At 39.6% G+C, this 72,089-nt stretch overlaps 1 protein-coding gene and 1 long non-coding RNA gene across 3 annotated transcripts in view; one reads left to right on the top strand and one right to left on the bottom strand.

The window, feature by feature from the left end:
• LOC138984670 (uncharacterized) overlaps positions 1 to 4,679 on the bottom strand; it is a 13,646-nt gene extending 8,967 nt beyond the window's left edge. Inside the window, exons 1-3 of one of the 2 annotated variants that reach the window (XR_011461920.1) lie at positions 4,606 to 4,679; positions 3,220 to 3,398; positions 1 to 1,353 (exon numbers count right to left, since the gene is read on the bottom strand). The exon at positions 1 to 1,353 is cut by the window's left edge and continues 2,553 nt beyond it. This is a non-coding gene — a long non-coding RNA (uncharacterized lncRNA). The remainder of the gene's footprint in view (positions 1,354 to 3,219; positions 3,399 to 4,605) is intronic. The other variant, XR_011461921.1, reaches the window with a different exon arrangement.
• A 33,731-nt stretch (positions 4,680 to 38,410) lies between these two features.
• On the top strand, positions 38,411 to 61,148 carry SLC40A1 (solute carrier family 40 member 1). The gene is made up of 8 exons (XM_005889537.2): positions 38,411 to 38,766; positions 39,254 to 39,321; positions 44,552 to 44,711; positions 46,872 to 46,987; positions 48,240 to 48,366; positions 56,689 to 56,931; positions 57,750 to 58,403; positions 59,523 to 61,148. Exons 1-8 carry the CDS (start codon positions 38,724 to 38,726, stop codon positions 59,834 to 59,836), a joined length of 1,725 nt encoding a protein of 574 aa, XP_005889599.1. The 5' UTR covers positions 38,411 to 38,723; the 3' UTR covers positions 59,837 to 61,148.
• The last annotated feature ends 10,941 nt before the right edge of the window (positions 61,149 to 72,089 follow it).

The raw sequence follows: 72,089 nt of genomic DNA, 5'->3' as shown, positions 1-72,089 counted from the left end.
TGAGTCCTTGTTGAGGCATGTGGTATCTTTAGTTGCAGCGTGCAAACTCTTAGTTGCAGCACGTGGGATCTAGTTCTATGACCAAGGATTGAACCTGAACCCCCTGCACTGGGAGCATGGAGTCTTAGACACTGGACCGCCAGGGAAGACCCCTCCTGTACATCTTGCTCTAAAGCTTGTGCATCCTTTTTCAGTCCATCACTCAAGGTATCTATTTCCCAAACACTCACCAGATATTTAGACTTGGTGCAGGGGCTCTCTTCTGGAAACAATTGCTATTGAGTTGATAGAATAATACTGTTGTTGTTCAGTTGCTCATTTGTGTCTGACTCTTTGTGAACCCGTGGACTGCAACACGCCAGGCTCCCCTGTCCTTCACCATCTCCCAGAATTTGCTCAAACTCAAGTCCATTGAGTTGGTGATGCCATCCAACCATCTCACCCTCTGTCATCCCCTTCTCCTCTTGCCTTCAGTCTTTCTCAGTATCAGGGTCTTTTCAAATGAGTTAGCTCTTTGCATCAGGTAGCTAGAGTATTGGAGCTTCAGCTTCAGCATCAGTCCTTCCAATGACTATTGAGCACTGATTTCCTTTAGGTTTAACTGGTTTGATCTCCTTGCAGTCCAAGAACTCACAAGAGTGTTTTCTAACACCACAATTTGAAAGCATCAGTTCTTCAGCACTTGGTCTTCTTTAAGGTCCAACTCTCACATCCATACATGATTACTGAAAAAACCATAGCTTTGACTATATGGATCTTTGTTGGCAAAATAATGTCTCTGTTTTTTAATATGCTCTTCCCTGGTAGCTCAGATGTAAAGTGTCTGCCTGCAGTGCAGGAGACCTGGGTTTGATCCCTGGGTTGGGAAGATGCCCTGGAGAAGGAAATGGCAACTCACTCCAGTACTCTTGCTTGGAAAATTCCATGGTTGGAGGAGGCTGGTAGGCTACAGTCCATTGGATCACAAAGAGTTGGACACAACTGAGCAGTTTCGCTGGTTCACTGGTAGGTTTGTCATGGCTTTTCTTCCAAGGAGCAAGCAACTTTTAATTTTATGGCTGTAGTCACAGTCTGCAGTGATTTTGGAGCCCAAGAAAATAAAGTCTGTCACTGTTTCCATTGTTTCCCCATCCATTTGCCATGAAGTGATGGGACTGGATGCCATGATCTTCATTTTTTGAATGTTGAGTTTTAAGCCAGCTTTTTCACTCTTCTATTTCACCTTCATCAAGAGGCTTTTTAGTTCCTCTTCACTTTCTGCCTTAAGGATGGTGTCATAATGTAATGGTCTCCAAAAACTTGGATAGGAATAGGTGGCAATTGTTGATAAACCTGTCATTAGTTCATGGAAAACTGCAAAAATTAAGGTAAATTAAGTAAATTTTCAGATAGCCAATTTTATTCAATTAATTTTTGAAATTTGAGTTTGGAGTTCTTCATTGTTTTCTTCATTCAGTGTTTATGACAATGGAGACTGTTGGAAATACAATGGCTTGTCCTCATGGACATTGCATTCTAAGTGAAGGACACAAATTTTGAACAATTAAAACATATTTCACATGACAGTAAGTTCTATGCAGAAAATAAAGTGGAATATTAGGACAGAGAATGCCTGGAGTAGGACAAGGGTAAGCTAACTCAGGTAGAGTGATTAAGGTGGTTAGGAAGGTCTATGAGGAAGCAGAATTTGAGTGAAGAATGGATGAAAATAAGGAACCACCAAGTAAAGACTTAAGGAAAGAACATTTCTGTCAGAAGAAAGCATGTGCAAAGTTCCTGAGGTGGGAATGGACTTGGTGGTAGCAGACATGGAATGAGAAAAAGTGAACAGAAGTGGATGAGGTCACAGAAGTAGTCAGGGGCCAGGTCATGCAAGTAAGGCATTTGGATTTTATTCCACATATAACAGGAAGCCCATTGGAAAATTTTAACATAATAGAGTAACAGAGAGGGAGACAAGTTAAGAGATTATAGCAGTAGTGTTAATGAGAGAAAATGAACACATAGACTAGGGAGGTTGAGTTGGAAATGCAGGTGATGAAAAGTGGCAGATGGGTATGTCTTACATGTTGAACTGACAGAATCTGCTGAAAGACTGAGTGGGAAAACTACAAAAAAATAAAAAAATACAGAAGTGTGGCAGACAGACTTTAAGGTGGTCTCCCTGACCACCTCATCTTGGTGTTCATGTGCTTGTTTAATCCCCTCCCCTACTTTTCTGCTTTTTTCCCCTGTATTTTTAAAAATTACCAAATATTAAGACTGTAAAACACTGAGAAGTATAGAACAAAGTACAATTGTTGGAGGACAATTTCTCTACAGTATTGTGTTGCCCTCTGCCACATGTCAACACGAATCAGCCATAGGAGTGTGGCTGGGACCTGTGACTAACTTTTAACCAGTAAAATATGGCAAAGGTGATGGGATGTGACTTCTGTGACTACATTATATAAGAATCCATCGGGCTAGAAGGCTTTCTCTCTTTCTCCTTTGCCAGCTTTGAGAAAGCAAGCTGCTATGCTATCCAAGGGCCTGTGGAGAAAGCCCTGTGGCAAAGAACTATGGTTGGCTTCTGGGAACTGACAGTGGCTTCCAGCTAACATCAAGCTAGAAGCCCGGGCCTTCAGTACCACAACCACAGGGACCGAATGTTGCCAAAACCTCACGAGCTTGGAAGCAGGTCACTAGCTGAGCTTCCAGAGGAGAGCTAAGCTTCTAGAGGAGAACCAGGATTGCATATCTAGATTCCAGCCCCTGCAGCGCCTTGCTGAGCTCTGACCCCCATCCTGTTGAAAATATCAGATACTAAATGTGTTGTTTTAAGCTGCTAAATTTGTGGTCATTTGTTACACAGCAATAAAAATGTAATACACATAGGATGTTTAATTCAACTTTTCTAGTCTTAGTATGATGAAGTGTTTAAGCCATAAAAACCCCATGATTCTGGGACACGGCCCACCTGATTTATAAACTGGCAAACAGAGCCACAGAGTAAGCAACATGTCTGAGGCCACGGGACTCTCTAGGAATTAGAAGCCCACCTCCTGCTTCCCCAGCCACTGCTCTTCCTGCTGCACTGTCCTGCCTTCTAGTAAACATCATTTTTGTTTGTTACTGTTAGTCTGTGCAATTATATTTATTGAGGTTTTTCAGAAAAAAAGACATCTTCTGTACCTCATCCAGGAGAGCTGCCCATGTGTGATTTAACTGAATTCTTACCTTGAGACCTGTGGGGCCTCCATTGTAGGAATGAAGTGCCATCAGATTAGGAAGAACCCTTTAGACTCCTCCGCACACAGCTCATTTTTCAATGTTTTGCCCAGCCAAGGCAACACACCTCTCTCTGCATACATTCTTGGGAGCCTCCGGGATCTCTTGCCCTGTTTATGTGGCCTCTCCTGGGAAACCGAACCACAGTAGGGGTCACTGAAGGGCCACTGGGTCGAGGTGGAAAGCCAGTAAATAGAAAATAGTTTTGAAATAGAAGGAAAGAAGGAAGAAAGGAAGGCAAGCAAGGAAGGAAGGAAGCTACATCACAGCAGTGCAACCTAAAATGCCAGTGACCCTTGGTGCTCATGATTAAACATAGAAGGTTAAATACAATGAACGTCTCTTATTAGCTGCTGTCAAACCTGATAGATGCATCTCACACTATTTTCTATGTCCATTGCCAGAGACAAGACACAAGAACTGGAATTTTGGTTAATGCTGCTCTGGAAGTTGCTCTTTCTTTATGTAGTTCATGAAGTATTGGGAGGATTGAGCAAACAGCCTCATCATGTCGGGCTTGTCAATAATTGTCACATATTTTCGCGCCCTTTGTCTCTTGGTCTGTTCCTTGCTTATCTAATACAAAGGTACTATTTTCATTCTTCTATTAACAATACTAGGATGAGGAAAAGGAAGTCCTCTCTTTTGTGTATGAGCCAAGGCATTGGGGTTGTCTGAGTGAGACAGGTACCAGGGAAAGCGTGAAAGATGACAAATCCACGTCCATGTGCAGCAGACAACCAAATGTTTTTCTGAAGATTTCAGTAATTTTGGATGACTCAGGATAAAATGAGACTCGTAAATAATTATAGCTTAAGTTACCAACCTGTAGGTTGGACTCTTACTCAGCTGTTTGATATAAGCAAATACTAGCAGACACATTTTATGGGGAAATGTTTCACCTGACCTAAGTACATAGGAATATTTACTGCAGTTCTGAAACTAAAGTGAGATTACAAAGCTTCCCCATTCCTTTTACTGAGAAGATGCCCACTCCCTGCCAACCCTATTCTGCCACCACTCTGCAAAAATACTTTCTTCATTTGCCAGGATCCTGAAATTGAAGAAGCAAATGTTTTGTTCTTTGCTTATTTGTTGTTTATCTAAAATTTATATAATTCAGGAATGATAACATTTGAAGCTTTGTCAGCTATTTATACATGAAAGTGAGTCTATCCCATCATTTCCTGGAGGCAGCATAGGTGAGGGGTGAGGAGGCTGGTTTGAGTGTGAGGAAGATTATGAGGGAGGAGGAATGAGGGGGGCATATGTGGGAGATTCACTTGGGGAAGGTCAGGCAAAGGGAAGGAGGCTCTGAAAACCAAAGCAACCTACCTGATACTCTGCCCGGCCAAACAGCAGTCTACCATGATCTCAGTCTGGCTTCTTTCCTGATCCTTGTAAGAAATGGTAGATGTCTGAACAAGCTCAAGAACCTAAATAACAATTGACGTGGCGCTCAAGAGCCACACCTTGTTACACATTGTCTAGTAACATAAATATTATTCCGTATAGTTCCATGTATTCAAAGCTTTTAAAGCACACTGTCAGGTTACTTACACAGCTCCCGTGGTATTATTACTTTTTTGTCTGATGAAGATATATTAATGATACACAAATTTTGCTGTATACAGGCAATGAATACTTGTAGTTACATTTTCTGAATTTCCATATTTTGAACAAATTTAATTTTCAATCTGGGTACTTTATACTGTGTTTAATAATACTGTCACTATTAAAACTGGTTAATTAGTTCAACTAAGCAAATGATTAATTTAGGAGAATATTATTTCAATTTGACTATTTTATTTGGTTATTTAAAAAATGTAAACAAAATTAGCCAAAACAAAACTAAAATCCCAAACAAATATTAAGCCTTTCAGTTAACTCTGTCAAAAAATTTGAGACATTAGAAAACAGGTTATTGGCAATAACAATGTGAATTTTTGTGACTCCACCAAAAGTTGAAGGAATTTGATTATGATTAACTTGATTTTAAGAATTAGTTCTTAAAATGTTTATGTTTATAAAAATTTCCCTCTGTAATGGTGAATAACTTGTATAGTTACTGAGGATTAAAATGTGTCATTGTGCATTTGTCCAAACTCATAGCATGTACAACAGCAAAAGTGAACCCTAGCACAAACTGTGGACTTTGGGTGCTAGTATATTAATGTAGGTTCATCAGTTATAACAAATAAACCACTCTGTGGGGAATGTATATAGGTAATGCAGGCCACTATGCATGTATGGGCGGTGGCAGGAGGTGTATAGGAAATCTTTGTACCTTCCACTTAATTTTGCTGTGAACCTAAAACTGCTCTAAAAATAAAGTCTACTTTAAAAAAGAAAATAAGTCTGGACTTAAGAATGTGGACATTTCACCAAGGAAATAATGGAAATTCTTCCCCTGAAAAGTGCTGGTATATGAAAGATTAGCATGATTAGGTTGAGAGAAATGAAACAGGAAAGTAATGTTTACAATTGACTAGGAAAAGTTAGAAATCTTTGGCTAAACTCTTTAGGTATCAAAATTGAGTTCATTAACTTACTAGGTTTTCTCTCATTTATACTGAAATCAGTTTTGCCTCCTGAACCAGATTACTAAAGACTAATGGCCACCCAGAAAATAAACAGAGAGGTGTAAGGGGGAGAGAGAGAAAGAGAAGTGTGCAGACATAGGCCACACATTGTGGATCTGCTCTTGGTTGACTGCCTGGCCTCCCCGATACCTGTCAGCCAAGGGTGGATAGAAAAACCACTGCTTCTTTTATGGGGACAGAACACTCTCTTCCTACTGGCTGCCTTGTTTCGAGGTTTGCCAGCCTCACTGCAGAGAGGACCGACTGTTGTTGTTGGTAAAGAAAGGTGGAAAGAAACAAACTGATTCCTTGCTTTGTTAAAAATATAGAGTACTTAAGCTTGGAGGTGAGGGAGGTTTGAGAATGAGGGGCATGTCTGGGTCAGACCCTTGCTCTCAGCTGTGCAGCATTTACTGAATAAAATTCAACATGTAACAGACACAGCAAACACAGATAATCTTCAAAAGCTGAAAAATCTTTAAAAGTAAAATAAGTTAGTTTTTGACCCTAGGATACTATCAGGAGTCAGATCCCAAGGCTGATGTGTTTTAGCTATAAATAGATCAACGTTCTGAAACTATGAAGGGACAATAAAGCCAAAATATGCACAGGTACATATGTACATACGCACATATCTATGTATGTTCCAGGGTTAAGGGTTTACAATAAATACTAATTAAAATGACAAATACATAGCTATTTTTGGTTTAATTTCTTTTAGATTCCCATTAGTTGACATAGTAAAATAGGGCATCTTTCCAGTAAGTTTCCTTTTAGTTGTTGTTCTGTTGCTCAGTTGTGTCCAACTCGTTGTGACCACATGGATTGCAGCACACCAGACTTCCCTGACCTTCACCATCTTCCAGAGCGTGTTCAAACCCATGTGCATTGAGTTGGTGATGCCATCCAACCATCTCGTCCTCTGTTGTCTGCTTCTCCTCCTACCTTCAATCTTTCCCAGAATCATGGTCTTTTCCAAGGAGCTTCAGCTTCAGCATCAGTCCTTCAAATGAACATTCAGGATTGATTTCCTTTAGGATTGACCGGTTTGATCTCTTTGCTGTCCAAGGAACTCTCAAGAGTCTTCTCCAACACCACAGTTCAAAAGCATCAATTCTTCGGTGCTCAGACTTTATGGTCCAACTCTCACATCCATAATGACTCCTGGAAAAACCATAGCTTTGACTATATGGGCCTTGCTGGCAAAGTAATGCCTTTGCTTTTTAATACGCTGTCTAGGTTTGTCATAGTTTTAATCCCTTTTAGTACTTCAGTATAACAATAGTTTATTTATTAAAAATAATTTCACATATTTTGTAGCTCTACACAGGAAATTTATGTTAACATGTTTAATCTGTCATCTTGGTTTTGGGCTATTCAGAATTTAAAAAATAATAGCTATCTTAGAAGCCATTATGAGTTTCCCTGGTGGCTCAGTGGTAAAGAATCTGCCAGCAATACAAGAGCAACAGGAGATGCAGGTTTGATCCCTGGGTTGGGATGATCTCCTGGAGAAGGGCATGGCAACCCACTCCAATATACTTGCCTGGAGAATCCCATGTACAGATGATCCTGGTGAGCTACAGTCCATAGGGTCACAAAGAGTCAGACATGACTGAAGTGACCTAGCATGCAGCACGTACAGAGGCTATTCATTATGCATCAGTTTATTTTTCTTATGTAATTCACCTTAATATTCAACTCACACTAAAGTAACTTGAAAGGGAAGTCACTCAGTTGTGTCCGACTCTTTGTGACCCCGTTGGACTGTAGCCCACCAAGCTCCTCCATCCATGGGATTCTCCAGACAATAATACTGCAGTGGGTTGCCATTTCCTTCTCCAGGGGATCTTCCCGACCCAGGGATCGAACCCAAGTCTCCTGCATTGCAGGCAGAAGCTTTAACCTCTGAGCCACCAGGGTATCCCAAAAAGTAACTTATTAAGACTATTTAATTTGCTTGAGAAGACTGTGACCCAGTAGACTTTTTGGTCTTGATGTCTTGACACAAAGCATCCGTAGTTATTACTACTGCACAGTGAATCATATTTCCAGAAATGTGCTGTGCTGTGTTCAGTCATGTCCGATTCTTTGCCACCCCATGGACTGTGGCCCACCAGGCTCCTCTGTCCATTGGGATTCTCCAGGCAAGAATACTGGAGTGCCTTCCTCCAGGGGATCTTCTCAACCCAAGGATTGAACCCAAGTCTCCTTCACTGTAGGCAGATTCTTTACCATCTGAGCCACCAGGGAGTGTATAAATTGGGATAATTCCAAGATTATGTATTTGGAGAGGATTTCAGAGAATAAAAATCAATTTTTCCCCTCTAACATCAGTTATCTAGTATTCTTGCACTCGGAATAGATAACTAAATTAGTCGTGCCTAACCTTGAATTTGGAGAAGGCGATGGCACCCCACTCCAGTACTCTTGCCTGGTGAATCTCATGGACAGAGGAGCCTGGTAAAAAGCAGGAACCAAGAACTGACTCAAGATATGATTATGTCAAACAAGGCCCTTTATATGTAAGTCTATTAGCATTGTCTTCCCAGGCTTGTATTTAACATAAAACAATGATCATTTTGAAAACAAAACACCTTTAATATTTAAAGCATATAACATGAGGACATTGGTTGGAAAAGGAAAAGTTGAAAGGAACTTTTGTTGGAAATTTGAAAATGACTAAATAGAGATCTTCACGTCAAAATAGTTGTAAAAAAGATTAAAATTGTTTTGTTGCTATTTAATTTTGTTTTTTAATCAGCAGTTTTGTTCTGGGTTGGTTAAGATCAGAGATTTGTTCTCAAGCCTTCACAGTCTTATAATTATGATGATCATATCTATGCAGAGGCAAGGAGCTTGTTATTGTATTTATTTTTATAATATATATGTAACAATCAGGTTTGTGAAGCATGCAATGATTCATTGCCTACTGATAGTTTCTTTTTGTAATAAATAATAATTTATCACGGTTAAATGGAATTAAGATGTTTTTGTTTCCCTAATTGATAAAAACACAGTAAAGAAAGAAAAACAAGATAAATGCAAAATAAACTTAATAAACACAAGTTTTGCAAACAGCACTTAAAATATAATATCATGTGGAGTTTAAAACTGCAAACTACTTCATTATTTATACTTTTGCAGAATTTTTTTCCCCAAAAGTACAAAGTAAATCAGTTATTTTTGTGATATTGTAAGTATTACTGAGACTGTGTTAGTATTTGGTAGTAAGCATTAGATACATAAATCAGTCCTTAGCCTTAAATAAAGCTAAGCAAAATGAGCTTATGAACAGATGGCTTAATAAAAGAACAAATAATTTTTACATTTTTCTCAGGGCTTTTGCCCGTAACACAGTTTTTACCTGAAATTCACCCTAGTTTCTTATCCTAATCAATTGTGCTTTTAACAAATGCCAAGTCTTTTTCACCTTGAGGAGGAAATGGCAATCCACTCCAGTATTCTTACCTAGGAAATAGAAGAGGTTGGCGGGCTACAGTTCATGGGGTCACAAAAGAGTCAGACATGACTTAGCAACTACACAACAGCAGCAGTCTTTTCCAAATGTTTCCTATGTATTTCTGCTTCATGTCATTTCCTTCTTTGAACCTCTGTTGGTTATCTGTGTATTAAAAAAACAGCTTTATTAATTCTTTATCCATTACAAAAGCTTTCAATGTTGAGCAACAGAGATTCTGGTAGTAGCTTAAAGATATGGGATTTTATTTTTCGCACATGACACAAAATCTGGAAGGATGTGGCTGAGGGAAATATGTCAGCCTCTTAGTGATGTCAGCACCAGCATCACTAATTATCTTGTTTGTTCCCGTTTTATTCCAACATGGCTGCTACAGCTCCAGGCATCACTTCAGCTCTCAGTGCAGGAAGCAGGGGAAGGGGTAGCTGCTAGCCATAAGAGGCTTTCCTTCTAGTAAGAAAAGGAAGAATTTGCTAAACACACTCTGCAGACTCCTTACATTTCATTGGCCAGAACTGTGTCACATGGCTACATCTACTTGTAAGACTTTGGGAAAGTGAGTTTTTAGCTTTTCCTGCCTTTGTTGTGAAGGACAAGTGAACTGGGAACCAAGAATAACTGACATGGATGGTAACCTGTGTTTAGTCACTCTTATTATCTCTGTATTCCTGCTATATCTCCAAGCTATAGACATCACGTCGCTGTTACTTACTGATATAAATTATTTTTGTATAAGAACTAGGTACTTTTCAAAAACACTTTCAAGTTTATTAATTTATTTGGGATCAGTTATCAGTTATTTAATCACTATGGATTGAACATCTATAAAACAAACAAAAAATAGTTCTGGTAATGTTCTAAGGAGTCACAAGAAAGACATAGCTTCCTATGAAAAGTGAAGTCGCTCAGTTGTGTCCAACTCTCCGCAACCCCATGGACTGCAGCCTACCAGGCTCCTCCATCCATGGGACTTTCCAGGCAAGAGTACTGGAGTGGGGTGCCATTTCCTTCTCCAGGGGATCTTCCCAATCCAGGGATTGAATCCAGGTCTCCTGCATTGCCGGCAGACGCTTTACCGTCTGAGCCACCATTTACATAAATATTTATACATGTGGTATCGATAGATGATTTTGATGAAGTACAGGATACTTTTGCCTTTGATGTTGCTAAATTTCATATTTTATTCTTCCCTCTTTTGGAAAGCCAAGAAAGAAGTAATCATTAGAGGGGAAATAGCATCCATATGTCTTTTTCCTAAATTAATGTATGTGCAACAAAATAAAACTTTAAGTCAGCAAAGTGCATTTTAATCAATGAACAATAAGCAACATAATAACTCATGTATTTTATTTGTAAATAAACATTTACAAACAGTGTGTATTTTGGAATAATTTTCACTTTGGGGTGAATTTATTAATTTTGATGTATGAGGCAAAGAGAAGGAAAGGAAAGAGGTTGACTTTTGTTTTTGTCAATCATACAATTTTAATCTTTTTTACAACTATTTTGAAGAGAAGATCTCTAGTCATTTTCAAAGTTCTAACTAAAGTTCCTTTCAACTTTTCTTTTTCCAACCAATGTCCTCATGTTATATGCTTTAAATATTAAAGGTGTTTTGCTTTCAAAATGATCATTGTTTTATGTTAAATACAAGCCTGGGAAGACAATGCTAATAGACATACATATAAAGGGCCTTGTTTGATATAACCATATCTTGAGTCAGTTAATTGGTTCCTGCTTTTTAAAACTTTCTCTTAGCATTTTCCCTCTTTAAGCAATGAAGACAACTAAGTTTGTACCATTTGTGAGGCTGAAATTCAGTGTGCTATCGTCACACATGACCCTTAGTGGGAGGCCTGTAAATGGCTGAAGTCCCAGTAGTCAGACTGGCCTGGATTTGAAGAGCAGAAGTACACGGGGACCTTGAATATGTCGTGTTGATAGCTCCCGCTGCACACACACCCGCACACCCGGCTTCTCAGGTGTGAGAAGAACTCATTGAGTCCAGCGATTCTCAAGGACTCAAGTTTCTTTTATTGAGTGTGGATGTCCCCTGGTGTTCCTGGGCCACCTAAGTACTAGAACTGACCTATGTCCCCAGGGACAATAATGGTCCAGAGATTGAGAGTCTGGAAAATGGCCAATGATTTCTTCAGATTTATTTGAATCTGGCTACAATGAACAGATTGCTCCTTGGAAGGAAAGTTATGACCAACCTAGATAGCATATTAAAAAGCAGAGACATTACTTTGCCAACAAAGGTCCATCTAGTCAAGACTATGGTTTTTCCAGTGGTCATGTATGGATGTGAGAGTTGGACTATAAAGAAGGCTGAGCGCCGAAGAATTGATGCTTTTGAACTGTGGTGTTGGAGAAGACTCTTGAGAGTCCCTTGGACTGCAAGAAGACCCAACTAGTCCATCCTAAAGAAGATCAGTCCTGGGTGTCCATTGGAGGGACTGATGTTGAAGCTGAAATTCCAATACTTTGGCCATCTGATGCGAAGAGCTGACTCATTAGAAAAGACCCTGATACTGGGAAAGATTGAGGGCAGGAGGAGAAGGGGACAACAGAGGATGAGATGGTTGGATGGCATCACTGACTCAATGGACATGGGTTTGGGTGAACTCCAGGAGTTGGTGATGGACAGGGAGGCCTGGCGTGCTGTGGTTCATGGGGTTGCAAAGAGTCGGACATGACTGAGCGACTGAATTGAACTGAACAATGAACAGAGTTAAAGTCTTTTTGCTGTTGAACTCAATGGTGAGAGTAAGGGCCTCTACATTATTCTTTTTTATCTAGTACCCCTTCTGATATAAATGCTTTATTAATCCTGAGAAAAGTAAGAGACCAGAGAAAGGCTTTAAAATTATTACAGTGAGGCTACATAAAACTGGATAAGAACAATAATTACAAATGAGAGCTGTAGATATATTTTTAGTCCTTAGAATATGTCAAGGTCTTAGAAAAATATTAGATTAGGAGTAATTTGCCATGGACTTTCCTGGTGGCTCAGATGGTAAAGCATCTGCCTACAATGTAGGAGACCGGGTTTGATCCCTGGGTTGGGAAGACCCCTTGGAGGAAATGGCAACAAGGAAATTTGCCATGATTGGAAGTGCTTTCAAGATGAAAGGCACTTTTGGTGAACACAAAGAATGGGTTTTTTAGTTAATAATAAAAGTAATTTAGTACTTTTGTATAGAGACTTCAATGCACTTTAGATACATGATTAAACATTCCAACAGGCAGACTTTTTCCTAGATGACTGAATGGACAGAAACTGATTTATGAAAGTTCACAGAACAAGTTACCAACCTAACTTGAATTTCAGTCTGTGACTTATTCCCAATCCAGGTAGCTACCTATGATTGTACACCCATAAGGTGTATGTTTATTAATCAACACTGATCCAGTAGTGACTAGGTATCAAGCATTATAGTAGGTGCAGAGTTTCCAAAAATGAATAATATCTAGTTCTGTCTACAAGAAGCTCATAGCCATTCTATGTTCACCTAATCACCCTGCACTGCCCACGTGGTTATCATGGAAGGGGCAGTAGCCTCTTCAGTTTTACTCTGCCTTCAGCCTAGGAATTTGTCATGAAATATACCTGAGAAATATGTTTACAGCTAGACTTGCTTAGGCTATTTGTGTAGCAAACAGTAAAAAATACAATTGTGTATGGATATTTGGGTTGGGACCAGGACTTTTTAAAAAATGTGAATATGTAGAAATGCCCTTTTGTAAGTTTTCAAATATTAAATTATTGACAAATAAAATATACTATCATCTTTCTTTCAAATTTTCTTTTCTTATTTTCCCTGAAATATTTTCCTTGAAATATTTTCCTCTGCTCTTGAGCCAGTTGGTTCTAAGCCAGCTGGTTCTTGCCACCAAAACACTCCCTATGGTTGGCTTCCTATCATAAATTTATTTAATGTTTATTTCTGACTTTGAAGATCAAAGGTTCTTAGAAAACTTCTTTTCCCTTTTCTGTGTAATAGGTAATCCAGTGATTGCTTGTTAACTTCTTTGTCTTCCAGACACAGATCCCTAAATGTTAGAGTGGAAGAGACCCTAGAAATGGAAACATCTCAACTTTCATGTTCCCTCTGACCCTAATTTATTCCCTGGAGAAGGCAATGGCACCCCACTCCAATAGGGATGCATTATGTCTCTTCAGTTTCCATATATAGTGAGCATAAACTTCTCAAAAGAATGAGAGAAGCAGTTACAAGCAACAAACCCAAGGTGGTAATTCTTACTGCTCATCAACTTTTTATATTATGTTGATATTCTACTATATTCATAGCCCAATTTAAATGGTTTTTTAAAAAAATATTTGGAATAGATGGGTAGTTGCTAAAGGAAGGCATGAAGGGAGCAAAAATATATAAACTTCTAATTATAAAATAAATGTCATAATATACAGCACATTGGCTATAGTTAATAATACTCTATTGCGTATTTAAAAGTTCTGGAGGGAGTGGATCCTAGAAGTTCTTACCTCAAGGAAAAATTCTGTAATTATATATGGTGATGGATGTCAAACAGATTTATTGTGGTGATCACTTCACTATATGTACGAATATCAAGTTATTACACTGTACCTTTGAAATTAGTATAATGTATGCAATTTTATCTCAAATTCCATCAAATCCATAGAAAAGTAGTGTCCAAATAAAAGATATTTGGAGTGGTCTTTACCACTATGTTCCCTATTAGCAGGGATAATTAAGAGAGATGATTATATGGCTACACATGTCTCTGGAATGTGTTTTGAACTTTATTTTATTGTATGTCATGATGAAAATCTACAAAAATTCAGATAAAATAATGAAGCTTTACCATGAAGCTGAGACTCCTAAAATACAGAAATTGCCAGCTTTTCATGACATCGGCTTTTGCTTATTTCCTCACTTTCTACCAACCCACTCCAGTATTCTTGCCTGGAGAATTCAATGGACAGAGAAGCCCGGCAGGCTACAGTCCATGGGGTCACAAAGAGTCGGACATGACTGAGCAACTATCACTCACTCACTACCTTATGTTTGGGATGGCCAGCATCTTCACTTGGTCTAAAGAAACATCAGCCTCAGCCTAAGCAGAGATGACTTCCTCCACTCCCATCCCGAGGACCCGCTGTTGGTCCCTCTTCTATGTTTGTTAGGAAGGTTAACTAAAATTTTTACTCTAAATAGTGGTAATTAAAATCTTTCCCCCTTAGTTTTTGGTAGGCTGTAAGGAAACATTGAGGAAGCAGTTAAACAGGAAAATAGTATCATGGACCTGTGCAACAAAAAAAAAAATATGTACTGCTGTTGATAATAGGAGCAGTTAATATTTATTCATTTCTTTAATCACAAATTTTTACTATATTTGAGGATTTTTCATGTGTGATAGAAAATTTTGCAATTATATTTCTTTTTCTCAGTATTGGATTTCTTCCACTGAAATTATCTAGCCAGTCAACAAACTTTTGTCTGTAATGTGCCTGTCTGGACATGGCTCACTTATTCCAGTGAGAAGGCAAATACACTGGACAGTTTCATTTGTTTTCAAGAAGCAAATGAAATTCTTCCTCTTTTCTTCTCTTCAAAGTATGTATCCTTTGAGGTCAGAAAGGAAAGCTATCCCCTTTGTTTATGTCTTAGATTCTCAGCATCGTTCATTTTGAAGATAAGGATCAGAATCTGGAATCTCTGCTGTGATAACTGGTGCTGCTCAGGTGAAGGACCTCTTGTGACTTCACATTGTTTGTTTATAAGGAATTCTCATGGATATAAGAAACCAGAGTTGTATATCCTTTCGAAATTGCTGAAAACAGCCCCGCAGCCTACCTTAAATTCTCTAAGCATTTTCTTTATTTAGGCAATATCCAGGTATTGTTCCCTTTAAGAGGGAAAGACAAACACTTTTATACAGTGTCAGATCCCTTCCTAAAATACAATGAATAGTAAATAATGATGCTGAGTACTTGACAGTTTAAAAAATGAGGATTAATCATTCATTCTAAAAGTATTTACTGAGTGTCTTCTATGTGCTCAGACTGCCTCAATTTGAAGATTCCAGGTATTTCTATGATTGTTATTTTCATAGACTACTGATTATAGTCCATAGTGTAGTCTTGTCTACTTAGGATCCAGCACAGGCAGGAGATCAGGATTTTCAGTTGCTATCAAAGTTTTATCTGTTAGTCTCACAAGTCAGTTGGATGCAGAATGGTACAGTCTAGAGCTTTAAACATAGTGTGTGCACAGTAGATGTTAGTTCTTGATCTGTATCCACTACTCCATACTTTGCTACTCTGGTTGTTATTTAGTCACTCAGTCATGTCCGACTCTTTGCAACCCCATGGACCACAGCACGTCAGGCTTCCCTGTCCTTCACCATCTCCTGGAGCTTGCTCAAACTCATGTCCATTGAGCCAGTGAAGCCATCCTACCATCTCATCCTCTGTTGTGCCCTTCTCCTCCTGCCTTTGACCTTTCCCAGGATCAGGGTCTTTTCTAATGATTTGCCTCTTTGCCTCAGGTGGCCAAAATACTGGAGCTTCAGCTTCAGCTGCTACAGGTATAAGGGATCAATATCCCAAACCCTGAGTTGTCGCAGTGGATGTAAGCCTGAGAGGGGTAGAGATCTTGTCTATTATACTCACTTCTGTATTTCACTACCTGGATTAATGTCTGCCACCAAGTAGGTGGCTGCCTAAATGAGTGTCCCAAAGAAAGGCAATGCCAAAGAATGTTCAAATTACTGCACAATTGCACTCATCTCACACACTAGCAAAGTACTGCTCAAAATTTTCCAAGCGAGGCTTTAACAGTATGTGAACCAAGAACTTCCAGATGTTCAAGCTGGATTTAGAAACGGCAAAGAAACCAGAGATCAAATTGCCAACATCCGTTGGATCACTGGAAAAGCAGGAGAGTTCCAGAAAAACATCTGCTTTATTGACTATGCCAAAGCCTTTGACTGTGTGGATCACAACAAACTGGAAAATTCTTCAAGAGATGGGAGTACTAGACAACCTGACCTGCCTCCTGAGAAATCTGTATGCAGGTCAAGAAGCAACAGTCAGAATTGGGCATGGAACAACAGACTGGTTCCAAGTTGGGAAAAGAATACATCAAGACTGTATGTTGTCACCCTGTTTATTTAACTTCTATGCAGAGTACATCATGGAAATGCCAGGTTGGATGAAACACAAGCTGGAATTAAGATTGCTGGGAGAAATATCAATAATCTCAGATATGTGGATGACACCACCATTATGGCAGAAAGTGAAGGGGAACTAAAGAGCCTCTTGATGAAAGTGAAAGAGGAGAGTGAAAAAGCTGGCTTAAAACTCAGCATTCAAAACACTAAGATCATGGCATTCAGTTCCTTCATTTCATGGCAAATAGATGGGGAAAAAATGGAAACAGTGACAGACTTTATTTTCTTGGGCTCCAAAATCTTTGCAGATGGTGACTGAAGACATGAAATTAAAAGACTCTTGCTCTTTGGGAGAAAGCTATGACAAACATAGACAGCATATTAAAAAGCAGAGACATTACTTTGCCAACAAATGTCCATCTAGTCAAAGCTATGGTTTTCCCAGTGGTCATGTATGGATGTGAGAATTAGACCATAAAGAAAGCTGTGTGCCAAAGAATTGATGCTTTTAAACTGTGGTGTTGGAGAAGACTCTTGAGAGTCCCTTGGACTGCAAGGAGATCAAGCCAGTCAATTCTGAAGGAAATCAGTCCTGAATATTCATTGGAAGGACTGGTGCTGAGGCTGAAGCTCCAATAATTTGGCCACCTGATGCGAAGAACTGGTTCATTAGAAAAGATCCTGATGCTGGGAAAGACTGAAGGCAGGAGAAGAAGGGGACAACAGAGGATGAGATGGTTGGATGGTATCATTGACTCTATGGACATGAGTTTGAGCAAGCTCTGGGAGTTGGTGATGGACAGGGAAGCCTGGCATGCTGCAGTCCAGGGCGTCACAAAGAGTCGGACACGACCGAGCGAGTGAACTGAACTGAATGAGTGTCCACAACCACAAGGATGAGCCCCCCAGCGCGGTTCAGGACCTGTAGAAGCAACTCTCCATGCCTTTTCCCCCAACCTCAGTGTAAGCACCAGGTCCTTTTATCTCTTCTCCAGATTCTTTGGACGCCTCAAGATTTATGAGGTAAAAACAATAGCAAGATTAGAAAGCCATGCCTCATGTTTTTCCTCAGTTTACCTCTTGTTTTTTGCTCTCTAGTTTGATTAATTTATGTTTTCTTTAACATTGATAATGTAACAGAAGAGGTGGCAGGAATACACAGAAGAACTGTACAAAAAAAATCTTCACGACCCAGATAATCATGATGGTGTGATCACTCACCTAGAGCCAGACATCCTGGACTGTGAAGTCAAGTGGGCCTTAGAAAGCATCATTATGAACAAAGCAAGTGGAGGTGATGGAATTTCAGTTGAGCTATTTCAAATCCTGGAAGATGATGCTGTGGAAGTGCTGCACTCAATATGCCAGCACATTTGGAAAACTCAGCAGTGGCCACAGGACTGGAAAAGGTCAGTTTTCATTCCAATCCCAAAGAAAGGCAATGCCAAAGAATGCTTAAACTACTGCACAATTGTACTCATCTCATGCTCTAGTAAAGTAATGCTCAAAATTCTCCAAGCCAGGGTTCAGCAATATGTGAACCGTGAACTTCCAGATGTTCAAACTGGTTTTAGAAAAGGCAGAGGAACCAGAGATCAAATTGCCAACATCCACTGGATCATCGAAAAAGCAAGAGAATTCCAGAAAAACATCTATTTCTGCTTTATTGACTATGCCAAAGCCTTTGACTATGTGGATCACAATAAATGGTGGAAAATTCCTAAACAGATGGGAATACCAGACCACCTGACCTGCCTCTTGAGAAACCTGTATGCAGGTCAGGAAGCAACAGTTAGAACTGGACATGGAACAACAGACTGGTTCCAAACAGGAAAAGGAGTACGTCAAGGCTGTATATTGTCACCCTGCTTATTTAACTTATATGCAGAGTACATCATGAGAAACACTGGGCTGGAAGCAGCACAAGCTGGAATCAAGATTGCTGGGAGAAATATCAATAACCTCAGATATGCAGATGATACCACCCTTATGGCAGAAAGTGAAGACGAACTAAAAAACCTCTTGACGAAGGTGAAAGAGGAGAGTGAAAAAGTTGGCTTAAAGCTTAACATTCAGAAAATGAAGATCATGGCATCTGGTCCCATCACTTCATGGGAAATAGATGGGGAAACAGTGGAAACAGTGTCAGACTTTATTTTTTTGGGCTTCAAAATCACTGTAGATGGTCACTGCAGCCATGAAATTAAAAGACGCTTACTCCTTGGAAGAAAAGTTATGACCAACCTAGATAGCATATTGAAAAGCAGAGACATTACTTTGCCAACAAAGGTCTGTCTAGTCAAGGCTATGGTTTTTCCAGTGGTCATGTATGGATGTGAGAGTTGGACTGTGAAGAAAGCTGAGCATGGAAGAATTGATGCTTTTGAACTGTGGTGTTGGAGAAGAGTCTTGAGAGTCCCTTGGACTTCAAGGAGATCCAACCTAAAGATCAGCCCTGGGATTTCTTTGGAAGGAATGATGCTGAAGCTGAAACTCCAGTACTTTGGCCACTTCATGCGAAGAGTTGACTCATTGGAAAGGACTCTGATGCTGGAGGGATTGGGGGCAGGAGGAGAAGGGGACGACAGAGGATGAGATGGCTGGATGGCATCACTGACTCAATGGACGTGAGTTTGAGTGAACTCTGGGAGTTGGTGATGGACAGGGAGGCCTGGCGTGCTGCAATTCATGGGGTCACAAAGAGTCGGACACGACTGAGCAACTGAACTGAACTGAACTGAATGTAACAGAATACTTGAGGCCCCATTTCATAGACTTAGCTCCTAAAAACCTTCTTCTGACAAGAGTAACAAAATTTAAATATCTTGTTGGTCAAATATAAAAGTTAAGGAATTGTTCTGACCTTACACTTTGTTGGTGTTTATTTTCAGTTAATCTATCAAAGACCTTCAGAATTATAAAAAAGAAGGAGGCACACGTCGCATTTAACTTTTAGTCATGTATTTTGTGGAATTACAGTGGTTCCAAGGGAGGCAGGAAAACTCTTACTATACTGTGTGGTAAGTTTTAATTATTTGCAATTCAAATATGTAGTACTTGCAGAAGAAATTTGTCCTTATAAAGCTGACATCTTGGGTATACAGCACTGCTTCTAACCCAACAATGTAACAGTGTGAGCACAAAATTGCATGTAATATGGGCACCGTGAATAGTTATGCTATTTCAGACTGTACTCAGTGGATGCTAGGTACATGGCAGCTCGGATCATCGCTCATCCATAGCTGATCTGATAAGATGTAAATTCTGTTTGCGATTCTTTATTGCCATCTTAATTCTCAAGAGAAGACTGTACCATGTACAGAGTTATTGAGATTGTGCAAGTTCTACCTGTGTGGTAATATGATTGGAGAGATTGTTTCAAGCCAAGTATTGGAAGGTAGAGTATATTAGGGGTTCATTACTGGTCAAGGATTTAGTTTCTTAGTCCTCAGATCTAGAAACTCAGTAAAATGCTCCTCAAGAGATCTAAACCTCAGTTTCCTTGTCTGTAAGGTGGGCATAATCATCGTGCTTACTTCATGGTTTACTATGAGAATTACATTAGAATATGTAAAGTATTTAGGGAAGTGTGAGGCACGTAGCAAGAACTCCATGTTAGCTATTATTATTGTTTATTATTATAAGCAGATTATATTGCTGAACCCAAGAGATGCCGGTTTCTACCACTGTTTTAATTTGCAGAGAGGCATATCTTTTCTAGGGAAAAGAGTCCTTCCCTAGTACACCGTCTGGCCAGCACTTTGTGATCTGTGGTATTAAATTAGTAAATATTAGACTGCTTGGTGAGAACTAAGTGAAAGGAAAGTGAATTGGATGGCTTTAAAGGATTTTTGAGTAAGTGTGGCAAAGCCAAATGAGTCTCCTGTCTACTATTATGATCTTTCTTGGGCTATTTGCCAGGCAGTTCTCTTTTCTTTGGATGGTGCTGACAATCAATTTCTCTTCCCCTTCCTTCCTTCTTTTCTTCTCTCTCTCTCTCTCTCTCTCCTGAGTAGGGACAGCTCCTTTCCAAGGAGAGTTTAATCTCTCTAGAGAGACTTCCCATCCCTAGGACAGCCTCAGATATTTCTAATTAATTGTGACTACTTATTGTATTAGTTTGCTAAGGCTGCTGTAGCAAAGTACCACAAACTGGAGGTTAGAACAGCAGAAGTGTATTTGTCTCATTGTTCTGGAGGTCAGCAGTCTGAAACCACAATGTCCACAGGGTTGATCCCTTCTGAAGGCTGAGGGAGAATCTGTTCTCTGCCCTTGACCTGGCTTCTGGTGGTTTGCTAGCAATCTGTGGCAGTCCTGGCTTGTAGAGCTCTGCCTTCACCTTCATGCGGCATTCTCTTTATTTGTGTGTCTGTGTCCAAATTTAACTTTTTATAAAAGGATATTGGTTATATTAGATTAAGGGCCTGCTCTACTCCAGAATGACCTCATCTTGACTACATCTGCAATGATACTATTCCAAATAAGGTCACATTTTGAGGTACTAGGGCTAGGATTTTTAACATAGGAATAGGGGTAGACACACAATTCAACCCAGAGCAATTATGATCCCAAGATTACATTTTTCAAAGCTCATGTGCATGGAGACCTGTCCTTTGAGTTTGTACCCTACCTGAAAAATATATAAACAAAAATTCACCAGCCAAAAACACACAGATGAATCTATTGATCAGCTAAACAACACATTGCCAGTCATTAATTTTAAAGCTCAGTTGACAAGTTGATTGAGATAGGCTTCATCTCATAAGCACAGATTCAGAAATGACATTCTCTTATATTCTTACAAGGACCTAAAACCCAGTAGGTTGCAGTGTAAAAGGTAAGTTCTAAAAAAAGAATGAGTAAGTTGATAAAACAGAAAAGAACCTATTTTGAAAATTTTCAGATTTTATATAATCTACTGACTAGGAAACTGTAATGGTGTCACCTGTCCTGTATTCTGTGGAATTGTTCCAATCTTACCAGGAAAATCTTACATTCTATAAACAACTTTCGTATCTGAATAAATGCTTAATATGGTCTAGAGTGGCAAAACAAGTTAATGGTTGATAACAATTTATTATATTACCATCTCTTTTTTCCTGGCACATAGTATAAAGTGTGGAAAGTCTACCAACGAATAACAAGATATTTTTAGTAGTTGCCTTTTATAGCATATAACATTTAAAAATAAATGACCTTTAATTGTAACTATTGGCTATTTTTTAAAAGGTAGAGGTGAGTGTTTTGGTTTAATAGCCAGGTTTACCCTGACACATGTCTGTTTTTAATAAATTCTAAAAACAGATACACTTGGGGCTGCCCTGGTGGCTCAAGAATCTGCCTATAATGGAGACCTGGGTTTGATCCTTGGGTTGGGAAGACCCCCTGGAGAAGGAAATGGCTACTCACTCCAGTATTTTTGCCTGAAGAATCCCATGGACAGAGGAGCCTGGAGGGCTACGGGTCGAAAGAGTTGGACATGATTGAAGTGACTAAGGATGGACATTTGGGAGCACAGTTATAATGAACAATTAACAAATTGAGTTTTTATCCTTTTATCAAATTTATAATCCTTAATACTTATTTAAAATTACAGGTAACAGGTGCTTTTTTTTTTTTTTCTGAGGCATCTTTACTATGACACAGGAAATTTTATCACCTAAAACTGACTCAATGACATCATCACCGACTTGGTGGACATGAGTTTGAGCAAACTCTGGGAGATGGTAAAGGACACGGAAGCCTGGTGTGCTGCAGTCCATAGGGTCTCAAAGAGTCAGACATGACTGAGCACTGAACCACAGCAATCACCTAAAACAGTATATCTGAAAACTAAGCAATGATTTTCTCACTAGTAGTAACAATCTGCAATACCTCACAAAGCAGAAAAACCCTTTTAGATCATAAATACTGCATTGACTACTAATTTCTAAAACCTTGTACTTTCTGGTTTAATTTGAGAATGATATTTTGAGACCAAGCTTGTCTTTTCATAAACAGTTTCAGTTCAGTTCAGTTCAGTCGCTCAGTCCTGTCCGACTCTTTGCGACCCCAAGGACTGCAGCATGCCATGCCTCCCTGTCTATCACCAACTCCCGGAGTCCACCCAAACTCATGCCCATTGAGTCCGTGATGCCATCCAACCATCTCATCCTCTGTCTTCCCTTTCTCCTCCTGCCTTCAATCTTTCCCAGCATCAGGGTCTTTTCAAATGAGTCAGTTCTCCCGTCAGATGGCCAAAATATTGGAGTTTCAGCTTCAGCATCAGTCCTTCCAATGAACACTCAGGACTGATCTCCTTCAGGATGGACTGGTTGGATCTCCTTGCAGTCCAGCAGACTCTCAAGAGTCTTCTCCAACACCACAGTTCAAAAGCATCAATTCTTCAGTGCTCAGCTTTCTTTACCGTCCAACTCTCACATCTATAAATGACTACTAGAAAAACCATAGCTTTGACTAGATGGACCTTTGTTGGTAAAGTAATGTCTCTGCTTTTCAATATGCTGTCTAGGTTGGTCATAACTTTTCTTTCAAGGAGTAAGTGTCTTTTAATTTCATGGCTGCAATCACCATCTGCAGTGATTTTGGAGCCCCCCCAAATAAAATCTGTCACTGTTTCCACTGTTTCCCCATCTATTTGCCATGAAGTCATGGGACCGGATGCCATGATCTTAGTTTTCTGAATGTTAAGCTTTAAGCCAACTTTTTCACTCTCCTCTTTCACTTTCATCAACAGGCTCTTTAGTTCTTCTTCACTTTCTGCCATAAGGGTGGTGTCATCTACATATCTGAGGTTATTGATATTTCTCCCAGCAATCTTGATTCCAGCTTCTGCTTCATCCAGCCCAGTGTTTCTCATGATGTACTCTGCATATAAGTTAAATAAGCAGGGTGACAATATACAGCCTTAACATACTCCTTTTCCTATTTGGAACCAGTCTGTTGTTCCATGTCCAGTTCTAACTATTGCTTCCTGACCTGCATACAGGTTTCTCAAGAGGCAGGTCAGGTGGTCTGGTATTCCCATCTCTTTCAGAATTTTCCACAGTTTATTGTGATCCACACAGTCAAAGGCGTTGTCATAGTCAGTAAAGAAGAAATAAATGTTTTTCTGGAACTCTCTTGCTTTTTCGATGATCCAACGGATGTTGGCAATTTGATCTCTGGTCCCTTTGCCTTTTCTAAAACCAGCTTGAACATCTGAAATTTCATGGTTCACGTATTGCTGAAGCCTGCCTTGAAGAATTTTGAGCACTACTTTACTAGTGTGTGAGATGAATGCAATTGTGCGGTAGTTTGAGCATTCTTTGGCATTGCCTTTCTTTGGGATTGGAATGAAAACTGACCTTTTCCAGTCCTGTGGCCACTGCTGAGTTTTCCAAATTTGCTGACATACTGAGTCCAGCACTTTCAAAGCATCATCTTTTAGGATTTGAAATATAGTTTAATAGGCTCCAGTTTCATCCACCTCATTAGAACTGATTCAAATGTATTCTTTTTAATGGCTGAGTAATTATACAGAGTGAAGTAAGCCAGAAAGAAAAACACCAATACAGTATACTAACGCATATATATGGAATTTAGAAAGATGGTAACAATAACCGTGTATACGAGACAGCAAAAGAGACACTGATGTACAGAACAGTCTTTTGGACTCTGTGGGAGAGGGAGAGGGTGGGATGATTTGGGAGAATGGCATTGAAATATGTAGAATATCATATATGAAACCAGTCGCCAGTCCAGGTTTGATGCACGATACTGGATGTTTGGGGCTGGTGCACTGGGACGACTCAGAGGGATGGTATGGGGAGGGAGGAGGGAGGAGGGTTCAGGATGGGGAACACAGGTATACCTGTGGCGGATTCATTTTGATATATGGCAAAACCAATACAATATTGTAAAGTTAAAAAATAAAATAAAATTAAAACAAACAAACAAAAAAAGAGAAGTAAGAAATATAGTTTAACTAAGTTAAATTTCAAAAGATTGGATTCCACTTTTTTGATGGCTTGTATGATACTGTATACTAGATATAATATCTAAGGCATCTGTGATACTAGAAAGCTGTTTAAATTTTTCACTTTATGATTCATGATTTTATTTTTGTGGTCACTGATTGGTAGGGCAAACACAAGTCAATATTCTTATGCTCACAATAAAAGATAAGTTTTCAGAATCAGTCCAGATCTTAATTGATTTCTTTTTGTTAAAATAGATCTTATTTCCTTTATGAAGACAAAAAGCCATTCAGATACACACCTTCAGGAATGGTAGCAACATCACAGACACGGACAAAAAATCTGAGGGATTATTAGTTGTTTTCCTTGAATTATACACAGTATTTTATTTAAATTATTTAATTAACATTAACAAATTAATTAACATTGCCTTAGTTTTGCATTCACTTCTAGCAGTGGTAACTAAAAGCACTCATTTTACGTCTAGCTATCGCCGAAGAAAATGAACAGTACACTGAGTTTTAACAATCCCTCCAGAGTAGGTTTGAGGATGGCAAAGCCGTTCTCCTATTTCTTCTTCCTTGCTCACAGATGTTAGCTGGGGATCCAATGATCTCAGGGAAAGTGGTCCTAGTTTCTGGGCCTAGGAGTGAGAATGAAACCCAGTTCTGACCAATGAAGTATAAGGGGCAATTCCCTAGAGGTCTCCTATGAAATATTTTCCTCTCTGATAAGAGACAAGGAAGCTCTCTGCTCTGTACCACTAGCTACATCTGTTCTTGCACATGGTCCTTGGAAGACATGACACCTGGGACTCCTGCAACAATCTTGCCAGTCACAAAAGTTCAAGGACTCTCAGAGGCTCTAAACCTGACTTCATAGGGCTACTGGGCCAACATAGGCCCGAACAACCTTTCTCCAAACTGTAAGGGGGAGAAACTCTCATTTATTTAAGCCACTGTTGGATAGGCATTCTGACTTGCAGTTGAAAGCATTATTAACAGGTATAACCAGGTATAACACGTAGTATCTCACCAAAGCGAACACATGGGTAGATTCTTTTTTTAAAACTTTTTATGTTGTATTGGGTTATAGCCGATGGACAATGTTGTTGTAATTTCAGGTGATTAGTGAAGGGACTCAGCCATACGTATATATGTATCCATTCTCCCCTGAACTGCCCTCCCATCATCCAGGCCGCCATAGCATTGAGCAGAGTATACGTAGGACCATTCTCAATGGCATCTATTTGCCCATGCCTTCCTTCAGTCAACAAACATTTTTTAAGCAGCTGCCATGTGATAATCACTATGCTAGACACTAGAAACACACTGTTAGGCAAGACAAACATGTTTTCCCGAAATTCCAGTGAAATGGGGTGAGTTATTCAACTCAGTGGCTAATGGATACCCCACCCCCCTCTGCATCCCTGCTTTTAGGCTGGGTGTGCATACCCATTTTACACCCCACTTCCTGTTTGTAAAATTATCTAGGAGGTTTGGCCGGTCAGTACTACCCAACTCCTTAATAAGATCAGAAGGAAGGTTGGTTGAGAATTTTTCAATGAGTTCTAACCCCTAATGTGGGACTTTAATTTGTAAATAGGAAGATTTAAAGGAGGAATGATTGAATACAAAGAAATTATAGAAGGCAGAACAAGTGAGCATGAACTTGAGCAACTCTAATCAGGGTTCTTTTCTGACAGTTTGAAAATGAGCTTTCAAGGTAAATAAAATAATGAATGTAAACAAATGGACTATTTTTTCCAGATAGGGAGTGATAATAAATTTATGTTACAAAATCAAAACACAGATTGAGGAAATGTGGAGATCAGTGAAAAGATAACTCTTAACAGGTTTCTAAGGTGTCTGTCTCTAAGTTCTGATGAAGAAATTGACATTTGAGGTTCACCACATACCAATGGCATTTCATTTATGCCTTACATTGACTATGCAAAGAGACACCACTATCTCCAATTTATTCAAAAAGGAAGCTGAAGTCCAGAGAGTTTGTAATCTTATCACATAGTTAATAGGAAGTAGATTGAACTCAGATTTGTCTAGTGAATGTCCCACCCTATGTCTTACTATTAATACTTCCTTAAAGACAAAGAAGCAAGCCACTGTCATCTTCTCACAAATTATCCCTTTGTTCCAAAGTTGGAGACTAAATCTTGGATCCAGGTTAGTTCCTTCTGACATTTAGAGTCCTGTTCTCGGGAATAGTTTAAACAACAGTGTCTAACTTCTTAACAGCAGAGCCAGCAAATAAAATTTAAGTTCAGAGAATCTGGACTAAGTATCAAAAGGATCTTCTTTTCTCTTTTAATTGCAAAATAAATGGATTTCAGTAGAGATGTTTCCTTTCCCTTGAGGAAGTAATATTTACACAGGGATAATTTGAACAAAATTTATACCCAGAGTTGACCTGAACATATATAGATAAAGGGAAATTTATCAGAGAGATATTTTGACCAGTAATCCTTATAAACATCCCAGCATGGTTACCCACTCTTTTGTTGGTTGAGCCGTTAGTTTATATATTTGGCTGGACTTTTAGGTTTAGTAGTGTAAGCCAAACTGTCTTTTCACAAACATGAAAGTATTTTGAACTGGAAGTATCAAAACAAAAGATCAAAACTATTTTGATCTTTTTCTATAAGAAGATAGCTACTTAATTTGACCAAAAGGCATGGTTAGGGCACTTCTGGGACTTTTGTCTGTTGGGGCCTTCATATACTGTTATGGTTTGCAAAGCAGTTTGGAACAAAAGGCATTGATGAGCCAAGCAGCCTTTGAAACAGGAAACAGAATAAATCAGGAGAGTTGTCATATACTTTTACTTTTAAAAAGTGTCAACAGTTGAAAAAGAAAATATGCCAGATTTCCCTTGGCACCATATAGCACAATCAAATAAAGATAAATACTAATTTAATATAATTCATGAGATTTTAGTGAGGAATTATTTCCTAAATATTTATCCACCAACTCAGTATAAGCTCACAATAGGTAAGTGAATACAGTTAATTTGCTAAAGATCTGGTCAGCTACTAACTGTAGTGAGACTTTTTTTTTCAGTGGACTGAAGAGACTTCTATGATGCAAATATGAACCTTCCCTCAATCATTTTATCCTTAGCACTCAACTTTAGCTTAGATGGTCCACCCTATGAACAGCTGACACACAATTAATCATCATTATAGGTCAGTCCACTTTACCTTAAAGGGCAATCCATTGCTCACATGAGGAAAAACAAATTAGGCATGTCTCAGTAATTGGTACTAAGAAGAAACAAGCAAACTCATTTAATGATACCCTATATCCTCGTAAACTGATAATTGTAGCCCAGGTGTTTTTCATTTATAGTTTTAAATTAGTCAAAACATTAATGTTTTCTAGTGTGACTTCTTAAGGATGCATCTTAATCCTAGGAACACAAAGTAGATTACAAAATGTACATACCTCATGACCACAAGAAATGGGATGCTGAGCTTGCCGCAGCACAGTAACTGGCCATTAATGTCCATCAGAGGGAAAGGGTGGGGATGGAAAAGAGGAGACTCACAGGCAGTGTTGATGGAGGGTCAGGTGAACCTAAGAAAACAACTTTTTTTTTTTTTTTTTTCTTTTGAGGCAAACACATGCTTTATTTTCATTGCCCAGCAAGGAAGAAGTGATTCATTTATGATGCATTTCCAACAACATGAACAGTGCCTGCTATACATCAGGAATCAAAAACCCAGTAGTTGAACACACTCAATTGAGTTTTAAATCACATGTATCCACTTGTAAGAAAACAACTCTTGAAGAAGCTGAAGCTGGCTTAAGCTGGACTTCCAAAATAAAAGGAAACTTAAAAGTTCGAGAACCCATTCTTTGAGAGTGATAGCCTTGAAAATATTTTTGTCCATCAGTTCTAGCAGCATATTTTTTTATATTTTTGGCAACTATAGGTATGTATGGAAAACCAGTCTTCATATGTAAATACAGTTTTTCAGGAAGCAAAAATCTATTGTTAATTTCAGATGGCTCATGGACTAAACAATTAAAAAAAATTAAAGTACAGAGGCATCAAAAGAGTTACCACACAAAGGTCTCTTACTTGGTGATATTACTTTCTATCTTATAAATATTTGGACCCAGCAGATAAGTAAACTAGTCTAAAAATAAACAGGTATCATATGTTACTTTAATGACTAGCTCAAAATTCCCCAGAGATATAATAATGAGATCAATTTGAGTGCAGTATCAAAACTAGAAAGCTATCATCCATTTTCCTCTTGAATAAAATAATACCATATATTGTGGCAGAAAAATTTGTTGAGAGTTACTTCAAACACATTATTGCAACTAGTTTAAAAAAAAACTTAATTAATTTAATTAGTGTTTTATGGATCATTGTCCTTGAAGATAATTTACATTTAGTCCTGTTCAAAGGTTGAAGTGGCATAAACTGATACAAGAAAGCCTTTCTGTGGTTGAAGGAATTAGACCACAGAAAGTTTAATCTTTTTGTTTCTGGATACATAGGTAATACATGCTCACTATAAAGGTATGTAAGTAATACATGCTCATTATGTGGAAAATTATTGAGAGGAAACTAAAAATCACTGAAGCTAACTACTGTTATTGAATCACAGACAATTTTGATAAATTTGACCCCAGAGATAAACCAAAGCCTTCATTTACAAACAAGAAAACAGACCTTGGATAGAGGTAAAGTTGCCCAAGCACACAAAGCACAAAGCTGCCAATTAAGCAAAGATGGAACTTTGTCTCCTGATTTCTAATCTGAAGCTTGTTTCTTGATGTACCATGCTGCCCACTCTCTTTCTCCCTGCTCTTTTGTTCACTTTTATCTTCAGCCCCTTAAATTCTGTTTAACCCAGTCCCCTTTCCAAACCCATAATATCCTACATTACAAGCTCCCATCACTCAAAACCTTTCCTGCTTCTAGAGGGACCCGTACTGTGTGTGTGTGTGTGTGTGTGTGTGTGAGAGCATAGGCAATGGACTTCTTGGATTAACTTGATGTATGATGGCCATGATCAAAATGTTGTACAATTATTAGAGGATTAAGTAAGAAAATATCAAAGCACATTCTAGACTAAAGAGACCTATGCAGACATTTTGTAATAAGGAGCTGATGATCTGAGCCACAGTCAGCTCCAGGTCTTGTCTTTGCTAACTGTATAGAGCTTCTCACCTTTGGCTGCAAAGAATATAATCAATCTGATTTTGGTATTGACCATCTGGTGATGTCCATGTGTCGAGTCATCTCTTTTGTTGTTGGAAGAGGGTGTTTGCCATAATCAGTGCATTCTCTTGACAAAACTCTGTTAAACTTTGTTTCATTTTGTACTCCACAGTCAAACTTGCCCGTTACTCCAGGGATCTCTTGACTTCCTACTTTTTCATTCCAATCCCCTATGATGAAAAGGACATCTTTTTTGGTGTTAGTTCCAGAAGGTCTTATAGGTCTTCACAGAACCCATCAACTTCAGCTTCTTTGGCATCAGTGACTGGGGAATGGACTTGGATTACTATGAGGCTAAATGGTTTGCCTTGGAAATGAACAAAGATCTTTCTGCCATTTTTGAGATTGCACCCAAATACTGCGTTTGGGACTCTTTTGTTGACTATCCTTATTGCAAAATTTAGGTTTAAATTGAAAAAAGTAAGGAAAATCACTAGCCTATTCAGTCATGACCTAAATCAAATCTCTTATTATTATACAGTAGAGGAACGAATAGATTTAAGAGATTAAACCTGGTAGAGAGAGTCCTGGAAGAACTATGGACAGAGGTTCATAACATTGTACAGGAGGTGGTGACCAAAACCATCCCCAAGAAAAAGAAATGCAAGAAGGCAAAGTGGTTGTCTGAGGAGGCCTTATAAGTAGCTGAGAATATAAGAGAAGTGAAAGGCAAATAAGGAGGGGAAAGATATACCCCGAGCAGAGTTCCAGAGTATAGCAAGGAGAGATAAGAAAGCCTTCTTAAGTGAACAATACAAAGAAACAGAGGAAAACAACAGAATGGGAAAGACTAGAGATCTCTTGAAGAAAACTGGAGCTATCAAGGGAACATTTCATGCAAAGATGGGCACAATAAAGGACAGAAATGGCAAGGACCTAACAGAAGCAGAAGAGATTGAGAAGTGGTGGCAAGAATACACAGAAGAACCATACAAAAAGGTCTTAATGATCCAAATAACCATGACAGTATGGCTACTCATCTAGACCCAGACATCCTGGAGTGTGAAGTCAAGTGAGCCTTAGGGAGCATCACTATGAACAAAGCTAGAGGATGTGACAGAATTCCAGCTGAGCTATTTCAAATCCTAAAAGATGATGCTGTGAAAGTGCTACAGTCAATACGCCAACAAATTTGGAAAACTCAGCAGAGGCCACAGGACTGGAAAAGGTCAGTTTTCATTCCAATCGCAAAGAAAGGCAATGCCAAAGAATATTCAAACTACCACACAATTGTGCTCATTTCACATGCTAGCAAGGTAATGCTCAAAATCCTTCAAGTGAGGCGTCAATAGTACATAACCAAGAACTTTCAGATGTACAAGCTGGATTTAGAAAAGGCAAGAATACTGGAGTGGGTTGCCATTTTCTTCTCCAATGCATGAAAGTGAAAAGTGAAAGTGAAGTCATTCAGTCATGTCCAACTCTTAGCCACCTCATGCACTGCAGCCTACCAGGCTCCTCTGTCCATGGGATTTTCCAGGCAAGAGTACTGGAGTGGGGTGCCATTGCCTTCTCCCATTAGAAAAGGCAGAGGAACCAAAGATCAAATTGCTAGCATCCGCTGGATCATAGAAAAGGTAAGGGAATTCCAAAAAAAATCTACTTCTGCTTCACTGACTTTGCTAAAGCCTTTGACTGTGTGAGTGAAAGTCACTCAGTTGTATCCAACTCTTTGGGACCCCATGGACTAGGCCATGGAATTCTCCAGGTCAGAATACTGGAGTGGGTTCAGTTCAGTTCAGTTCAGTCACTCAGTCATGTCCGACTCCTTGTGACCCCATGAATCGTAGCACGCCAGGCCTCCCTGTCCATCACCAACTCCAAGAGTTCACTCAGACTCATGTCTGTCGAGTCAGTGATGCCATCCAGCCATCTCATCCTCTGTCATCCCCTTCTCCTCCTGCCCCCAATCCCTCCCAGCATCAGAGTCTTTTCCAATGAGTCAACTCTTCGCATGAGGTGGCCAAAGTACTGGAGTTTCAGCTTCAGCATCAGTCCTTTCAAAGAAATCCCAGGGCTGATCTCCTTCAGAATGGACTGGTTGGATCTCCTTGCAGTCCAAGGGACTCTCAAGAGTATTCTTCAACACCACAGTTCAAAAGCATCAATTCTTTGGCGCTCAGCTGTCTTCACAGTCCAACTCTCACATCTATACACGACCACAGGAAAAACCATAGCCTTGACTAGACGAACCTTTGTTGGCAAAGTAATGTCTCTACTTTTCAATATGCTATCTAGGTTGGTCATAACTTTCCTTCCAAGGAGTAAGCGTCTTTTAATTTCATGGCTGCGGTCACCATCTGTAGTGATTCTGGAGCCCAGAAAAATAAAGTCTGACACTGTTTCCCCTGTTTCCCCACCTATTTCCCATGAAGTGGTGGGACCAGATGCCATGATCTTTGTTTTCTGAATGTTGAGCTTTAAGCCAACTTTTTCACTCTCTTCTTTCACCTTCATCAAGAGGCTTTTGAGTTCCTCTTCACTTTCTGCCATAAGGGTCGTGTCATCTGCATACCTGAGGTTATTGATATTTCTCCCAGAAATCTTGATTCTAGCTTGTGCTTCTTCCAGCCCAGCATTTCTCATGATGTACTCTGCATATAAGTTAAATAAGCAGGGTGACAATATACAGCCTTGACGTACTCCTTTTCCTATTTGGAACCAGTCTGTCATTCCATGTCCAGTTCTAACTGTTGCTTCCTGACCTGCATATAGATTTCTCAGGAGGCAGGTCAGGTGGTCTGGTGTTCCCATCTCTTTCAGAATTTTCCACAGTTTATTGTGATCCACACAGTCAAAGTCTTCCCCAACCGAGGAATCAAACCCAGGTCTGCCGCAGTGCATGCTGATTCTGCATTGCAGGCAGATTTGACTATGTGGATCACAAAAAAATTGTGCAAAATTCTTAGAGATGGGAAAACCAGATCACCTTATCTGTCTCCTGAGAAATTTGTACGCAGAACAAGAAGCAATAGTTAGAACCGAACATGGAACAATGGACTTGTTCCAAATTGGGAAAGGAGGACTTCACAGCTGTATATCGTCACTCTGCTTATCTCACTTATGTGCAGAGTACATCATGAGAAATGCCAGGCTGGATGACTTACAAGCTGGAATCAAAATTGCTGGGAGAAATATCAGCAACCTCAGATATGCAGATGATACCACTTTAATGGCAGAAAGTGAAGAGGAACTAAAGAGCCTCTGGATGAGGGTGAAAGACGAGCTTGAAAAAGCTGGCTTAAAACTCAACAGTGAACAAATGAAAATCATGGCATCCAATTTCACGGCAAACGGATGGGTAAAAAGTGGGAACAGTGACAGATTTTATTTTCTAGGGCACCAAAGTCATTGCAGATGGTGACTGCAGCTATGAAATTAAAAGCCACTTGCTCCTTGGAAGAAAAGCTATGACAGACCCAGTCAGTATATTAAAAAGCAGAGACATCACTTTGCTGACAAAGGTCTGTATAGTTAAAGCTATGGTTTTTCCGGTAGTCATTATGGATGTGAGAGCTGGACCATAAAGAAGACTTAGCACCAAAGAATTGATGCTTTCGAATTGTGGTGCTGGAGAAGACTCTTCAGAGTCTCTTGGACAGCAAAGGGATCCAAGCAGTTAATACTGAAAGAAATAAACCCTGAGTATTCATTGGAAGGACTGATGCTGAAGCTGAAGCTCCAGTACTTTGGCCACCTGATGTGAAGACCTGGCTTATTGGAAAAGACTCTGATGCTGGGAAAGATTGAGGGCAGGAGGAGAAGAGGGTGACAGAGGAAAAGATTGTTGGATGGCATCACTGACTCAATGGACATGAGTTTGAGCAAACTCCAGGAGATAGTGAAGGACAGGGAAACCTTGCATGCTGCAGTCCATGGCTTGCAAAGAGTGGCACACAACTCAGCAACTTAGCAATAACCCCATGAAAGAGATAGTATTACTCCCGATACACTCTTCCCATCCAGTTTTACATTGGCCTCCACTGTCAATGCTTAGTTCCAGTTCCCTACTGGTGCCTGAGTCCCCATCATCTCTAAGGGAGCCAACAGGAAAAAGCCCTATTTATGCTTACTGGCATCACCTGTGCTGTCCCAAGCTTATTAGGTGGTGACAGGCAGAATAACAAAGCAGAGGAGCAAGGGCTTTGCAACTAGACAAGTCTAGGCTTGAATCCTTTCTAACTGAGTGACCTTAGATGAGTTATTTAACCTCTCTGAGTCTCTAATTTCTTTATGTGTACAATGGGGATAATAATAGTATATTTCATCGGGGTGTTGTGAAGACGAGACAAGATAATATCTGATAAGCCCCTTGTTTAATATCTGCCATGGTGCTCCACATGTGATACCTTTTGTTATATATGTAGCTCAATGCAGATAACATTGCAGTAAGACATTTCTGGCAGACATCTTTGGGAAGAACTTCTTACTGTATTTTTAATTATCCTTAAATGATTAAACAATCACTCTAGTTAATATTTTCTAATTGCATTAAACCGGAGGTTTATGTCTAGAGCACATGATAAGGGTCTTATTTATCATATTAGGGTCTATATGTGTGCAAATTCAAGGACCCAAGATGAGGGATGCCATTAATCAAAATTTTATGGCTGTGAGACACCATTATCTTTTACTATGCCGCATTCATAATTGACATGTTGTCACAACTGGGCATCTTATGAAACTGTTAAGGAACAAATTAACACTATGGAAGTGGTATTTACTGAAATAAAAAACAAACAGAAGAGCAGGCACAATGATCACATCAGTAAGAGCCTGGGGTGGGGAAGGAGCTGGAAAACAGAGACTCTTACACTGGACATGTGGACTATGTTCCAAAGGGACATAGTTAGGAACTCTGAAATTTTTATTAAGAGTCCAGAGTGCAGACTTCACGTGTAAGTGTATGGCCAGCTTAGTGAGAATCAGCTTCAGGGTGATGCTCAGAAATAGGGATGCAGTGTGGAGTATCTGAGGCAGATGACTGAGAATATGAGCCTATATGACATGGGAACTCTACTCAAATGAGTTAGGCCCTGGGTGCTGTCTCCTGGGAAGGCCTTGCAAGCAAATGGTGCAATTGAAAAGGGTTACCAAGAAGATGAGTTAAAATGACTGAATGCCAGAGAAATCCATCCCTGTCTTTTTTTAACCCAAGGACGGCAAGTCTGGGTGAAGCCAGGCAAGGTTTGGAGAATGTGAAGGGAATATTGTGGTGGTGCTATAGGTGCTTGCCTTCTGTCTCTAAAGACAGCACACAAGAAAATGGGCACTAATGGTAACACGAGAGAAATAGATTTGCAGCAAAGGAAACCACCTATGGCAAAAGCTGAGAGATTGAAACATTCATTAAATGAAATTTGTATGTATTTTCTGGCTGCACATAGAGAAACTAAACAGTAAATTCAGTGCCATGTTTTTTGGGGTTTCCAGTGAGTGTGATGGACAAAACGTCTCTTTTTCTCCTTCAAATTCTCTTTCTTTTTAAGATTTTCTAAGACCACTTTTGGTTTACTTTTTATCCCAGTGAATACTATTGTTGAAAAATGGCAAACTTTCCATAAATGAATACATTTCTTAAAAAAAAATGGGTACACCTGACATAACACAAAATGCATGCTTTTCAGGAAGTTTTAGTACATGCAAATGCTGTGCAACCATTGCCACTAATTACAGAACATTTTCATCACTGCAGAAGGAAACCTCACACCCATTAAGCAGTTCCTACCCATACTCCTCTCCCTCAAACACCTTCTCTCTCTATGGATTTGTCTTAGGAATGTATTTCTTTTGGAATCTTACGAATTCTGCATTTAATTTTACACCTAGAGGTAGGAGACTGCTGAGTGTACCTGTAGTGTGTGTGGTATGAGAGAGAGAGGGAGATGAGAGGTTAGCATTCATGAGAAACTGCAAGGTAAAATCTTGTGAAATAGGATAACAAAATGGAAACGTGGGAGGATACTTATTTTTTAATTAGCTGTTCATAACTTAAATTAGGTATCTGAAGGTAAACTCCTCAAGGGTCCAGTCAATTACAGGTTCAAGAAATGGCCAACAGTTCTTGAGATATGCCTGCAACACTGAGGAAGGTTCTTGAATGGCAGTGTGGCTTTACCACTCCTACGTTAGGCTAAACAGTTTCACACCCGACAGAAGCTCTGTCCTGGATCCAAGCTTTTCCTGTAATTGCTGATGATAACCCTATTACTTTTCTTTAGAGCAGTGTTGCAGTGACCATTGCTTATTCTGCATTTATTTGTCCTGGTGAGCACATCAGATACAGCAGAGGAAACTTAGGATGCCTGACCGGTAAGTTAAACACAACTTAAAATAATGAAACTTCTTTTGTAGCCATAACTACTTATCAATTTTAAATTAAAATACACATTTTATTCTGCCTGGAATTTTAAAAAAGTTAGGTAACCTATTTAATTTAAAAACTTGGAGAATGAACTAGAAAATGTTTTATAGGGCATTTTTTTGTAAACTGATTTAAAACTTGCATGACTTCCTTCATTATGATTATACTGACAGGAAACTTGTGTTGTCTAAATTCTGGAAAAGATACATACAACTTGAAAGAAATATTAATTTTCATCCAGTCAAGTAATTCCTCAGAAGGAGGAATAGCTAGTCTGTTGGGTCTTGTGACTTCAGTGGTGCCTTTGTAATCTAGACTGTCAAGGCCAGGAGATTACTGTCATTTTGCATTTTGTGTATTTTGAGGAGTTTTATTCCATTTTCATTCTCAATTCCTTTCCATTTCATAAGCCACAACTAATTATCTTAACCATTTCCACTAGTAAGAACTGGTTGTGGTTGTGGTGTTACAGATCTTGCCTGTTTTCTTTCCAAATTTCTTATCCACATGCTTCACGGTAGTCTCGCCTCTTCTTTTTGCCCCCATTCTCTCGTTTTTTGACTTCTGAGGACTCCTTGATGACGATGGAAAACAGAGTCTCTGCCTCACATTGTGAAATGTGCATGACTTAGCTACTATTCCAACAAACATTTCTCAGACAGTGTGGGCCGGAAGTAATTTTTTTTTTTAACCAACCGAATCTCCTTTAAGCTACCTGGAAGTTGGGGGCAGCACAACATACTTGTCTTGTGGCAAGTACAAATTAATGTAAAGCACTTGGGGGTCCTCATTGCTGAGAGACTGCGGTGAATCTTTGGTGCCTTGTTTGAGGACCTATCAACAAAATTTATCTCCTGGAAGAGACTGCCATAATGTGGAAGGTGTTTGATTCCTCGGTTCCCTTCTTCTGCATGTGCCTCATATGAGGGTGCCTTGGTTTACTTCTCAAGGACGTGTGGGTACATTACCCTATTTTCCAACTTTAGAAGACAAACCAAAACCTCTCTAGGAGTGAAGAGAAAGGACTTGCAAGTGTTGTGAAAGAAACGGGGAAAAAGAGGGCTTGAAAAGGACAAAGGCAGTTAAGAGCAGCAGCTAAACTGTAAATCACCTATCTCTGACCTCCAGACCACATCCCAACGCAGTTCAGCTGCACCCCGCCCCGCCGACCTCTGGGGCTCTTGACTGAGAGTCTAGATACAGGGCACATACATATTCACTTGTGTCTCCTTTCACTACTGGGTGGCAGTCTGGCCTTTGCGGGGAGTGGAATCTGGCTGGAGTTTCAATGTGTAGGGTCCAGTCCCCAGGTTTCGGCGAGACTGAGAAGGGTAAGTTTAACCTGGGGGTTTTAGGGGCTCCAGGGATTTTGGCAGAGAGGTGGTGGAAGGGGGTGGAAAAGTCAAGAGAGGGTCAAGTCTGGTGTTCTTTAGAGTTTTTCACTGGCCCCTCCAGGAGGCCACCGAATGGCTTTATCTGGACAGGGACACAACTGGGATAACCGGTATTCCTGGTAACTGCCTGTCCCATCCTGGGCCACTTGGAGGAGAGATGGGGAATGGCCATGTGGGTGCGGGCAGGGCTCAGGGGGCGCTGAGAGAGAAGCAAGCTTGTTGGTAAAGGAAGTGCTTGGGTGCTTCCTCCCGGTTGCTTCTCCAGAAGGACATGGAGCCCCTAGCTCTGGGCTGGGGCTGGGTCCCTACGTCGTTTCGGGACTTCACCTTTCCAAAGGCTCCGTTTACTCCTCTGAAGAGGGCTGGACTCTGATCCCGGCGCCCCTTCCTGCCCTTTGATTCTAGTTCTTTGAGGAAGCCCCGCCATGAGGTCCTGGGAAGGAAAGACATTCTCTGCCAGCAGGAGGGCCGGAACGGCAAGGCCAGGAAAACGGCCTCTGTGACACGGATTCTATTTATTTATCTATATTAAAAATGATTTTCGTTTAAAAAAAAAAAAGGATGTTTCCCCAACACCTCCAAGCCGACTGGCGCTTTGCACGACGACTGTCGACCGTCGGCGGCAGCCCGCTCCCCGACCGACCAGGCCGCCGGTGCGAAGCGCGGCTCCGCAGCCGCGGCCCGGGCCTTGGCTCTCGCCTCCCCCAACACCGCCCAGCCGGCTGGCTCCCGGAGGGCGGGTAACCCGGCGAGCACAGCTCGTCCGGCGAAAGCGCTCCCAGGCCCGCGGGTCGTTTGCGGCCAGACGGACCCTAGGGCGGCGGGTAGGCGGCGACTCTAGGAAGGGCGTGGAAGGCTGCGGGGCGCCTGGCCTAGCGCCGCGGCGGAGGCCGGAGCTCCGCCCCCGTCCCCGTATAAGTGGCGGCCCAGGCCCGGCCCGCGGCGGCGGCGGCGGCGGCGGCGGCGGCGCAGGGCTCCCAACTCGCCTCGGACGGCCTGTTGAGCCTCCCACCCGCTTCCATAAGGCTTTGCCTTTCCAACTTCAGCTACAGTGTTAGCTAAGTTTGGAAGGAAGACTAAAAGAAGACCCCCGGCCGTTTTCCTTTTTGTTTTTATCATAGTCGTCGTCAGAGGCTTTTTGCACAGAGCTGTTGTATTTTCGGCGGTGCTTTCTTCAGTTTCTTGCACTCCTGTTGACAAACACCTCAGCAGGAGCAGCAGGAACAGCAGAAGAACAAGCGGGGGGCGTCGGGTGTCATGACCAGGACAAGAGAGCAGAGCCGTCAGGGAGGATGCTGTGGTGAGTAGAGCCCACGCTTGGGGTAGAAACTGGTTCGTTGGAGACCGGCAGCTCCACGCAGGTTTTGGAGGAATGTGGCTCAGCTGTTAACCAGCGTGCTTAGCAGCTCTTTTGACTCATGTTTTGGTGGAGGTTAAGGAAGAAAGGAATTTCAAGGTTTGGGAAAGGAGTTTGCACACAAACGAGGATGGAATCGACTGGACAGTTTGGATTGCCTTGTTAAAAATAGAATGGAGTTTAAGACTGTTGAAACAAGAGCTTTCTTCACTGTATGTGAAGTTTTGCAGGTATTGACCAATAATAATTGACCTCATGCTGAACTTTTCATTTACTCACCAGTTTCCAGGTGACTTGATGAAATCTACATGGTTTGCCCCACAAAGCAATTTTTAATTATTGTATTTAATAAGAGCAAATGAATGAACATTCCAACCTCAGTTCACTCAGGTGACTACGCTTTTTATCTCCCCACTGTGTATCTTTGCAGGATCCTTAGCAAACTACCTGACCTCTGCAAAATTCCTTCTCTACCTTGGTCATTCTCTGTCTACTTGGGTAAGTGATGATCTACAGTAATTCTTACAACATACTTGCACAATTTCTTGTTTCCTTTCATTTGGGCCAGTTGTATTAAGCCACCTTCCAGTTTTGTCATGCACCTGAAGAAATCAATTGAACACACATGCTCTAAGTTATTTTCACCAAAGATGTTTTCCCATAGGTGTTAGTGAATGCTACTTAATTGTTAGGTTATCATACTTTATGTAGACCAACAGCTATCCAAAGACAGGATTAAAAAGGGCAGGATTATCTTCATTACTTGTATTGTATTTTGCCTTACAAGGCTTAATAAATGGTAATATCTGCTACCAAGAATGGATGAATGTCTCATTGATATTACTTTCTGCTTTTACATATTTTAAGGTGTTTGTTTATTTTCTTTTGTTAAGATAAGTTCCAGCATACCACACTATGAAGATACAGTAGAATAATGGCGTGACTAATAGGCTAAAAATAGCAGTTCTAAGATTAATGTAAATATGATGGACCCCAATAACAAATATCTGAGAGATGAAAATTCTGGTCTTTTCAAATGTTATCTGTAGCTAGATATATGTGAGACATCTCAGTCTATCTTAAAAGCCATCATCCAGTGAAAATGAGCAGCTGATTAAGTCGCCCTCTGACTTCTTACATGGTCTTGGAAGAGTCCCAGTGTTTCCGTGGGCCTGGGTTCTTTCACCAACACCCCCTGACCTCAAAGAATAATCCCCGAAGGATGATAGATGTCTTTTTGATTATTAAATCACTTTGGTGATTAAAATCTTTTAAACAATTGGTCTTATTGTTTAAAGCAATAAATCTGAGTATATTCTATTCATGTGTCATGTGTGATAGTTACAGAACCATAAGTTTCTGTTTTACAGAACTGTAAGTAAGGAGAATGAATTTTGAGAATAAATTTTGTGAATGCTATTTTCTTTTTAAAGTGAAAACTTCTATTGGATCATCCTTAAGACATGAATGCAAACTATAGTATGAGGAAATCTGTACCCATGCCCTTGGGAAATTATTAAGCTAGGTTATCAGCTCTTTAAGAAAGAGCAGTTCAAAGATGGCTTTTTAGAAAGGCCAGCTTCTATCTCCCCAGAGGCTTAGACAGGGATGACTCTGCAAATACATGTAAACAAAGTAGACTTGGCCTGAGTTCCATTTCCGGTAACTGATGATTCTAAGTAGAAATCGAGTGAAACTGCCCTTAATTAATTTAAATCCAATTAAATTATTCTTCCAATTTAATTCAGTAGTATTGAGTATTTTTTTTAAAAAGTGTTACGTGATGGACGTAAGTGTCTGAAATTCTTATCTTGTGATCTGGACCTATCTCTTAGGGGAAGAAGGTGCCTAACTTCCAAATACTGATCAAGTTTTAGATTTATATGACCTTTCGTTAGTAGGTTGACAGGTCAGATTTGCCAAAAGAGTGGAACTGTGATTGTTCCAGGAGGATTTGTTTTTTGTCATACAAAACACAAGAAAAATGACAGATGCTTACTCCAGTCTTAAAGATAATTGAGCAAAAGGAGTTCTTGTGGGAAACTTGGATTAAAACAAGATACAGCAATTACAGCCATGTACGGTTTAGTGGATTTTCACTTCTTGGTGCAGAAGAGTGCAAAAAAGGAATGCTCTCTAATGCTAGATAATTCTGCCTTTTGAGTGTTGTCTCCTGTTTGACGCTTTGCCTGGTTTTATTCCAACAAAATATATGTATGCATATGTGTACAAATCTGTCTATCCATTGCCCGTGGTTTCCTGTACACTGAGTATATAGGTGTTAGGGTAGAAGGTTATATTGGGTTAGATTTGTTTGAGGTTGAATGCTTTTTGTTTCTGACTTCATTTCTTTCTGCCAGTGGATCAATATATTTTACTCTATGCTATCAGAATACAAAATATGGTAAGAAGCGAATCCTGTTTTCAAGGAACCTATGAAATAATTTGGTATGGGTTTTAAACAATGTATCTAATTACAAAAAGATAACTAACAGTGTAAGGCACTGAAAAAGGGTGGCCAGTGTTACTATCTTATGCATCATGCTATGGACTGTCTCCATTTATGTGCCAGATGTCTGCATGGTGCCGGCTCTTAATTCCTTGGGTTTCTACTCATAGGTATGCTTCATGCAAAATGCCACCTTCCTGCCCCACCCTACTTTATTTTTCCATGTAGCATTTATACCACCTGGCCTACTCTGGGTTTGCTTTAGGTCTCTGTTCACTGGGATGCAAGCAGCATGAACATAGATCTTGATTTTTGTGTACTGCTGAATTTCTAGTGCCTTCAGTATGGTTCGGAGAAGGCAATGGCACCCCACTCCAGTACTCTTGCCTGGAAAATCCCATGGACGGAGGAGCCTGGTGGGCTGCAGTCCATGGGGTAGCTAAGAGTCAGACACAACTGAGTGATCTCACTTTGACTTTTCACTTTCATGCATTGGAGAAGGAAATGGCAACCCACTCCAGTGTTCTTGCCTGGAGAATCCCAGGGACGGCGGAGCCTGGTGGGCTGCCGTCTATGGGGTCGCACAGAGTCGGACGCGACTGAAGCGACTTAGCAGCAGCAGCAGTGTGGTTGGGTACATAGTAGCCTCTCAAAAAGTATTCAGTGCAATAATGACATTCATTTGGCCTTTGGCTCAGTGCACTGGATGTAGATGAACATGTAAACAATTCCTCAAAGTATGATGAGAGCTTGTGGGAGGGCAGGAAATGGAGGTTAGGAAAGAATGGATGGGTGGGCCTTAGAGCTCGCTTGGTCAATATTTACAGAGACTTTACCTGATTCTTGGGCTTTGTGAATATTGAGCCTGTTACTTCTTAAAGCCTGAGCCTTTGGAAATTGGAGCAAGTGGAGAAGTTTTATTCTTCTCCATCAAGGAGGAGGCAAGAGAGAAAACTTTTGTGGCACTTGTTTCAAAGTCCTGCTTTAAAAAAACCTAAACAAATTCTTTTGGAAAAAATGTAGAAGTAAAACAACAAAGAAAGGAAGAAGCACCTACTGTATAGCACGGGGAACTGTATTCAAAATCCTGTGATAAACCATAATGGAAAAGAACGTGAAAAAGAATGTGTAACTGAATCACTATGCTGTACACCAGAAACCAGCACAGCATAGTAAGTCAACCATTCTTCAATGGAGTAACTGTATGAAAGGAAAGAAAGAAGCAATAGGAATAATATTTCTTACTCTTTATGATAAATTCTCTCATGGAGGCAGGCTATCATTTGAGGCATTTATGTGTTTTTATCTTTTTAGAGGATGGAGATTAGGATAAAGCACCTCTGCTCTCCTCATCCCATTTTCTTCTAATCAAATATAAATTTACTTCTCATGTTAAAGGTTAAGAAAATAGGTTAATTTGTTACTCTTATTGACATTTTTATCTTAATGTAAAATTGTCTTTTTATTGTTTTCAAACAAGCTGTATCGTATATTTTTAGTCATTTAGTATAATGGTATTTGAAATGTTATTCCTACTTAAGTGGAAGAAATTTTCCATTATCAAAGCAAACTTTAAAAAGCTGTATGAGAACTATGAATTATGGTTCTAATTAAACCTCAAACTTCTTGAACATTCATGTAACAAATCTAATGTACCAGAACATTATGGTTGATGAATTAGTCTTACTCTGTACTCATTTACAGCCAGGATTCACTGCGCATCCATGTCTTTGCTGATTCCACAGTTATTTGCTGTGCTTCTAGTCTGGGCTTTTGCCCTGTGCTGAGGCTTGTGCTAGAGCTCACATCGCAGACCATCAAGTGAGAATCAGTCTTTCAAACACGGTGCTTCCACTGGTTTCCAGATGTTTACTCGTCCTGGTTCACCCCATCCCTCAAGACCCTACTCTTAGGTTAACTTTGAGCTGTGGTTCTAAATAATGTTCATAATCCTCTACACCAAAGCTTCTGTACCTTGGCACTATTGATGTCTTGGCCTGATTAATTCTTTGTTGTAGGGACTGTAGATGCCAGTAGTAAACCCACCCTCACAGTTGTAACAACCCAAAATAGATCCAGACATTGCTAAGCAATCCCTGGAGGTTCACCCCCGTTTGAGAAATACTGGTCTATATGAAGTTTATTGTAAATGTTTGCTACAATATGCGCATCCATTTAACTTGGGATGCATCAGATTGTTGTCTTGGCTTTATTAAATGTTTAAAATCATACGACATAGCAGGATAATACATTGCTCCTTATACACTAAATTTGTTGAGAGGATGTTAAGACGTTGGAAAGAACTAGGAGTGTAGTACTACTTCCAATCCGTAACTGTGGAGGCTAGCCTGGGAATTTATTTTCCTGTAGTGATTCCTCATAGCGATAGGTTATGATAGAACATTATCGTCCTGGTTTAGGTTAACCTTACAAGTCAGCAGTGGGGCCTAAAAACTCATAATAAAGTCCATTTTAGACTTCTTACACATTAATTTGCTCAACTCATTTAAAAGTTTCTGTTACTCATTTTGCAGCAGTGAATTCCAGCATTTCCTGTATACTCTGGAGAGGAGAAATAGTTTTTCTGTTTTTTTTTTTTTCCTTTTAAAACTCATCTATGTCAAAAAGTTAAATTATTTATGTATTTATTTCTGACATCTTCATATGGTGCCAGAATTTGAAAGTATTAACTTCATCTTTTTGATTGTCCTGATGTTTTATGTCTTTGAAATTTATTTCTGAAGTAGAACATGGATTTTAGAATGTTACAGGTAAAAGAAACTTGAAAGGTAATGTAGTGCATTCTTACCATGTACAAGTTGGGAAACTAGCTTTTACTTGACATCCAAGGCATACTGATGTTTGTAAACTACGATACTGTAGTTTCATTCTGGTTCAGTAGCAAACTCCTTTATGCCTCTCAATCCCAGGCCTGGCTAGAAACCTGATTAAAAAAAAGGGAACAGGTTTTATCTCAAAAAAACCTTCTTGAACTTGGAAACTGTATGCTTTTCTGGAATGATAAGTATGTTTGTTTCATTAATATGCTTTTTCTCTCAGGTTTACTTAGTCATTGGGCAGGAATATTTTCCGCTGTGCCTGGATGAACAGTTTTAACACCTGACCACGTTCAATCCATAGAGGAATTGTTGACTTTGAAAATCTCCTGATAGAGTCGGAAAATGCTCTTTTGTTAGGGAAACGATTTTTTGAGTGTAACTGGCTAGAAATCCCCACCGCCCGAATCTGTCAGCACCTTTTCTCCTGTCCTGTTTCCAGGGGGACCGGATGTGGCACTTCGCAGTGTCTGTGTTCCTGGTGGAGCTCTACGGGAACAGCCTGCTCTTGACGGCAGTCTACGGGCTGGTGGTGGCAGGCTCGGTGCTGGTCCTAGGAGCCATCATTGGCGACTGGGTGGATAAGAATGCCAGACTGAAAGGTGAGTGGTGTCATGGGAGCCTCTGTGTTCATGGGACCAGTGCCTGCCCTAGAGAGAAGCCACTGGGACTCACCCACTGAACCTCTGCAGCCCCTGCCTGGGTGGTAGGGTGCTCAGGGGCAGCACCCCTGCTTGGAGGGTCCTGGGACTCCCGCAGAAACATGGGATATCAGGATATTGAGTTTACAGATTTGGGGAGGTATCTTTTTTGGCTGTTCATAAATTACAAATGTTAATGATTAACATCATAGCACTTTTCTGTGAACCATGTTAAACATTAAAAGTTTACTTAACTCTGGCATCTTTTTAACCAGGACTTGCATTGGAGTTCACTTAATATAATGTTTCTGGGACAGCTTTAACATCTGTTTTCTGGGGTACTGTGTTTCATATAGGCGGGTGTTTAGGGGAAATGGAAACAATGGGTTTAAAAAAGAGTATCTGATCACAGCTGAATTATTAATTTTTTAAGAAAAAAGAAGAAATGATAGTATACTGACATTAATCTAGAGCATTAATCCTGAAATCATTAAGTATTGTATAAGAAAGAGAACAGTTCAGTTATTCAGAATATAAGGGCAATTTGGATAATAATTCAGGGCAGAATTTCCCAGAATTATTCAGTTGATAATGCTAAGACCTGGCCATGTCTGTCTTAGTCATTGGGGAAAGATTGAGGTATCTGTTTCTTTCAATGCAGGATGACTGCCCTTGGTTAAAGAGCAACTGGATTATCAAATTCTAGGACTTGATGCTATTAGTAAAATGGCCAAGATGGACATTATTTTATTTTGAGAATCAACAGACCAAAGAACATATAAAAAAAGGTTTTGTATCCTAGAAAAAAAATTCCCAGTTATTTACATCATTATACATAGGGGCATGGGAATGTTATATGTAGAGACCTTTAATCTTATGATTGTTGAACACTGAAATTGTAAGTTAGGAAAGAATGTTGAGTTGGATGAAGAGGAGTTCGGTGGGATAGCAATCTTGCACTTACCCGATGTAATCAACTCATGTGTCTGCCTCCATGAAAATCTTTGATGTCTCTAGGCTGAGTTAGCTAGAGACACTGTTTTTTCTGCACTCTCATTACAGCTTAGTTACTATCTCACTTATGCTCTTACAATTATCTGTTCATTTGTGTACCCTTCCTGTGGTCTGTGGGGTTCTGAAAGCCAAAAATCTCATTCAGTTGGTATTTAAGCCTTGTACAATAAAAGGATGACTTATATGTTGGGATTTTATTTCAAACTAATTTCAGAAAGGAGTTTGTTTTGTCTCGAGGCTTTGATATAACCTTCTAAGCCAGAATGAGCTTTACTGTCCTTAAAGGCAAGAGCTATAATCATACCTTTCATATACAGCCCTCTGTGTTTTTCAGAGTGCTTTCATGAGTATTTTATTTGAGCATCATAATGACCCCATAAAGTAAGGAAGGCAGATAGATGTGTATTATATCCTCACTTTATAGACACAGACACAAGAGTTTAAGTATGCTGCCCTAGATCATCTGTGTAGTGAGCGGCAAAGGAAAGACTCCATGGTGTCCTTTCCTGGTATCCTGACCCATGCTTGTGTCAGCTCTTTGTCTACTCGGATGCCTCACTCTCAGAAAGTTGGCATTTTCTCTGAGGAAAGGTGTAGTTTAGAATTTCATAGCAAAGCAAATAGCTTTAGTGTTCTAAAAGGAACACACTGCTGCCTTATTCTTGGCAATTTTTTATATGTCTTTCCTACTCATCCGTACCATCTTATCAAATTCAGCCCGCCATCTAGGAGGTTATGAATTTCATGACCTCTTCCTTAGCTTCTTCCACGTTCTTAGTTTTGCCTAAGCTACAAAGGGCTGAGACGTGGGTCTTGTTTATCTAATATAGTTCTGTTTATGACAGTATACTTTCAAGAAAATAAATGAAAATACGGTCGTTATGAATGGCTTTATCAGGGAAAATGAGAAGTACTTCTTTATTCTGTCTGCAAGTTTTACTGGTCTGACGTGATATGCTGGGTCCTGCTAGAAATAGTTCAGGTAGGAATGTTTTCATTTCTTGTAATTTGCATATGCATTTATACAGTAGAACAGTGATGCATGGATGAAGACAGCTCCGTTGAGATGCTTTGGTGTGTGAACACTTTGTTTCTCCTTCTGTGTAGTGGCCCAGACTTCACTGGTGATCCAGAATGTTTCGGTCATCCTGTGTGGAATCATCCTGATGATGGTTTTCCTACATAAGAACGAGCTTCTGACTATGTACCATGGATGGGTTCTTGTAAGTTCTCAACAAGATTTTTGATGGCAGAAAATTGATGTATCTGTTAGTGATAAAAGAGGAAAACTGATAGGGAATGTCTTTTGCAAATAAGCCCGGTTAATTTTAATCTCATAGTTTTGTTGAGTTAGACAAGGCTGTGATCCATGTTACTTTAATATCCCCTACCACTTTGTTTGGGTTTTTTTTGCCCATAACAGGCATTCATTATGTGTTGTTTGAATTTAAATTTTGTTCTATTGGTTTTTTTTCCCTTTTTGTTTTAATGGCAGTTCAAAGAGTTTATTACATAATCCAGTTGCTAGCTTTCAGATCATTAGTATTAACCTATAATTTGTTCACACCATGTAAGAAATGTTATCCATATATATAAATCAGTCATGATTGTGGTCCTCCAATAATAATTGGTATTTGTATTTGAGGACGTGAGTAGATAACTTCTCACACTTTAATCTCATGATAGCTTGACAGAAAAGAGCACAGAAATGGGTGTAGTGGAAAACAATACATTTGGTGTCACTAGTAAATCTTAGGTATATTTGAATTGATATTGTAGAGTTCCAAAGCTAGATGGACAAGAAATCTTCTACTCTATTCCCTTTATTTTGTTGATGAAAAAATGAGGCAAGGTGATGTTAGCTGATTGCCTGTGGTCATGCAACTGGAAAATGTCAGAACACTGATTTGAATGCAAGACTTTTCACTTCCCCTTCAATGTTTCTTCCAAAGGACATATTTATGGGAGGAATTAAAAACTACCCTGAGGTTAACACTGTGATAACTAGGTCATATAAATGTGCATATGACTCTTTTGTATCATGTATACTACGGATGGGGCTTCCCAGGTAGCTCATTGGCAAAGTATCCACTTGCCAAAGCAGGAAACGCAGATGTGCTTTGATCCCTGGGTTGGGAAGATCCCCTGAAGTAGGAAATGGCAACCCATGTCAGTATTCTTGCCTGGAGAAGTCCATGGACAGAGGAGCCTGGCAGACTACAGTCCATGGGTCACAAAGAGTCAGATGTGACCAAGCACTCAATATGTTTTTGTACCACAGAAGATATGGATTAGAAAGATATTATGCCCTTTAACTTGACCACTGCTATCTTATAGTTTCATGTCTACAAGTAAGATGATTTTTTTTATAATTTATGAAATTAAGTTAAAATAAAAATTTTATTATGCTACCAAAGACCAGTCGGTACAGTGTAGTAACACTGACATTTTAATGTTTTTCCTGTAATTCCTTAGACTTCATGCTATATCTTGATCATCACGATTGCAAATATTGCAAACTTGGCCAGTACTGCTACTGCAATCACAATCCAAAGGGATTGGATTGTGGTTGTTGCAGGAGGAGACAGAGGCAGATTAGCAGGTAATTTGCTTTTCTCTTTCTACCAAATGGTTTATATTAGGATTCACTTTAAATCAGTGGTAATAACTGAGGCTTAAGCCTTTTTTTATGAGTAATTTTAAGGAATAATAAACTGAAAGAATAGTCTTTTTCTTACATTATCAATCTTAGCACAAAGATGTATCTCACTGTTAAGAAGCTAATTTATAGGCTAGTGACCTTCTCTTTTATTCTATGAAAACCTGGCAAATAGAAGAATATTTCTTTTGAGCTTTTTCTTTCTAATACTTAAAACAGTGAATATCTGACATGAATTTTATCATTATACTATGGTTATTATTACCAGTACCTATTGGTCATATTGTGGATATTACTTTTATCCAAACAAATAGAAACAAATATGTGGCTCAGCTGGTAAAGAACCCTCCTACCAATGCGGGAGATGCGAGAGATGTGGGTTCAATTCCTGGTCAGGAGTATCCCCTGCAGAAGGAAATGGCAATCTGCTCCAGTATTCTTGCCCGGGAAACTCCGTGGACAGAGGAGCCTGGAACACAACAGCCCATGGGGTGGCGAAGAGTCGAACATGACTGAATATGCAGCACACACACACACAATTCTAGGATAGACTCTAGAAGTTAATTCCTTCAACTTTAAAGTTATAGTTGATAACTTTTATTACATTATGTATGATGCACTGTAACTGCTGTTATGAACACTAAAGAAGTAGAGGATAGAATGTAGGTCTTACAAAGCTTGCATTTTAGTTGTCCATTGGAAATGTACAGGAGGGCAAACAAAGGCTGAAGGGTGCTTACAGAGCAGTATATCCATTACATCAGTAACACCTGGGCTTAGAGTAACCTACTTACTCAATATTCCCTACTTACCTCCTACTGCATAGAGCACCCAGACACAGATGGATTGAAATCGCGCCGAGTAAAGGAGGAATGTGCACTTATTTACCCATCAGGTCAGCTGGGTCAGCTCTGCTAGTCACTGAGATTAATGGGTATCACAAACTCATTGCCAACCACCCTGACTGACAAGACCATTCCCGATCACTTTAGTGGCTTGTCCCAGGACACAGAGGCTGGGGTTAGCAAGCAACTTTGTTTGACTAGACATGTGGTTTAAAAAAAAAAGTTGAGAGAAAGGGAACAAAATCTGTGAAAGGTCTACATGAAGAAAAAGAAGGATTTGCTTAAGTCATCACTTTGTGATAGCAGTAATAACACTGCTTCAGATAGAGATACCACGGTGATTTTAGAGGTCAGTGAGTATGGAAGATGAATTTAGCACAGGAAAGCCTGTATTGCAGAAAATTCTCTCTGGAGCTAACGTAGTGATTCTCATTGATTTTTCTTCCTATGATCATTTACTAATAGGAAATAATTCCATATCTCTTTTTGTCACATAGAATTAAAAGATAAGATTTTGTCCTTTTTAGGGTATTTTTCCCTGTTATTTTCTTTCTCTTTTAGTGTGTTGTTTTAAGGATGTAACGTATGTCCATGTTCTGAAATTCAAAGGGTACGAAAGGATATGTTTTAAAAATAGATCACATATATCTGTTGAAATGTATTTGGGGGAAAAGTTAGTTTTTAAGATGATTTTCTTTCTCATATCTGAATTTCTTAACTCATGCTGACTCTGTGAAGTGTGTAGAGTCTATAATTGGGAAAAAAAAACAAAAAGCCCCGAGTAAAGAGAAAGTTACTCAGAATCTTTCACATCAGATCAGATCGGTCACTCAGTCATGTCCGACTCTTTGCGACCCCATGAATCGCAGCACGCCAGGCCTCCCTGTCCATCACCAACTCCCGGAGTTCACCGAGACTCACGTCCATCGAGTCAGTGATGCCATCCAGCCATCTCATCCTCTGTCGTCCCCTTCTCCTCCTGCCCCCAATCCCTCCCAGCATCAGGGTCTTTTCCAATGAATCAACTCTTTGCATGAGGTGGCCAAAGTACTGGAGTTTCAGCTTTAGCATCATTCCTTCCAAAGAAATCCCAGGGCTGATCTCCTTCAGAATGGACTGGTTGGATCTCCTTGCAGTCCAAGGGACTCTCAAGAGTCTTCTCCAACCCCACAGTTCAAAAGCATCAATTCTTTGGCACTCAGCCTTCTTCACAGTCCAACTCTCACATCCATACATGACCACAGGAAAAACCATAGCCTTGACTAGACGGACCTTTGTTGGCAAAGTAATGTCTCTGCTTTTGAATATGCTATCTAGGTTGGTCATAACTTTCCTTCCAAGGAGTAAGTGTCTTTTAATTTCATGGCTGCAGTCACCATCTGTAGTGATTTTGGAGCCCAGAAAAATAAAGTCTGACACTGTTTCCACTGTTTCCCCATCTATTTCCCATGAAGTGGTGGGACCAGATGCCATGATCTTTGTTTTCTGAATGTTGAGCTTTAAGCCAACTTTTTCACTTTCCACTTTCACTGTCATCAAGAGGCTTTTGAGTTCCTCTTCACTTTCTGCCATAAGAGTGGTGTCATCTGCATATCTGAGGTTATTGATATTTCTCCCGGCAATCTTGATTCCAGCTTGTGTTTCTTCCAGCCCAGCATTTCTTATGATGTACTCTGCATATAAGTTAAATAAGCAGGGTGACAATATACAGCCTTGACGTACTCCTTTTCCTGTTTGGAACCAGTCTGTTGTTCTATGTCCAGTTCCAACTGTTGCTTCCTGACCTGCATACAAATTTCTCAAGAGGCAGGTCGGGTGGTCTGGTATTCCCATCTCTTTCAGAATTTTCCACAGTTTATTGTGATCCACACAGTCAAAAGCTTTGGCATAGTCAATAAAGCAGAAATAGATGTTTTTCTGGAACTCTCTTGATTTTTCTATGATCTAGCGGATGTTGGCAATTTGATCTCTGGTTCTTCTGCCTTTTCTAAAACCAGCTTGAACATCAGGAAGTTCATGGTTCATTTGTGCTGAATATCTACATAAATAAATAAATAAATAACAAAGCAAAGATCCCATGTAACTTTCTGGGACCTTTCTGACTATAAAGTGATATTCCAGGAAAACAACAAAAATACGACTGGCCGCTTCTCAGCTGTCTTTCTTTATTTGCGGAATTATTGCGTAATGGAAGAATCTGGGCTAACCGGTCTATTTTCTGGCGCCCCACTCCAGTACTCTTGCCTGGAAAATCCCATGGACGGAGGAGCCTGGTAGGCTGCAGTCCATGGGGTTGCTAAGAGTCAGACACGACTGAGCGACTTCCCTTTCCCTTTCCCTTTTCTGGAGTTTCTCGAGTTTAAAAAAGGAAGGAAGCTGCCTGTTGAACTCTTGTCCACTGTGGATTAGTTTAGGAAGTGGTGCTGTTTCAAATTCAGCTGCAAGTACAGGATAGAGCCTAAAGAAGCTCTCCGTGTTGTTTTTCCTCAAGTTTTGACCTCCATATTTGTTTAAAAACTAATTAAAAACGGTCCTTCAAAATAGGAGCAGATAATTATTCCATGCTGGGGATCAGCAAGGCTCTCACCATGGATTTTGGTACTATTCCTGCTGTAAGTCAGAGATACAGAAAAGATAAAAAAAGAGGAGGGTAAAGGAAAAATAGAAGAGAAAGGGGAAAAGTACACTAGGAGGGGACTCCACCTGCCGCCTGTGCTACCTCTGGTTTTGTGTCTCTGTGCACAGACGCACATCTGTTCCAGGCAGGAGTAATTTATGTTCATGCAGGCCGATCTTTGAGGTTGCTGGCAAAGACTGTTAGAAACCAAGTGGGAGACTGGGCAGGACCAACTGAACGCATGTGCATCGCACACGTGTGTGTGTGTGTGTATAAGTGTATGTGATGGGGTAAGAGTGTGCCCATTAAGAGGGAGGGTTGTCAGCTGGAAGCTAATTGTTCCCAATCCCACATCCCAGTGTTTCTTGTTTTCAGAGTAGTTTATGAAAGTGGAAGTTTTATCACTGAGGGTAAAGAACAAGAGAGATGTTCCCTGGAAGGTTGAAAAGTTTTATAATTTCGGTGCATCAGGTCAAAATATAGTTGTTACCATCCAGTTTAGACAGCTCCAGAAAAGGTACTCTTTTCCCACATACATACTGTTAATTAATCTGTCAACTAATTTGTCTAAGTACTTTATTTAGTTAGTGTCTAATTAAAGCCTTCTCTTGAGCCATGACCCTTAGCCTGTCAAATCTGTTTGAAACTCACTTCCTTTCCCTGACTTTTTATTCCATCGGTTGTTTTATTTCCTTCTTCATTTCCTTTGCTAATCACTTTTTGTTCATAGTGTCTGAGATTTTTCTTGTCCATCATTCCAGAGAAACATCTGCTGGTTGGCTTGATCAAGTAAGGTAGATACATTTCTTGTTTGAACTCCATTGACTGAAAATTGATTTCATATTTGAGGTAGACAAACAAACCTGCGAGGTGCTGTTTGCTCAGCAAATCTGTTCTTTATTATTCTATGAGATATATACCCTTTATAACAGCAAGTAGTTACTGATGTCCTGCTCTGTCACAGCTGCAGCTGAAAACAGTTAATTGAAATTAAATGAGCACACTTTTGTGTGTTTGCATAAGAATCAATACACGCCTGTGAAAAAGAGTATGTTTGCACATTGAGAGGACCAGTTCTTCTCTAGCCTGTTACCAGTAAAATGGTTAGGTCTGTTTCAAAAATTATTTAATTAATTCTACTTCAGAAAAATGAAATCTCTTTTCTGATACTACATTACATCTAAACATTATTAGCTTCCTTAGATAGAAGTTTCTAAATTTTGATAATAAAGAAAAGAAATTGGTGGCATTAGGAAGTTTCATGAGCACTTGAAAAGGGAGGTAGTAAAAAAGTAACAAATCATTTTAGTTAAATTTCATTGTTGTTCTGAGGCCTTCAGATCCAAGTGTATGTTTTCATTAGTATTTGATTTTTGAATTCAAGTTATTGAGTTATTAGGAGCAATCCTACGTTTCCATGTTAGGAAATTATTAGCAGGGGCAGATGGAAGTTAATGAGGCCTCTGCAAAATTGGTTATGTATAAGATCGATGAAAACTGCCTTTGCTTCTCAAGTGAAAGGTGAAATATGTCAAAGTTCTCCTGTTATCATGCAGGTGTTCTGCATGCATAGGACTAACTGGAAGGCAGTTGAGGACCAGGAAGAGTGCGAGAAAGAATAATGACAGTTTTCTGTTAATGTGCCTATTAGTCACATAATGCTTTTCCAAGGTGCCCCACGTGATTGATAAGAACTTTCTCAGTTTTCACTCTGTGAGATAGAAAATGAGAAAGTAGGTTATTTTCTTGATTTCCTCTCCTTTATGCATCTCGTCCTCCACCCTAACTCAGCTGTATGTTCCCATGGTCATACCCAAAGACCTTGTTATCACTGCGAAACCCTCCCCTTCCCTAATCTCAATCTTTGGCATCCAAGACTTGAACTATACCTCCTGCCTTATCAGCTCCCTCCTCCTGGTTCCCCAGCCACAGCAGTGCTCCAGCCTCATTGGCACCTACAAGTCATGGATTCCAGTGCCTTTCCACTGCTCGTGACCCTCTCTTGTCTCCTCTCCTTGCTGCTGCTGCTGCTGCTAAGTCGCTTCAGTCGTGCCCGACTCTGTGCAACCCCATAGACGGCAGTCCGCCAGGCTCTGCCATCCCTGGGATTCTCCAGGCAAGAACATTGGAGTGGGTTGCCATTTCCTTCTCCAATTCATGAAAGTGAAAGGTGAAAGTGAAGTCGCTCAGTTGTGTCCGACTCTTAGCGACCCCATGGACTGCAGCCTACCTGGCTCCTCCGTCCATGGGATTTTCCAGGCAAGAGTACTGGAGTGGGGTGCCATTGCCTTCTCTGGTCTCCTCTCCTTACCCAGTTTAAATTCCAAACTCAGTGGTTCCAACCATATGAACACCTCCTAGTATATACCCTCAGCTCACTTGGCCTCCTCTTCTTTTGTTCTTTTCCTTTCCTAAGATCCTGCTTAAATCCAACTCTCCATGGTAGCACATGGCTGGTGAAAAAAAAAATGCACAATTTTGCTCACTGCTCTCGCTTAAAGTTCATGACCACTGGGTTCAAGCCAGCCCTTTCATGCTGCTGTGTGATCATACAATTGCCTCTGGCCCCTCCCTCCTCCCACTGTCCTAAAGGACTGTGTCTCACTTTTTCCTCATACATTCAGTACCGCCTCTCCCATCCTCACTTTCGCTGATGACCTTGTCTTGCATTCTACTGAGAAAGTGGGAAAATGAGAAGAGAATTTTCACGTGCTCCCATCTTCACGTCTCTCTTCCCACTTGTACCTACAGCCGTTCACATGACCTACACTCTTGAATTGCTTGTGGTCCTATCTAAGAACAGCTCTGCAGCTTGTGCAGTAGACTCAATTCTGTCCTTTCTCATCTACTGAATCATTCACATTAGCATATAAACATGCTGTAACTTTGCTTATCTTAAAAATGCCCTTCTTTACCCCCTCTATCACTCCCATTTCTTTATTCTCCTTTTGAACAAAACTTAACCAAAAGAAATATCTGTGTTCACTCTTTCCAATTCCTATGCTTGGTTGGGGCCTTGCTTTCCATAATACCGGGGCTGGGTGGGGGGGGGGGCGCGGGGGCAACTTTCACATTGTGAAGCTGGATGGTGCCACTCACTTAGAATATGATAGAAATGGTGTCCCCTGGAGTTGGCACCAACCTCTTTAACCAGCTTCAATGAGGCATTTGCCCTTATTGCTCACCAGAACTATTCTTTTTAAGGTCCTCAGAACCTTCCATGTGACCTGTCTAGAGATGCTTCTCAGTGCTCATCTTTCTTGACTTAACGGCATTGATTGCCAATTGATCACTTCCTCCTCTTTGAAACATTGCTCCCTCTTGGCTTAGGACACTACACTCTCCTGGTTTTTCTCCTCTTTTGCTCGTTCCTCTTCATCTTCCTGACCTCTGAATATAGACTCAGTCCTCAGACCTTATCAGTCTAATACTCACTCTCTCGGTCACCTCCAGTGTCTTTGGTTTAAAAATCAAGCAGCTGGTGGTGACTCACAGATCTGGTACCTACTTCTTCTCTGGACTCCAGACCTGTATGTTTAATTGTCTGCTTGACAGAGCCTCTTGAATGTCAGTCGACTTAGAGAAATCAACATCTCTAGAAGCAAATGCTTATTCTTTTGTCCAAACCTGATTCTTCTGAAGTCTTCCCTTTCTCGGTAAGTGGAAACTCTGTCCTTCCAATTGTTGCTCAGTATGAAAACTTTAGAGTCATCTGTAATTCCTCTCTTTCTCTCGCATACCATATCTAGTCTGTTTCAAGTCTTCCTGATTCTCCTTTAGATTATATCCAGCGTCTGTTTCTCTGTTTCCACTCTTACTGTCTTGCTCCCTCTCCGTCGTCTCCCACCTGTCTCCTTGGCTCCACTGTTGTCTACACCCCAACCTGACCCACGCACACACACACACACTGCACGCTGTTTTCTTATCACAGCAGCCAAAATGAACCTTTAAAAATACAAGTCATGTGGTACCACCTCTCTGTTCATTAGCTTCGAAAGGTTTCCTGAGTCATCCGGCATAAAAATTGATTTCCAAGTAGTGGGGTAAGATCCTGCATGATTGGGCCAGTCCGTCCCTTTCTGACCTCATCTCTTATCCTCTCCCTTCCTCATTCTGCTGCAGTCTTACTGTCCTCACTGTTCCTGTGGGCATGCTCCTCCTGTTCCAGGATTTTTGCACTTGCCTTGGCCTGCGATCGTCTTTTCCCTAATACCCACAGGACTCACTCTTTTACCTCCTACTGCTTCATGCCTTTGCTATGATGTTCTCTTTTTTTCCGTGAGTTCTTCCCTGACCTTGCCATATATAGGACTGAAGTTTCCCCCTTCCCCTGAGCACTCTCTATGCCCTTCTTTTGCATTATTTTTCACTCTAGTCTTTAATGAACATCTGACTTGCTGTGTATTTATATGCTTGTTGACTGTCTTTGTTTTCCCATGTGAGTATAAACTTCATGAAGATGGGAAGCGTATTCATTTTTTGTCATAGCCTAACTCATGATAAGCATTTAATAAATGCTTGTTGAGGTAAATGAATATAGAGTTACTATTGAATTCATTTTAAAAAAGCTGATGTTAGACTAACTTACATAATCCTAGAGAATCATGATTTTTGAGGCAAGTTTAATGTGACTTGCTCCAAACAGCAATTGGTTTTCTAACAAAATAGTTTGCTTGCAGAGTGCTTTTAGAAATTTACATCTTAGGAATCAATACACTTGGTTTATGAGTTGCGTTATGTACGTGGGCAGTCTCTCTTTGATAGATTTGCACACTTACCTGCCTTTTTCACCTATCTCTGTAGATATGAATGCTACAATACGAAGGATTGACCAGTTAACCAACATCTTGGCCCCCATGGCTGTTGGCCAGATTATGACATTTGGCTCTACAGTCATTGGCTGTGGTTTCATTTCGGCATGGAATTTGGTATCCATGTGTGTGGAATACTTTCTGCTCTGGAAGGTTTACCAGAAAACCCCTGCTCTAGCTGTGAAGGCTCCTCCTAAAGAGGAAACTGAGTTGAAACGACTGAATTTATACAAAGGTAAACTCAACAAAATGTTCGATCCCTTTATTTTGATCTTATTTTGATTTTATTTGCAGATCTTGTATGTTGGTTGAGACCAAAATAAATTTGAATTTATGTCAGGTTTAGTTATTATTGATGGTCTGCATGAGGTTAACTATATCAACATGGTAATAAGTTAAAACCCAGTCTTTTGAGGATCTGTGGAACAAATCTGGGTTGAACCTCAAGGGGTTGGAATGGGACCTCTGGCCCTTTTTCTTAATGTGAATAGCAGGCACAGAGGGGCAATTAATTGGGGGATGGGCAGAGTTGGGCATGGTAATGGGAGGAACACTGGGGGGAAAGAGAAGAGAATTCCTAGAAGTCTGTAAAGAAGGGAGTTGCCTGCCATTTGTGGGACAGTGGAAGAGAGTGAGGATATGAGGGTGGGCATTTTTCAAGAAGAGAAGAGGAAGTTAGGCTTCTGAGCAAATGGAAGCTTAAATGGGCCCCAGACATAAGGTTGTGTATTTTTCTCAGAAAATTATTAGATTTTATCTGTTAAGTTTTCCTGCTGTTTACTTTGGTGGGATTATAATTCTGAGAGAGAGGGGGAATGGGGAGGGGAGAAGTATCAATAGTATTTTGTTTATAATGTAAGTACTTGGAGTTTATTGCTTGGCTGAAATCCTTAGATGAGTACAAGAAAATACATATTATATTGTAGTAGCCGAGGGTGTCCATGGGTGTGCCCTCCATAGGTGAGGGAATGGGGAGAAGAAAATTACTGAGTAAGGTAGTTAGCTTTTTCTTCCATGTCCCCTCCCTCAAATAATAATGTCTTTTATTAACAGAATCTGAGCCAAAACCCCTGGAGGGAACTCATCTAATGGGTGAGAAAGACCCTGACATCCATGAACTTGAACATGAGCAAGAGCCAAGCTGTGCCTCCCAGATGGCTGAGCCCTTCCGCACTTTCCGAGACGGATGGGTCTCCTATTACAACCAGTCTGTGTTTCTGGCGGGCATGGGTCTTGCTTTCCTCTATATGACTGTCCTGGGCTTTGACTGCATCACTACAGGGTACGCCTACACTCAGGGGCTGAGCGGGTCCATCCTCAGTATTTTGATGGGAGCATCAGCCATAACTGGAATAATGGGAACTGTGGCTTTTACATGGCTGCGTCGAAGATGTGGCCTGGTTCGGACTGGTCTGATCTCAGGACTCGCACAGCTTTCCTGTTTGATCTTGTGTGTGATCTCCGTGTTCATGCCTGGAAGCCCCTTGGACTTGTCTGTTTCACCTTTTGAAGATATCCGTACTAGGTTCATTCAAACAGAACCACTTTCAGTTACACCTACAAAAATACCTGAAATCATCTCTACAACTGATACACACATGTCAAACGGGTCTGTTCCTGCTAGTGTTGTCCCAGAGATGAGTTCTAAATCCGTGCCTATAATCTCTGTCAGCCTGCTGTTTGCAGGCGTCATTGCTGCTAGAATCGGTAAGAAGTCTCCTTTTGTATATTAATGAATTAAAGTGTCTTTTTGCAATGGAGGGTCAGATAATTCAGCAGAAATTGGGCTAAAATATTCCCTGAATGTTAATTTAAGCAAAATCCACTCTTTATTCTTACGTATAATCCAGTCATTTATTATGAAAATTTAACTTTATAGTTTGAAAGAATCTGTATTTTGTAGAGTGTGTATGTATATATACTTTCCTAAAACATGGTTAGGGCTTGAAGCTTTTTACTGAGTGGATATCTTTCTCTTTTAATGTAATTTAGTTAATTTTTAAAAAGATATTATCAATAATAATTATACTTTTAGTAATTTAGAGCCTTTTTATTATTATAACTCTACCAAAAGGACTGTAATTTAGCAAATAGTTCAATGCAATAAAGTTAAAAAAAGTGGGGTTTAAATTTAAAAAAATAAGACACAATAGTTAGAGAAAAATCCTTCAGAGGTCTTCTCTAGCTGATGTTTCTTTGTTGTATACTTTGCCAAACAAATGGTTTTTATAGCCCTGAAAGGAAGCATAATGTAAAAACCTCTTACAAAGGAAAGTTTAAGTAATCATTAATAGACTACTGATGAATTATCTCTGTCTGAATTCGTTCTTGAAATGAAACCATATTTATCTTGTGATACACAGCAGTTCATTAATTTATTAAGGATATTAATATTAAAGCAAGACAGCTTTATTGTAGGGGCTTTAGGACTGAAGCAGTAAATGTATTAATGGCTTAAAGTTTCCTTACACTTTAAACCTAACAATATATCAGGTCCGTTCATTTTAAACTTTAAAAATACTAGTAATTATAATAGGATTTATTATGTCTCTGATTTCAGAGTTTTGCCTTCAGAGTATGAATAATCACAGAAAAGAATTATTTCTTATGGCTGTAAAAACAATTTCTTGAAACCAGTAATAGCACAGTATTTATTAATGAAAAATAATTCTCTAAAACTCAGCTATGATAAATATACATATGGTAACTTTAAGGTAATAGAGTTAAGTATGTATTTTGTATATGTCAACAGATATTTAATGTATAGTTCTGAAATGTATGGCTCTAAGTTAAAATTAAGTTTCTAAGAAATATCTTTTATTTTAGGTCTTTGGTCCTTTGATTTAACTGTGACACAGTTGCTGCAAGAAAATGTTGTTGAATCTGAAAGAGGCATTATAAATGGTGTACAGAACTCCATGAACTATCTTCTTGACCTTCTGCACTTCATCATGGTCATCCTGGCTCCGAACCCTGAAGCTTTTGGCTTGCTCGTGTTGATTTCAGTCTCCTTTGTGGCAATGGGCCACGTCATGTATTTCCGATTTGCCCAGAAAACTCTGGGCTCCCAGCTTTTTGCCTGTGGTCATGATGATAAAGAAGTTACAGATGCAGATCAAGCTAATACTTCTGATGTGTAAGACAGTTCAGCTGTTGCTGCCCCTGTTACTAGATTATGTAGAGCACATGTGCATATTTTGTTCTTCAGAATTCCAGTAAATTGCTGGGTGTCTCTCTCTGGTTTGACCATAGCTATGCCTTGAGGGCCAAAAGCTAGTTAGGAAACAAGCCAGGAGAAATGAGCTGGTTAATTTCCCTTATATTTAAGGATAGAAAAAAAATAGAGAAAGAGAAACTCAGTTTAAATACAGAGACTAGAAGAGTAACACTGATTTTCCCTATTTCTCATAAGAGTGTAAAATTTTCCATAGGAGAGTGATTAGTCAGGTGAATTAAGTTATTTTTTGGCAGATATTTATTACCTGTACTAGAATTCAGATATGTCAGTTTGCCCTAACACTCTTGTTCAAGTCTAGTTAATTTACTTAAAAAAAAAATCTTATTCTCAGTTATACTATAAAAACGAATTCTCTTCCAAGTTTGAAAATTAAAGTTGGATAACCAGTATTATCCTCGTTGGTCCTGTTGCTGTTAAGGCATTGACATATATGTGGAGGAATGAAATACTTAACTAGAATTCTTTAATAGGGTTTATGGTTTAACTTTAGAGAGCACCTTTGTATTTTTCTTATCAGCTAGGGCAAAATATTGTATTAAGCATATGTAGCACTTCATAAAATGGCTATTGTGTAAGCTACAGGTAAAAGCAAAGCTATAGGGTAGATTTATAATACAGTGAAGGCATGAGGACTTCAAACGTGCCAGCAGTTTGGCCATAGAAACTGGAAGTTAAAAGTCACATGAAGGTCAAGATCCAGACTTAACTCATGCCACTGTCCTTCAGGATCTCTGTCTTGGAGCATGAGGGAGTTGGCAAGTTAAATGTAGAAAGCAGGCCCAAACTTGGAAAGGTTTTGTTTTTGTAAATCATTTGGTTTACTTTTAACATGCTCAGTAGAACGTTTTTACTTTTACTGTTTTGTACCCAGGAGTTATTTTTACCTAGTCGTAGAGCAAAACTGTTCATAAATGTATCCCTTTCAAATGTCTTTGAGAAAAATGGAGGGAAAAACTCCTTTTATATATATATTTTTTCAAAGCTGTTTTGCAAGTCATTTTGCAGCATGCCAGTGCCAGTGGCATGCCTTGCCCTAACCATTCATGCACTTTCATGGAGACTGCAATACATTGCACTGAGCACTTTCTCTTTTCTTGAGGTTTAATCTTTTTCTTCTTTCTACAGTATGATGTAATGATTTGCCATGTTGTAAAATCTTTGTAAAATATTTCTATATAAAAACATTAAAAAAAATCTTGACTTCTTTTTCCTGAGTTGTGTTCCCTTGTTGTTTAATATTGCTTTTGTTAACAGAACATCTGTTTTAGATACTATCTGTTTCCCTCTAAAGATCTATAATGTTGTAATAATTCACACTTTTAAGTGTTATCTCCCTGCTCATATGTCTAGTTTATGGTGGCTGGCATAACAGTATAGTAAACATGAGCCCCAGAACTCATTCTTTGACCTTGAAGAAGTCACTTTAAGCTCTCTTGAATTCTATTTTCTCTTCTGTAAATTGGAAGTGTTATTATAAAACCAGCTGTACCTACATCACAGTTTCCCTGAATGAGTCAAGTAAGGTACTTCTTGTAGAAGCACTTTGTGGACTATACGATGAGGTAGTATTAATAGTATTACTAGAAGTCGGGTCTAACTAATAACAGAGAGTTAGATTCCTGTTGAGAAGCCAGAGAGAGTAGAGCCACATTCTGTATTCAGCAAATGTTTGCTAAACAACCAATCTGTGTCCCAGACTGATTGGTCTTGGAGATGCAGATTTGACTCAAAACATGGTTGATCAGAGACTCCTTTTCTTTTCCCCCCAAATTGGGAGCTTGACGACTTCTGGCATCACCCATAATTACTGATCAGCTGCTGACTTCTGAGTAGACAGTAGACGTTTCTGTTAGGTCTGGCTACTGTCTTGAACAGGTCATCCACTTCTTCCTGCAGGGGTCGAGCTACGGTTGGAGGTCTGCCCTGAGTGTTTGTAGCTGTAATTGAAGGCCTGTGACCTTGTGAATTGAGTAAAACCATCTTAGCAAAGGAAGGTCCCATCTCTCAATGTGGGCATTTTGCCAGACTGTGGGCCTGGTGAGAGCGGCACTGTGTGAGAGGAAGGGAAGTGGAGTTAGTTAACAGAAATGTTTATAGCTGCTGCCCTTATCTTTGCAGAGCGTTGCTCAGAGCAGGAGGAGAAGGGAAATGGAGAAAATAACTGCTGGACAAGGTAGCCTTTGCTGGGTACTGCCCCCCAGGCATACTAGGGCTGGGTGGATGATGTGTGTTATTCTGGGTATGTTTCTAACTAGGGAGACAAACTCAGATACCTACAGGGTCAGTAGGTAATACAAATGAGTGAAGTGAAAACAGTCTTACATTTAACATGTAATTGCATTTCACAAAAGTATCACTTATTTGTTCCCACTTAAAAACAAATTATTATCATTTTTTTTTCTTAATTCTGGCTCCGTCAGTAAAGAATCTGCTGGCAATGCAGGAGACCCAGGTTTGATCCCTGGGTCAGGAAGATCCCCCAAAGAATGAAATGGTAATTCATTCCAGTATTGTTGTCTGGGAAGTCCCACAGACAGAGAAGCCTAGTGGGCTACAGTCCATGGGGGGTCACAAGAGTTGAACACAATTTAGTGACTAAACCACATACCACCACAATTCCCATGGAGGCTTCTTATGGTTATTAAAATTGATTCTTTCCACATAGACCTCCTTTGCATAGGAAAAATATTCATTTTCTGAAGAAATACTCCTATTCTCCCTTTTTTTCTTGGGGCATCTGACTTTCTTGATATTCCTTTCATTTCCTGCCCCCTGACCCACTTAAAGAAAGAAAAAGGTATAAGTAAGAAATAACTTTCCTGTTCACCCTAAGAAAAAACAATACAAGAGGGGAGCTAAAGCCCTGAACATGCTTTTGGGGAGGTCACAGGGTATGCGAGCTGGCGAGCACATAACCAGGATAAAGAAACAGCTAAGCAACACGGAATGTGAGCCTCTCTAGTCGTATCTTTTATCTTTCAAGAGAAGCTGGGATTCTGAAATTTTGTGTGACATCTCCAAATCCTTCAATTCTGGCAATTAATTTGAAAATAGGTATACCTGTAGGCTACTGAGGAGCCACCCATGGGGTGCCATTTTTAAAGTTTTTCTTTAAGAGGACAGTTGTTTGCAAGAGAATGGTATTTGAAAAATGTACAGATAAAAGGAGATATATATACAAAATTGGTGGAGCACAAAGAACAAGAATGAACTTGGCAAACAATGGTGAAAAACATTAAGAGATTAGGCATCCTTTGTTAGAGATCATTTAAGATCAAATAATCCATGCATTTGTTACCTGCCACATTGATGTCAGTGAGAATTCTGCCCCCTGTCCCTTATTCCATGTGTTGTTTATACAGTTGTGTTAAAGGGTAATGACGATTTAATTTAAAAATACTTTTAAAGTTTGTCTTAAGTATAAACATAATATGCTTCTATTTTAAAAAAGAAGCAGCACAGACTTTACTCAATTCCTCTCTTCCTACCCTGCTCCTCGAATCCCCAGTACCCACTGTGAACAGTTTAGTGTATACTTCCAGAGAATTTTTTAATGAAAGTTGGAAAAATAATTTGTTATATCATTTGGTTTATTCACCAAGATTGTATCATTCTGTCTGTCTGTTGCTTGATCAGTCAATCAATGTATATTCCCCACCCCCCTCAAATTCAGAGGGCTCTATTAAAGTCATGTTTGCATTAAGGGTGTTGATATAGTAATTAGAGAAGGAAATGGCAACCCACTCCAGGGTTCTTGCCTGGAGAATCCCAGGGACTGGGAAGCCTGGTGGGCTGCCGTCTACGGGGCCGCACAGAGTCGGACACGACTGAAGTGACTTAGCAGCATAGTAAGTTAGAAACTTTAAAAAGTGACATAGGTATACAAATTACCAAGTCTAATTTTATTGTCATTGAGAAGGAGATTTAGTCTGATATTCCTTTCAGCAAGACAAAAGACCACTGAATTTTACCTTTTTCTCCTCAAATGACACTTACTTGAAACTCTTATTACTTCAGTTAAGCATTGCTTTTCCATGTATAATGTCTCCTTTTTTTTCCTCTTGATCCACCATTCAGTGTAATCTTTGCTAGCAGAACAGTTTTGTTTTACAAGATAGCAATTCAAGAATAGAGTTGAAATGTTAGAACCTTGTGACAACACATATACTTTTATTACAAACAAGTCTGAACTGGTTACATTTAGTCACACTTTGAAAGCTAAACAAATTTTATCCCTTATATGGGTACTTGTTTACATTTTCCAAGTCCAAAAGACAGCAAGTATTTTATCTAAAGAATGGACAAATGAGAGGTGCAAAGTTCAAGTACTTTTTTCCAGTTCTTCACCTAAGCTCTATGGAAGTTATTACATATCTTCCTGTTTGAACATTTTCCTTATTGCATTTCACTAGGATAAAAGTGCATTGCAAACTTCTTGAAATAGTTACTTTCAAAAATTGTCTTAGAAAGTGGTTGTCCTTAACTTATGTATGCAGTTGTAGTGATGACAATGCAAAAATAATTAAACAGATTGAAGATGCAAGAGGATGAATATGTTTTATAGTAACTAAAACACTTCAGGAGAAATATGTTTTCAAAAACCTTATGATAAATGATCCCTAATGAACAGGACATGGTCACATAATAAATCATACATAAAGGAATATTTGAGCTTAATGTATATATATTCTAAAAAGAAAGGTTGTCCTATGATAGATTTATTTTTATTTAGTACTATGTATTCACCAAATATACACATAATATATCTTTTCTATTAATTCTAAGTTGTTTAAGTAAAAGACACTATGGTGGAAAGGAAATAATATTTAACATCTGTATTTGTCAGCATTTTATTCATTTAATCCTCACCATAACTCAGTGGAGAAGGTATTATTATCTGTGTTTTATAGATGAGGAAACTGAGTCTTAGGGTGTCATGCACTTATATAGTTAGTAAGTATAGAATAGAGTCTAAAATAATTTCTGTCTGCCTCCAAAGGCTGTCTTCTTTGTTTCATAACACAACTCCAGCACATTTTTTCTTTTTTCTAACGGGAAAGGTCAGAAAATCCTAAGGGGGTCTATTTATTTATGACAAACATTTAAACTTATATAGTGCAGTGAGTGTAACTCTGTTAACTGACTCATTGAGCATGAGAATTTCTAACTGTTTTTCCCGACAGCTCAAGTTTTTCCAGGATTCATGACTGTCCCCTGTTTTAAGCGTCTTCGTGGGTCTTTGTGCAGTGCTTACAGTACTTTGGGACGTTCTTAATGCCTATAGGAGGTGGAATACAGAAATAGTTAGGAGTGGCAGAGAGACCTGGGTTCAGATTTTGGCCTTGCTATTAGGATTACTAGCTTCTGTGCTCTGGGAATGTTGTCAAACTTCCCTGAACTTGTGCTCTTCATTCATATACTGGGAATATTAATATCTAACATATAGGGGATTAGAACTCTTAGTAAAGTACCAAATATATGCCCCAGAGTGTTTCTTAAATTCATATGAGGAATAATTAAGAATATTTTCTGTTTCAACGTATTTATTGTTACATGAATTATCTTTATGCAAAGTGTCATGTTGGAAGAACTATTTAGTTAAATTTACCTGTTAATTTTTTTCTTCAAATGTGACATATTTTCTTTGATAGTAGGAGTCTACAAAGAGATTTGTTTAAAATAGAGAAACTAAATTGTTTACTTTCTGTTCTTTGGAAAACAGCTGAAATTTCTACTGTGGTCATTGTAAAGAACCTCTATGGTAAAAAAGGAGGAAAATTTTCATCACTGTTTTTTACTTTTACTAAAGTATAGTTGATTTACAATATAGTATTAGTTTCAGGTGTGCAATACAGTGATTCAAGATTTTTATAGATTAGACTCCATTTGAAGTTGTTATTAAGTTATTGGATATATTCTCTGTTGTATATTACATCCTTATATATTATTTATTTTATTCATAATGGTTTGTACCTGTTTAATCCTCTAATGTCATCTTGCCTCTCCCCTCATTTCTGTTCCCACTGGTAACCACTAGTTTGTTTTCTGTATCTGTGAGTCTATTTCTGTTTTGTTATATTCATGTATTTATTTTATTTTTTAAATTTCACATAAAAGTGAAAGCATACAGTATTTGCCCTTCTTTGTCTGATTTATTTCACTAAGCATAATACCCTCCAGGTCCATCCATGTTGTGACAAATGGCAAAATTCATTCTTTTTATGACTAATATTCCATGGCATATATCACATCTTTATCCATTCATCTATTGATGGAACTTAAGTTGCTTCCTTATTGTGGCTGGCTATTGTAAATAATGCTGTTGTGAATATCAGGGTAACTTTTCAAATTAGTGTTTTCTTTTTCTTTGAATATATACCCAGGGGCATAAACAGCTCATAAAATTCTATATCAGAAAAACAAACAACTTGATTAAAAAATGGGCAGAAGACCTAAATAGTCATTTTTCAAAAAAAGACATAAAGATGGTCAAACAAACACATGCAAAGATGCACTACATTGCTAATTATCGGGGAAATGCAAATCAAAACTACAATAAGGTATCACCTCACACTTGTCAGCAAGGTTATTGTCAAAAAGACAACAAATAACACATGTTGGTAAGGATGTGGAGAAAAAGGAATCCTTGTACCTTGTTGGTACAGCCATTAAGGAGAACAGTATGGAGGTTCTGCACAAAACAAAAAATAGATCTACCATATGATCTGGCAATTTCATTCCTGGGTATATATCCAACATCATTTCTGAGACTTCTAGGTAGTGATCTGTAAAAGAAAAGGTTAGAGAAAAAGATGGAGAGAAGAAGGAGTGAAGGGTATTGGGGAGAGTGGGGAGGGAATTCCCAGCCCACGTTGTTAGTCAATGGTAGATAGCAAACAAAGTAGTACATCTATTTATCCAATCTACTCCTCAAATGTGGAGAAGTAACCCCAGGAAAAATGCAGAGACAGAGCCAAAGCAAAAACAACACCCAGCTGTGGATGTGACTGGTGATGGAAGCAAGGTCCGATGTGGTGAAGAGCAACATTGCATAGGAAGCTGGAATGTTAGGTCCATAAAAAAGATAAATAGGAAGTGGTCAAACAGGAGATGGCAAGAGTGAACGTCGACATTCTAGGAATCAGCGAACTAAGATGGACTGGAATCGGTGAATTTAACTCAGATGACCATTATATCTACTACTGTGGGCAAGAATCCCTTAGAAGAAACAGAGTAGCCATCATAGTCAACAAAAGAGTCTGAAATGCAGTACTTAGATGCAATCTCAAAAATGACAGAATGATCTCTGTTCATTTTCAAGGCAAACCATTCAATATCATGGTAATCCAAGTCTAGGCCCCAACTGGTAGTGCTGAAGAAGCTGAAGTTGAACGGTTCTATGAAGACCTATAAGACCTTCTAAAACTAACACCCCAAAAAGTTGCCCCTTTCACTACAGAGGACTGGAATGCAAAAGTAGGAAGTCAAGAAATACCTAGCAAATTTGGCCTTGGAGTACAGAATGAAGCAGGGCAAGGGCTAATAGAGTTTTGCCAAGAGAATGCACTGGTCATAACAAACACCCTCTTCCAACAATACAAGCGAAGATTGTACACATGGATAACACCAGATGGTAAATTCTGAAATCAGATTGATTATATTCTTTGCAGCCAAAGAAGGAGAAGCTCTATACAGTCAGCAAAAACAAGACCGGGAGCTGACTGTGGCTCAGATCATGAACTCCTTATTGCTAAATTCAGACTTAAACTGAAGAAAGTAGGGAAAACCACTAGACCATTCAGGTACGACCTAAATCAAATCACTTACGATTATACAGTGGAAGTGAGAAATAGATTTAAGGGACTAGATCTGATAGACAGAGTGCCTGATGAACTATGGATAGAGGTTTGTGACACTGTACAGGAGACAGGGATCAAGACCATCCCCATGGAAAAGAAATACAAAAAAGCAAAATGGCTGTCTGAGGAGGCCTTACAAATAGCTGTGAAAAGAAGAGAAGAGAAAAGCAAAGGAGAAAAGGAAAGATATACCCACTTGAATTCAGAGTTCCAAAGATAACAAGGAGAAAAAAGAAAGCCTTCCTCAATGATCAATGCAAAGAAACAGATGAAAACAATAGAATGGGAAAGACTAGAGATCGCTTCAAGAAAATTAGACATACCAAGGGAACATTTCATGCAAAGATGGGCTCAATAAAGGACAGAAATGGTATGGACCTAACAGAAGCAGAAGACATTAAGAAGAGGTGGCAAGAATACACAGAAAAACTACAAAAAAGATCTTCATGACCCAGATAATCACGATGGTGTGATAACTCACCTAGAGCCAGACATCCTGGAGTGCAAAGTCAAGTGGGCCTTAGGAAGCATCACTACAAACAAAGCTAGTGGAGGTAATGGAATTCCAGTTGAGCTATTTCAAATCCTAAAAGATGATGCTGCACTCAATATGCCAGCAAATTTGGAAAACATAGCAGTGGCCACAGGACTGGAAAAGTTCAGTTTTCATTCCAATCCCCCAAAAAGGCAATGCCAAAGAATGTTCAAACTACCTCACAATTGCATGCATCTCACACACTTGTAAAGTAATGCTCAAAATTCTCCAAGCCAGGCTTCAACAACACGTGAACCATGAACTTCCAGATGTTCAAGCTGGTTTTAGAAAAGACAGAGGAACCAGAGATCAAATTGCCAACATCTGTTGGATCATAGAAAAAGCAAGAGAGTTCCAGAAAAACATCTATTTCTGCTTTGTTGACTATGCCAAAGCCTTTGACTATGTGGATCACCACAAACTGTGGAAAATTCTGAAAGAGAAGGGAATACTAGATCACCTTACCTGCCTCTTGAGAAATCTGTTTGCAGGTCAGGAAGCAACAGTCAGAACTAGACATGGAATTACAGACTGGTTCCAAATAGGAAAAGGAGTATGTCAAGGCTGTATATTGTCACCCTGCTTATTTAACTTATATGCAGAGTACATCATGAGAAATGCTGGGCTGGATGAAGCACAAGCTGGAATCAGGATTGCTAAGAGAAATATCAATAACCTCAGATATGCAGATGACACCGCCCTTAAGGCAGAAAGTGAAGAGGAACTAAAGAGCCTCTTGATGAAAGTTAAAGAGGAGAGTAAAAAAGTTGACTTAAAGCTCAACATTCAGAAAACGAAGATCATGGCACCCAGTTCCATCACTACATGGCAAATAGATGGAGAAACAGTGGAAACAGTGACAGACTTTATTTTCTTGGGCTCCAAAATCACTGCAAATGGTAACTGCATCCATGAAACTAAAAGACACTTACTCCTTGAAGAGAAGTCGTTACCAAACTAGACAGCATATTCAAAAACAGAGACATTACTTTGCCAACAAAGGTCCGTCTAGTCAAGGTTATGGTTTTTCCAGTAGTCAGGTATGGATGTGAGAGTTGGACCATAAAGAAAGCTGGATGCCGAAGAATTGATGCTTTTGAACTGTGGTGTTGGAGAAGACTCTTGAGAGTTCCTTGGACTGCAAGAAGATCCAACCAGTTCATTCTAAAGGAAATCAGTCTTAATATTCATTGGAAGGACTGATGTTGAAGCTGAAACTCCAACACTTTGGCCACCTGATGTGAAGAAGTGACTCATTGGAAAAGACCCTGATGCTGAGAAGGATTGAAGGCAGGAGGAAAAGGGGACGAAAGAGGATGAGATGGTTGGATGGCATCACCGACTCAATGGACATGAGTTTGAATAAACTCGGGGAGTTGGTGATGGACAGAGAGGCCTGGTGTGCTGCAGTCCTTGGTGTCACAAAGAGTCGGACACGACTGAGTGACTGAACTGAGTTGAACTGAACCGAACTCCTCAAATGCCAATGATATGAAAGGAAAAGAGTACAAAAACATGTAAGCTCCTTCTTTTAAAAGCAGGATAGCCTGGAACCATTAGTGGATCAAAAATAGAAAGAAAAACACCAATACAGTATACTAACGCATATATATGGAATTTAGAAAGATGGTAACAATAACCCTGTGTACAAGACAGCAAAAGAGACACTGATGTATAGATCAGTCTTATGGACTCTGTGGGAGAGGGAGAGGGTGGGGAGATTTGGGAGAATGGCATGTATGAAACGAGTCGCCAGTCCAGGTTCAATGCACGATACTGGATGCTTGGGTCTGGTGCACTGGGACGACCCAGAGGGAGGGTATGGGGAGGGAGGAGGGAGGAGGGTTCAGGATGGGGAACACAGGTATACCTGTGGCGGATTCATTTCGATATTTGGCAAAACTAATACAATATTGTAAAGTTTAAAAATAAAATAAAATTAAAAAAAAATAGATTTCTGATTATGTCAAATGTCATATAAGCCATTTTGACATATATTGACATAGAAGTCCCCAAAGCTGCAGCACAGTTGTAAGCCATCTTTCCTGGAAAGGCTTGGGTCCCCAGTGAGAGGAATGGGCAGATGCATTGTATTTAGTATTTAAAATGGCTGCTCCTTCCCATCTAAGCAGACCTTGTTTGCAGTGCTAATTAGCCTTGGAAAGTCTCTTAGTGAGGGTGTGGGCAGTAGAAAAGAGCCTCCTGCTCTTATATTGAGAGTGAAACCCTGATTGCCTTTGTGTTCTTGCTCACATATCTTAAAGGAGCCTACCCGTCAGCATGACTTGCCCACTTACTCTGAAATCTTCCCCGTCAGTAGGACCTTTTGAGAAAAAAACCACCTACTCAACAGTGGCAGAAATCCACCCGAAGTCCTTGAGTTCATTAACCTAGACTTTCCTTTGTAAGTATGAACAGATAATACCAGGGGTAAAGCAATAGCACCAAATAATAGAACTAAGACGAATGAAGAAGGTGACGGATCAAAAAAGAATCAAACAAAGTGGTAATTCAGGTAAGAAAATGACTTTTTTTTTTAACTCTAGTTAATATCCTCAGAAAGATTTCTTAAAAGGATGGCATCTATTAAGAAAGTGTTGTATGCAAAAAGAGAACAGGAGAAAGTGGTTGGAAGTTAAAAATATTGCCCGCCCCCACCTAAGTTCAATGAAAAGATGAATTTAAAAGTAGAGCAGGGGAGCTCGCTGCGGCCCTGGGCACCGGCCCGCCACCCTTTGTCCCGGAGTGCGGTGGAGTGGGCACTTGAGTCCTCCTCAGACCCCCGCGAGCCTGCCTGTGGTCGCAGCAAGCACAGGTTCCTCCCTGGCTTTGCCTGCCCCCATGGGGCGGGCTTGCTCTGGCAGCTGTCGGGGTTCAGGGAGTCGGGTGTGCAGTGCAGTTCTTAGACAAGCAAAAGCTGATAGAATTCAGCATCACCAAACCAGCTTTCCAACAAATGCTAAAGGATCTTCCCTAGACAGGAAACACAGAAAAGGTGTATAAACTCAAACCCAAAACAATAAAGTAAATGGCAATGGGATCATACTTATCAATAATTACCTTAAATGTAAATGGGTTGAATGCCCTAACCAGAAGACAAAGACTGGCTGAGTGGATACAAAACCAAGACCCCTATATATGTTGTCTAAAAGAGACCCACCTCAAAACAAGGGACACATACAGACTGAAACTGAAGTGCTGGAAAAAGATATTCTATGCAAATAGAGACCAAAAGAAAGCAGAAGTAGCAATACTTATATCAGATAAAATAGACTTTAAAACTAAGGCTGTGAAAAGAGACAAAGAAGGACACTACATAATGATCAAAGGATCAATCCAAGAAGAAGAGATAACAATTATAAATATATATGCACCCAACGTAGGAGCACTGCAATATGTAAGACAAATGCTAACAAGTATGAAAGGGGAAATTAACAACAACACAATAATAGTGGGAGACTTTAATACCCACTTGCACCTATGGATAGATCAACTAAACAGAAAACTAACAAGGAAACACAAACTTTAAATGATACTATAGACCAGTTAGACCTAATTGATATCTATAGAACATTTCACCCCAAAACAATGAATTTCAACTTTTTCTCAAGTGCACACGGAACCTTTTCCAGGATAGATCACATCCTGGGCCATAAATCTAGCCTTGGTAAATTCAAAAAAATTGAAATCATTCCAAGCATCTTTTCTGACCACAATGCAGTAAGATTAGATCTCAATTACAGGAGAAAAACTATTAAAAA

Source organism: Bos mutus, chromosome 2 (assembly GCF_027580195.1).
Source record: "Bos mutus isolate GX-2022 chromosome 2, NWIPB_WYAK_1.1, whole genome shotgun sequence".
NCBI lineage: Eukaryota > Metazoa > Chordata > Mammalia > Artiodactyla > Bovidae > Bos > Bos mutus.
This window is presented reverse-complemented; position numbering and strand designations above follow the sequence as displayed.

Coding starts and splice junctions, on each gene's coding strand:
- SLC40A1 (XM_005889537.2), top strand. CDS start 38,724: ATGACCAGGACAAGAGAGCAGAGCCGTCAGGGAGGATGCTGTG. Junction 38,767..39,253: donor CCGTCAGGGAGGATGCTGTG/GTGAGTAGAGCC, acceptor GTATCTTTGCAG/GATCCTTAGCAAACTACCTG. Junction 44,712..46,871: donor TAAGAATGCCAGACTGAAAG/GTGAGTGGTGTC, acceptor CCTTCTGTGTAG/TGGCCCAGACTTCACTGGTG.